Source organism: Pleurodeles waltl, chromosome 1_1 (assembly GCF_031143425.1).
Source record: "Pleurodeles waltl isolate 20211129_DDA chromosome 1_1, aPleWal1.hap1.20221129, whole genome shotgun sequence".
NCBI classification, from domain to species: domain Eukaryota; kingdom Metazoa; phylum Chordata; class Amphibia; order Caudata; family Salamandridae; genus Pleurodeles; species Pleurodeles waltl.
Window position 1 is genome coordinate 543,226,185 of NC_090436.1, and position 72,089 is coordinate 543,298,273.

Genomic DNA, 72,089 nt, shown 5'->3' on the forward strand with positions numbered 1-72,089 from the left:
GTCCTTTGAATAACATGGGCTGGCATCTGACCACTACTCAGATGTCTAGCTCTGCAATGGCCCAGCATAATTCCATTGTATTTGGTATCAAACATTGTGCTTATACCACTGAACCATGTTTAGGATTAAAAAGCAGATGCCTAGGTGGCACCCTTAGAGGGTGCCCACCAAGTTACCAAGTCCTGTACTGTTTCGCCGGTCTCTCCTGAGCCGCTCCTGCTACAGACAAGTGTCTGACCTCCTGCTGGTGGTGCTAGAAGCTTGGCAGGACATAAGACAATGGGCCTGGGCAGAAAGGAGGTCTCACCTCCTCCCTCCCAGGCTGGCTAGTGAGATTAGCATCAGGGCGGTAAGTCACAAAGGCTTCCCCCGCCTTTGATGTGCCGGGAACTGTACCCCCAGTGGAGGACAAAGACCTTCCTATCTTGCCAAGCCGGGCAGGTGGAAAATTAGCTATGCAGGAGGTGTGCACCTCCCTCAAACTAGTCACACCTTTGAGATGGGCTAGAAGGTATGCACAGCCAAGGAAGGGTTCTGCCATCTTGGCAGACCCTAAAGATAATGGGTTCTGGGTAGAAAGTGACGTACTCCCCACAGGAAGTTGTCACTGCAGGGGCGGACAAGCTGCAGGGACATAACCCATTGACCACTGTTCCTCACACCCTTAAAAGCCCCCTAAACCAGGATTAATGGGGATCCCCTGACACCAGAACATAGATCTTACCTAGACAAGAAGAAAAAGCACAAATAGATGTCTGCATCAACAATAGGACATTGACTCCAGCCCCAGCGCAAAGAAGAATACACAGAGTGACCTAAGAAGAACAGTACTGGAACTGAGTGCCTGATGTGTGCTAGAGGTGAAAATGTATTGGTCCTGGCCAGAGGAACCCCTGTGGACACCAAAACCCTGAGGAAGGCTCCCCTGACTGGTGGCACCAGTCCCCTGCAAATTGCAGGAGTAAAGAAAGGCTGAAGTCAATGAACTGTCATGCGACGGGCTCTGAGTTCAAAGAAACTCGGTCTCCAACATCAAAAGAATTGGAGTGAGGCCCTTGCCAAGTTTCAAGCCTCTAATCTCCACCAAAGGACCTCCAGCTGCCAGAAAACCATGGACCACCCTTGCAGCTACCAAGGCTCGGCTGTCGCCTGCATGGAAACTGATGCCATATGACGTTCACTGACTCCAGGGCTCCCCGGCATAGAAACTGACGTTGCCAGTGGCCCTCCCCTGTGGGACTGCAACCTGAAGGACGTGACTTCAACTGTAGTAGCAAAACAGCTATGGCACGACCAGCCAAGTGATTGACAGCTATGAGCTACGTCTGCCCCCAGAGCCACTGGATGAGGTGGTGAAGATCCAAGCGTCGGTTGCTGGTCCTGTCCTCCTCTACATTTGAAGGGTAGAGTGTGAGCCCAACCCCAAGTCTTGTTTTGCAACAGAGTGCAAAAAAGCACCAGCCACTGCGGACTGTTCAGTACCAAGGACAACCAAGTCACCTCTGCAACCGGACGCCCTGGACAAGGTAACAAAAGTCTGACTGTTGAATCTTGTTCTAGGTCCTTGCAGAACCTTAAGTTCCCGTGGGTTCACCGGAACTCACCCTACAAGTGCTGAGTTCACACTGCTATTTTCCCCATTGACTTTGATGGAAGCCCTTTAAATCTACAAAGTACTGCATTTTCTAAAGACTTAAAAATGTGCATGTCCAGTTGTACAAAAGCTACACAATTAATTTTGCTGTCTAAATTAATATTCAAATCAAATCTATTTTTCAAAATTGGTGTCTTATTTCTGTTGTTGTGTCATTTACTTATCGTCCATGTTGGTAATGTGAAATGCTTTACACATGTTCCTCTAAGTACAATGTAACTTCATTTACTTTCTAAGTGTGCTCCATTCTTAGTCTAAGCTATTATATGTTCCTCTAAGTAGCCTGACTGCTCTTTGCCACACTACTAGGACTGAGCAAGGGTTTGCTGAGAGTGAATCTGAGGTCCACTAGTGGATATTGTGTTGGTATTCCATGGTAAGACTACCTAGTTATACCTTATTATACCTTCACCTTGTTACAATGAGTTTCCCGGAGCATGAGAACTGCCGTCTGGAATCGCCGAAACTATAGAAGGAAAGCAGACCTCTGAATGTGATCCAGCAGGCCATTGACATTCCAAGACAGTATCCTGACTGCCACCATCAAGACAGTAGAGCAGTTAGGCAAGGCGCGAAGGTGGGGACATCAGAGGGCCTCCTGGGGGCAAAACGTGAGGGAGGGCAGCAGTGTTACTGACAGAAGCATTAAATGGCTTAGTTTGCCTAAGGCTGACTAAGACGTGTGTGGTCACTCTCTTACAAACAACCAGAACACCCAAACACCCCAACTCCCCCACCCCATACTTTTACCCCAGAAGAATCTGTTGCCCTAACCCCACCCATAAAATTAACAAGAGGACTGAAGACTAACCATCCCTACAGCTCTATAAGGCCTCCATCGCAAGAGGATCCTATTGCCTCACAGCAATCAAAAATATAGTCCCACAAAAGGCCTGCAACCAAAAGCATCAAGATAAACAGTACAAACTAATGTAGGAATGGACCAAAAGAATGGTGTTCAGAAAACCCCTCACATATCCACCCTTCAATCTCCCACAGCATCAGCAGGAGTCTAAATTGAGCCGGAGCCCCTACACAGCCACACTGAGTCATCAGGGCAGAGCCCACTGGTTCCACACTCGCTCGGTCTGAACCAGATGAGCCCTAATGCCCTTAGGGATGCAAGTGAGTCCTCTGAGATCAAGTATGATTCCTATGGGCTGGCCTAGAGGCGAGATGCAGAGCACCTCCCCCCGCCACAGAGCTAGATCCTCCAAGTCTGCCAGATCACCCAAGCTCCTTTTTCTCTGCCATCTTCTCCCATGCCTGTCCTGGAGTATCGAACAAGGTAGATGTTTAACTTGAAGATCACCTTTAGCCGTGCAGGGAAGAGGAGCATGTATTGCAGGTTGGGGGCTCAGACTTTTTTTTTTACCTCCTCACAGGAGCTCCAGTACTGCTGGACCACCCCAACATTGTCAGGAAAGATCATAATCCTCTGTTTTTCAAAGTGAAGATCAAGGTGCACCTGCGCCTCTCAAAGGGCACCATCTTTGTCACAATGGTTAAGAAGACATGCCATGAGTGGGCAGGCCAGTGCCCTAGGAGGTGGCCAGCAGGCCAAGGACCTATGTGCCCTCTCCACCAGAGCCCAGAGTGATAGCTTATTGGATGGGACCCAAGAATGTAACCACTCCACTATAACCTGCTCCACATCTGAGGTCTCGGTGCCCTCTGGAAATGCAACAAACCAGAGATTGTCCCTCCTTGAGTGATTATGGCGTCCTCGGCCTGGTCCACGAGCAATGCCGTTGTTGAGAGAAGTTTGGATACCTGGAGTTTACAGGTGGCCATCTCGTCCTCCAGCACGGACACCCTGGTCTCCACCTCTGTTACATGCCCAGCAACATTTCAGAAGTCTTGGCCCAATTAATAAATATTGACTTACATCTCACAAACTTAGTCTCAACCACCTCTCTGGCATCCTGTATCATCTGAAGGATGGTGGCGAGGTTGAAGCACACAGGGGTAGGGTGGCATCTTAGAACTCCACCAATAGCTTCAGGTGCTGGCTTAGTAAACTGGTTAATCTACATTTGGATAGGAGCTGGGGGGGCCAGATCCATTTCCACTAAGATACCCCAACTGACTGCACACCACCATCCATGGCCCGTTTACCCCGAGTGGTAGCATGAGCAGCCAGGGTGACAGCAACCATCTAAGGCAGTCGATAACCAGCCGTGTGGGGCCTAGGGGAGCAGTGAAGTTTTTCACCAGCCCATAATCACAATGCCTCAGTAGCGTCACATCCACAAGCCCCCACTACCTGATCAGGTCCCAAGCAATGATGATGTCAAGTGCAAAACCAAGACAGGCTCCACACCCATGTCCAGCCTGCAGCGACCCACACCTATGGCTCAGTGGTTGAGGCAGTAAGTACTTGATCCTCGCCCAAGAGTTCAGGGCATCTCTACTCACCATGCCAGAGTCAATGCAGTCAGCAGCAGCAGGGGTCCAAGGCATACTCAGGTCTTATGCTCCCCTCGGGCACAGAGGGCCCCAGGAAATCAGTGAAGATGAGGAGGGAACGTGGGGTGAGAAGACCCCAAGTCACAGGTACAAAGGTCTTCCTATGAGTCCAGTGTCCCAAAGCAATGGGGGCTGGTGCTGGAAGTCTTCCCAGCCCCTTACACTCGGGGTGGGGGAATGAACTTTTCATCATAAGTCATTACTTCATGAGGGTATGGGTGAGCTTTGGCCGTCAGGGATGGGAGTGAGTATATGTGTAATAAGGGTTTTTATGGCATAGTAATGGATTGAGTAAAAGGGTACTAATGGATTTTTCTGATAATTTATTTTTAGTGTTCAGGGTGGGTAATTTTGTATCGTGGGGTGGGGACATTTATTTTATGTAGTTTTTAGATGGTGCTTGTTTTGAGAGAAATGATTTATGTATTGTGGTTATTTTCTTTTTAGGGTCAAGGTTTGTTAGGTGTTGTGGGTATCTACTTTATATCACTTTTGGTTTATTTGTTAAGTTAAGTTGTTTAGAAATGCACAGTTAATACAGTCAATGGTATGTGATCTAGTGGTATTTTACAGAGCACATTATAAGAGTACATTATAACCCGATATAAAGGCATCAAACCACTTTGTAATGTACTGCATGGCAAAGTACCATGTAGTAACAACTGACATTTACATAGAGAGAGGCAGACACTTCGAAGTTTAAGTTCTATTTATCTGTGAAACCAATTTTAGAAACATTACGCCTAGCATTCCTACAGTCAGTGAAGGACTTGCTGGTGATGATAGCCTTTTTAAAACAGCATAAAAGGAGGATGATAATTGTTTGTACTCTGAGCTTGGCAATGGAAAAGACTTGCAGTGAACACATGTATGTTAGAGGAATAACTAAATATCTGTGAAGGGCCTCAAGGCAACATAATTTAACGAAACAATTCATCCTCCCCTGTTTCTCAGCCCCAGGCTATGATGAATATCAATGCATCAGGTGATTTGTAATTGTTAAGGTCTATATAAGTACTCCTTCGAGCCAACTAACACTAGTTTATCAAAATTACATTTAACAAACCATAAGAAAAGAATCACACAAAATTTCAAACTGGGCTTTTAACATTGTGTTAAAATAATCATATTTACAGAACTAATGAAACAACATCTGCAGTAATCCCTTTTGCATAAATAACATCATTAGAAAGAAGAAATATTTCAAATGACCTTTTAACTAAAATAAAAATGTCATACAACTTAAGCCAGCATGACCTTAATCACATAAACATACATAATCTAGTACATACTCCAGTTGCCAGTCACATGTATTTTGTTGCTGAGAACGTGAGCGTTTAAGCGTGTGCAACACTACAGAAACTGATTGCATATGGCATACATTATATAAACTCAAAATGTGTTCAAATCACCTTTGAGTTTTTTTATACTGCAGAAAAAACTAGAGTGTTAAAGAAGTGCTAAGAAATGATAACTATAATCACAAAGGCCTGTATAAGATGACTATGCACTTCCAAAGTCTTTGAAGAAACAGCTGTATTTATAAAATAACTGTTTATTAATTCATTTGAAGGCTGCTGTCTTACCAGTCTCTAACACACACATATCTCAGGAGACTACGGGACAGATTACGAGTCTGGTGGTCTTAAAACTGCCAGACTTGCGGTCGGACCGCTGCAGCTGTGGTGGTTCGATGGCCACATTACAAGTCTGGTGGTTGGACCACCAAAAGACTGCAGTTTCCACCAAGATCTCTGATCCCGATGGGCTAACAACTACTGGTCTTGGTTGTGATCAGCAGGGCAGTGCCGACTACAGTTCCACCCTGCTGAATACAACGATGTTCTCTGCCAGCCTTTTCATGGCGGTTCAACCATCATGAAAAGGCTGGCAGAGAGCAAGTGCTGGGGGCCACAGGGAGGCCCCTGAACTGCCCACAACATTGCTGTGGGCAGTGCAAGGGGGCCCCTCCCTAGCACCGACAAAATGCACACTGTCTGCACAGCAGACAGTGCGCATGCCGAGCCTGCTCGGGAGGCCCCCATGCAATGGCATTGGACTCGGCTCCATGTGGTTCCGAGTCCAGTGCCGCCACATGTTTTCTACCGGTCTGATCGGCAGAAATCTTGGTTTGGTTGAGGCATAGCAAAGCTCCAAAAGAAAGTTCTGTGTATATAACCTTAAACATTTGTTAAAGTGAAGAAAATGATCAGTGACTGCTTTTACTTATCAGCTCATCCATTTCATTTTAGAATAAAATCCAATACCAAGTATTGAGTCCTCTACATGTACTGTTACGTGATTCAATATAAATATGATCCTGTTTCAGTGAATTCTGTGAAAGTGTGTGTAGAAAATGTGATTGTTTCTTGAAAGACAGCCACAAGTTTTTCTTTTAAATTATAGGATATCATTAAAGCATGGCAGGGGGATTGGCGTGTCTCAGTGGGTATAAAACAGAAGAAAGATCTCAAGAATCGAGTAGCGAAATTGAAAGTCAAACCTCAGCAAACAAGAGAATACGAGTGTATGTGTATTCTGATGTACACCCAAGGGGCCAAAATCAAAATTTAACATAAACGACAGTTACTTGGTCAGTCACTTAGGAGGATTTCTCAGACCAACGCCATTAAACAATTTGAAAATGGCAAGAGAAGTGGGCAACTCTTGGCCTGTCTGCTCGACAAAAGACTAATATTAGAATTAAGGACAGATCATTGAATTTTACAAAGGTCTCTAGTTGGGAGAAAAATCTAGGAGATTCAGACTATTTGCAATTAATGTACTGTTACTGCCTATCTGGTCTCTGGAGGTACTTTGCTTTCTAATTTTTGAGAGTGATGCTTAACTGGATTTGTTTGATACTTATGAGAAAATTCAGTAGATCCTTACAGAACCATCCATTACTAAAGCAGCCAATCATAATTGCACTCCAGTTAAAATTTACAAGTGGCTACTTTTTGAGTTTCTCCTAAAGAGGTTTTCTTTTGAAACGGAGTAAGTAAGTGTTTGTGACCTCAAAAAATACATACCCTCTGGTGATTTGTTAGACAAAGGCCATTGTTTGTTCCCAGTGTACCTTCCCATTTTGATGGTCAACTGTGATGCTAAACTGTATGCCAAAAAACTGGCATTATGGCTAGGCAGTGTGGTGAATGACACAAATGTCAATCTGAAGATATAATGTGACATGAGTACTGTGTCAAATATATTGTTGCTTCCACAACATTGCAGAACATAATATCTAAAGTAAGAATTTCACTGTTGGCATATTACATTGTTTTAAATAAAATGACAATATTTAATATTGTTTACTGTAATACTGTTGTAATAAATATTGCTTTTTCGTGAATTGAATATATTTTATATGATAGTATTGGTAGTATAATTGTTATTAACATTTTTAAATATAGTTTCTAATTTTATATGTAATTGAATTTTTTTATTTAATTAGTTATTTATAATGTAGTAATGAGTTAGTGGGTAGGAAGTTGATTAAATTATAATTATTTTAATTTCAATAATAATTTGTACTGTACATTATATTTTAATTAAATAATAATTATGTGAAATCTTTGATTGTTTAATTGTTATTTTATTTTTAGACTTCATTTGGAAATTTTAATGTGTATTTTACTTTTTACTTATCTCAGTAATTTATATTTTATTAGCTGTTGTTGGTTTTGTAGGGCAATAGGCTGGGAAGTTATAGACATTGAACCAATTTGTTTTATGAATTAAATGTAGCAATTGTTTAATTGATAATTATGTACTTTTTATTATTCATTTATAATGTACATTATTTGGTTTAATTAGTGTTTTATTAATATGTGAATAAGTGTAAAATGTTTATTTAATTATTATTTCTGCCTTTTAAAATTATTTTTAATTTGCTATTTGTTTTCTTTATTGTTATTTTATTTTTGGTGATTGCTTTTTTTGGCTTTTAGTGTGAAAAATGACTTTTTTAATTCATTTAAAGTTTTTTAAAGTATGTAGTTTTATTATAACATATGATTTAATAATTTTCTTTTGCTAGGTAGTTAAATGTTTTCTAAAAAACAATTATGAGTTGGAATGGTACATGTAAACACTCTAATGTCCAACACGTTTCCACTGTTGCATGGATTGGAATGTGAATGGCATATCTAACACCTCTGAAGTCTAACACTTTCCCTATTGTTGCATAGACTGGAGTCAAACTAGAAAATCTAACCTGTCCAAATTCAAACCCTTTCACCACCATTGTTTAGACCTGAGTGGGAATAGTACATTTAACTACTCCAAAGTTCAATGCGTTCCCTACTGTTACTTAGATCAGAGTGGGAATAGTAAATCTAACCCCTCTGAAGTCCTACACTTTTCCTACTGTTGCTTCGATTGGCTTAGGAAAAGTACATGTAACCCCTCCAACATTAAATACTTTTAATACTGTTGTTTAGACTGCAATTAGAAATAGTAAATGTTACCTCGCCGAAGAACAACACTTTCATACTGTTGCTTAGATTGGAGTGAGAATAGTAAATATAATCCATTTTAAATTCAACTCCTTCTCTACTCTGGCTTAAAATTATATTAGTGGTGGGTTGTAAACTCTGCTTCGCCAGTGAAGTTCGTGGAGTTTTGCCACTCCACGCTCCACTTAGAGCATGGGATTCGGCAACAACTCTGACATCCGCCACGTAGCAGAGTTTACCACCCATCCCTTTCTTTCAATCACTGTGCGCTGTCAGAGTATGCTTCTGGGTTGTTACAGAAACCACATCTACAAGAGAACAGGACGCTGTTTTTGCAAGTGGTAATTTGCTAAACTACTTAAAGCCACATGACCATGATGAGATCAGAGAACGAGGAGATCCAAACCTTTGATTTGGACTTGTTCATAATGCACACCAGGAGGGATCTACCACTGTCGGAGCCCACAGCAGGTGCAGCTTTGGTACTACTGACTTTCCTTTGATCCCCGCCTCCAGCACAGTTATTGCCCTGGTGAAGAGGACAAGTAACAGAGTAGATCAAGCGCGACTGAGCAAATAGCAGTAATGGACCGTAATGTCTGGGGATACCCGCAGGCTAACAGCTGCCTCACCACACTCACGTCTCTGAGTCTGCCTCCAGCCTGGGCTGGAGGACACAAGGTCCCGACAAAAACAACAATGAGCTCTGCCCCACTGGAGCCCAAAAGAGGTGATAGCAGGATAAAGGCTCAGAGACCACCCCCTACAACACTGTTATTTGAAATTAATGTTGTGTGTTTGTATTCCTTTCAGTAGCCTCAGGCTCTCTGGGACATTTGAAAGCTGCTTTGCAGAGCTGGCTGTGGCCCTCTCTGTTTGACCTTTAGCTACCATACACTCGCTGTTTGGAGAGATCAGCTAGATGTGAATGTGTGCACGTTTGTTAAGACTGATTGTTCACTCCATAATTGTGAAGCCTTCCACCCATGTGTGCCCTGCTGTCACACTAGTATCAACTTGTTCTACCAGGTGGAGTGTTTTCACCCACAACAGCTGAGTATGATTAAATATTGCTTTCACTAAGCATTAGAGCTGCAAGCGCTGGGTGTAACCCAGATGCAAATTGCACACAGTGGTGATTTTTATCCACATGATTTTGGTAAGGTAAAACCTGGCACAAAAAGTGCAAGCATATAACCTGTGTTTGAACTGGGGCTTCAAAAAGCCACATGTTGTTATCACACTATCCCCAGTTCCATTTCAAAAGGGATGGAAAATGCACACTCACTAAATACGATACTGGCATAATGTACCAGGTGCCCAATTTGGGCCCCAGATACTGTGGAATTAGTGTACTACTAAGAATGAGGCCCTGTGAACATTACAGGGGCCAAAATGGATTGAAAGCAATCTTGGCTGGAGAAGATGGGGAATGTCTGAGGGGTTACACACTCTTTCTTTTTGAGTCACACCAGTAAATGAAAGCAGAGTAGAGTTGTGTTGTGTGACACCATGAGCAGTATGAGCATATTATTCATAGAAACAACTGTTCCTTCGTTTAGTAAATGTTGTTCTACCCCACACCTGCTGACCACAAAACCCTAGAGATATGACGGTGATAGTTTATAATTGCTTAAGATGGAAAAGGCAAGTTTGTAGGAAGGCTCTAGGGGTAAAGGGGTTAACTGGTGTCTTTGCTGGGAAGGATTCGGACCAGTCTACCCCAGGAGGTGAATGCATTTGTTATGAATATGCTTGCACTCAGTCGAGAGGGTGAAAATCCCTCCCCTGCGTCAGTGCTGTGCAAACAAATGACAATTTGACAGCACCACACATGCCTATTTAGGCAACTGCAGTGCTGCTAAGTATGGGAACTTCTGATTGCAGCACAGGCACTCACCTCCCTGAGTTCACCGCGAAATCGGCATGCACATTAAAAGTAAGCTACATTGCTCAGGGGTCTCACTGCAACTGATGGAAGCATAAAGTCCACGACAAGGCATCCCTCTGCCCAACAGATATCCTTTTATTGTGCTATTTATGGCTAGGCGGATTTCCAGACAATCTTGCAGAGTTTTATGTAACTCTGCGATATGCTGCAGAGTAAAACTCTGCAAGTTCTGCCCACCCCTAGATTTTATACTGTTGTTCAGTTTTATTTGTTTTTATTTATTAACCCCTTAACTTCTGGGCCATTGCCCCCAGTGCTGAGCTCTTTTTGGGCTGTTTGGGGAAGTGTGCTCTTAGGGCTCCATATCTTTTTTTTCACATAAGGAATCCATGCCAAATTTGTGTCTTTTTTTCCAACATTGTAAGGAGGCTAAAGGGACCCACGGTTTGTGGATTCCTCTGAAGGGCACCAAGAAAATAGGCAAAATATAGCTAAATTATGAGTTTTATGGAGAAAATAGGAAAAAAGAGCTCTAGATAAACATGTCTGTTTTTTTCTTTAAAATTTCCTCAGCAAATGGTTTGCAGTGCTAAAGTCACCATCTTCCTAGCTTTCAGGAACATGCAGAGCTGAATAAAAAAATTTTTTTTTCTTTCCACAGTTTTGGCACTTTTCAAAGAGGTAGCTCATTATTCCCATGTTTGGGCTTTCAACCTACTTCCAGTTTGTGGTGGAAATCAGTGTGAAACCCATGGGTGGTCAAGGAAAGCTATTGATCTCTGAAAAGTAGGCGAAATTCCAAATGAAGCACGGGTTCACATGTGTAGATCTGTTAAAGTTTAAAAATATTGAAAATGAGTAAGTGCCAGTTTGTGACAGAGGGGCTCATTATGAGTTTGGCTATCAACCGAGCCGACCGCCAAACTCGTGGGGAGGAGACTGCTGCAGAGCTTGCAGTCTCCCCCCTGGCCCATTGCCAGATTTCTACTGGGCTGACTGGCAGAAACTTCTGAAATCAGAGGTTTTCTCCAGTCAGCCCAGCGGAAAGAATCCAGTGGCATTGGCCTTGGCTCCACATGGAGCCGAGGCCAATGCCTTCACACAGAGGGGGCCTTCGGCACCCTCAGAAAGTACACTGTCTGCTGTGCAGACAGTGCACATCATGAGGTTGCTGGGCAGAGGGTCCCCTGCACTGGGTGTCCTCCAGCCTTTCCATGGCGAGGTCCCCACCATTGAAGGGCTGGCAGAAACTTGACTTGTGATCAGCACAGCAGCGATGAACTCAGCACCACCATGGATGACCACGACTTCAACCTCTACCCTGCCACTGGGAACCATGTTCCTGGAGGTGGCAGAAGTCCCATGGAGGTCTGACCACCAGGGTCATAATGTGGTGGTTGGTCCTCCTGGAATGCAGGGGTCTGACCGACACTGCAAGGCTGGTGGTCTCAAGAGTCTTCACCTGTAACTTTTTATCAAAATGACCGATTTACAAAACCAATATACCATTACATCCTCAAGGCCCTTCTGGCTGTGGGGTTATATATGGTTTGGTGGTTCTCCAAGAACCCAAGGTACCCAGAGCCAACAGCTGAGCTGCATCATAGAATGGTTTTACATTGTGTACTGAGTATAGACCAATTTACATGGTAAAATGTGTACAACGAAAAATTGGTGTTTCTGGAATGGGCACTAGATATGGTGTTTAGAAGCAGTGATTATTTTTACATCTCTAAATTTGTAAGTGCCCATACTAGCATATGAATTAAAGGGCATTTTTCAAAATGTCTTCTTTCTTGCACACTGGATTGCATTTGGAAGGCACAAATGTAGCAACATTTAATTGGTATTAGCAAATCTTCAACTATTCTATGCTCCCACATATCTTCTGAAACAAATGGTACCTCATTTCTGTGGCCATATCACATTTTTCCATTGAAAACTGACCCTTTTTTCCAATGTGGATTGCTGAGGATTTTGGTCCCAAGCACATGTGACACTAAAGGAAGCCTAGCAAATCTTTACATATCTGAAAACTATACACCTAGGGGAATCCAGGGTGGGTTGCCTGTGACAAGAAATGACCCAAAACGCAACATGGATACATCACATTTTTCCATTCAAAGCTGACTTTTTTTTGTAAAGTGGGTAGCTGTGGATTCTGAGCCCTAGCTCAGGCAACACCTAGGGAAACCTAGCAAACCTGTATATTTTTTAAACCTAGACACCCAAGTGTACCCAGGGTGGGGTGCCTTGCATGGCCCTCACCAGATTTCCTTACAAACCTCAAACTTTGACTAAGAAACATATTTTCCTCACATTTCTGTAATGGAAAGTTCTAGAATCTGCATTAAGCCACACATTTCCTTTGACCTATCATTCCCCTTATTTTTCCGATAAAAACGAAATGTCACTTATGTGGGTAAGCCTCATGCCGCCAACAGGAAAAGGCCCTAAATTCAACACATATAAATCACATTTTCCCACTTAAAACTAAAGTTGTTTTGCAAAGTGGTTAGCTGTGGATTTGTGGCCCTAGCTCATACAGCACCTAGTGAAATCTAGCAAACCTGGGAATAAGCTAGACACCTAGGGAGTTCAGGTTTGGATGCCTTGCATGGATCCCTTTAAGTTTTCTTACCCACAATGCCTGGCAAATCTGAAGAATTGCCTGAAACCACACATTTTCTTTACATTTCTGTGACAGAAATTTCTGGAATCCACAGGGATCCACAAAATTCTTACCACCCAGTGTTACCTCAGTTGTGCTGTTAAAAGCACTGTTCCACTTGAATGGGTGGGCCTAGTGCCCTTGAGAGGAACGGATGAAACCAAGGTCTATGGGAGCCCTCACAAGGGAGGTCCCATTGACCTCAGTTTGATCAATTCCTCTCGATTTTCCCTTTTCCAGTTATACTGTTCCCACGAGAGTGAGTCCTCAGAGGCCTGAGATATGCCCCAAGCACTGATTCAGTAATAGTCAAATGAGCCCATCAGTGTGTTTTACTTTCACTTTTACTGCACTTATGTCAGCCCGCCTTGCACGCTGATTGTCACTGAAGTAAACTAAAAAAATCCATGAGGCTGGTTGGAAATCTCTTCTCAAACAGTCTGAGGAACAAAAAATTAAAGGACTGTCTCTGGTGAGCACACCATACCCCTCTCCCAGTATTAGCCAATGGGTGACACCTGCACTAGGAATGGACTGAGTCTGTCAGCTATTGACCAACGGCTTCACTAAAAGGGTTAATAGTTTTTTCCTGAAATATTTATATATGTATATTATTTTCAAAAAATATTTTTGAATGTATTTCTATATATTTATTAAAGTACTTTATTTTTTATAAATATATACGTTTTTAATTTAATTTAATTTAATTTTTTGTTACTCTTAATATTTTTGTAGTTTAATTGCTAAAAGATCGTTATTGTCATGTATACATCTATTATTTATGTGTATTTAATTTAAAGTGTTAAATAAAAATCATTTTATTTTTTCTATGTTCATTTTAAGATTTAAATTATGTTAGGTATTTTTGTTGGCTAGATATATGTTTGCTTATTCTAATATTCATTTGATATTAATATTTTAAATTAACTATGTTTAGAAAATGTTTAATTTAACTACTGTTGTTATATTTTTAAAGAATATATAAATGTATACACACATATTCATATAGATGTATTCAGTAACCGATTAGACTATTTGTTCACATTTGTTTACATTATATTATTTTTAACTGATTTAACATTTTATTGAAATCAGTTTCAAGCAGATATGTATTAACAAATACAGTACTCTGACCATTTTTGGGTGACACTCTCTTGGTCAATACTTTTGATATGGTCTATAGCAAGCATGGTCTCCACCACAGCTCTGAACGTCAAATCTCCTGGTCTGAACACAATCAAGTTTGTCACCTTGGTTAACAACGCAGTACTTGAAGTGGTCCTCATCAATGCTTATGTCCAACCAAAAAGCATGTTGACGGCCTTCAGGCAATTGGCACAGGAACTCTTGAGGATTTCAGTAGAGGACAGCACTTCATACTATGTCATCTCAGGGGATTTTAATCTGAGTCTATTGGGCTCCTCCTTGAGCGACATCATAATGGCCCAATCCTCAAATTGGGAGGCCCTCCGCAAGGTAGGAACAAATCTGGGTCTCAAATTTAAATTGGAAACCGACAGCTGGATGACCTTGACCACCTCAGAGTCAGGGTATTGAATGGCAGGTTCACAGGAGACAATCCGCTGGTTACGCTACTAGTCGGACTGTTGCTATGTTACAAGTGTAAGCAGCGCCTGCAAATGTGTGAATGAGGGCGAGGGAGCTACATCAGAGCCGTCGCTGCTGAAGTCAAGTTAAGCAACACAAGGCCTTGGGGCTACAAGGCTACGGGGCAACCTGTGTGGCCTGAACAGAGAGGTGAAGGAAGGACACTAGGGCTGGAAGCATCATTGTGGTGCAGGAGAGAGACCTGTTCTCTCCCGCTCTCGCTTGTCTCTGCCTGCTGTTTCCGACTGTGCGCCACCCAGATCCCTCCGCAGAGCCAGCATTCCAGTGTAAAGCTTGTCGCTCCCATCTGCATCCACACTTAACTGCCTCACCTAAGTTTCATTTAGGAGTCGAAGGGAAAGGGGGAATGGTTGCAGTGAGGTCAGTTCCCACTGCAGGCTGGTAGCCCCACGTGCCATTAAGCATCCTGGAAGGCTAAAAGCAGAAGACACATCCTCTGCTTTTTGCAAATTCAGACGTGCTCATGCCCCCTCTCCATCACAGAAGGGCAGCCAGACAGACAGTGGTGAGGTGCCACCTTTATCGACTATACATCGACAACCCTCATGAGGTTGGGTAAAGTCAGCGGGATAGTCCCCACAGCACCTTCAAGGAGGAAACGAGCCAGAGACAACAGCCCTTCTGGCCAGGAGAAGGAACAAGTGAGACCAAAGACAAAGGGCCGCATTTAATAGGAAACGGCGCAGGGGATGCCACAAGCAATATTACTGCGCTGAGCTGTGTCATTTCCAAAGCGCAGGGATGCACCGTATTTACAAAAATAAGGCGCATCCCTGTGTTTTCCACTGAGTGCCGCTAAATCATCCTTTCACCAACGCTGCTACCCTTGTACCATGGAGCAAGGATGACTGCATTGTGGGGGTGAAGGGACACCTTATAAACACCCAAATAAACAATCATTAATGGCAATTTCTTCCTTGTATGTGTACTCCAGAATCACTCATAGAAGGAACAAAAAACGAGGAGAATAAAAAATATTTCTCCTCATTGCTCCTCTCCAACGCCACCCCTGCTGCCCCATGTTTACGATTACTTGTAAATCTGAATCAGCGTCAAAAAGCAATGGGTGTTGTGTGGGTGTGCACACAGCAATACCCATTACACATCCCTTTGCCGCAGAAAACTTCAGTGGGGCAGCCCATACTTACAAGGCCGCATTAAGCCACTTAAAGTGGCTTAACGCACCTTGTTGATATGGAGCAGGGCACAGCAACACTTGAGTGTCTCTAAAAGTAACGCTCCAGTTGTGCAAGAGCATTGTAAATAAGGCCATAGGTCTAAACTGCAACCCACAGAGGAGCCCTTAATAAACCTTATGGGCTTGGGTTTAGAGGAGAAGTCAGAGAAGCCAGGGAGTTGCTCAACCTCCTCCAACAAGCCCACAATAGGTCCTATTTCTAACACGACCGCCATTTGTATAAAACAGTCCAAAATCTACTCAAGGTTCAGCTTTCTGAAGGACGTGGACTCAAGTAACGAAGGGCTTAGAGGGCTGTAAACTCCCTTATTACCCTTATTACCAGTGGGGCCAATAAGTATTACCAACACAATTTCAGGAAAGCCATCCATGCCTTTAACCCTTCATTACAGCTTAAGTCCACTTCCAAGTCTCCAATAAATTGTCCAGGTGGGAGTCTGGGCCGTCTGTGTGTGTGCCCCATCTACGTGTGTCAGGACTTCCATCTGATAGTACCAGCGACCTCAGTATCAAGAATCACGCAAGCACTCAACACATTCAACTGCACAGTGGGGAGTATGAATCCCTTCGACCTACTGAGCCTCAGATCTTGTCCAAGGAGGCTCCCAAGATGGCAGTTGGCCATACTCTGGAAATTAGCAAAATTCTTCCTGCCCCCTTGGAAGGCCTGAGACCCAGGCCTGTGTGGCCCATGAAGATGCAGAAGAATAAAATTGCAAGATGCTTTTGTATTTAAGAATGCCAGAATGGGAAGAAATGCTGGCAATTTACTCACAGGATCTCCAACAATCCCCTTGAGCCCCCCGGCATCCCACCCTTCAAGGAATAGAGGCAAAGTCAAGTGGATGTTCAGTCCCACCACCGAGTCAGCACCAAAGTGATAAACTTCATTCCAGAATATGTATCTAGAGAAAACCATGAAATTCTTTCTGAGGCAATATTCTCCCGCTTTTATCGTCAGTACCAAAATTAGCCAACTTGAGATCAATTGATCTTGTGGCAATCAAATTTGTGTGGCCAGTGAAGTTCCTGGAGAGGAAGAGACTAAGGTCACTTGGTCCTCGATTCAAATCACCCAGAGAGTGCTCTTGGAATGGTCTACCTTTGAAAGGTATGGCATATAGATCTTTCCACGCTACAATCCAGGTTACCCCCTGCCCCTCCTCTCCACTGGCCAACCAAGAGGGTGTGGCCGGGTGCACAAGTCAATCTTTTCTGTGCTCATCAGAGCCCTCATGAAGGGAATCAGTAACCTTCACTGACCAACAGAGACTGGTAAGAGACAAAACTGAGGTATTGAATGGGGTGTGTGGTGGGCTTCAAGAACAATAACTTGCTCAGCTATGAGAAGGTGACAGAGGCCACCAGACAGAGACACTGCTTGGTGTGCCTGTACTTGTGCTCCTGAAATATTATGGCCTTGTGGCAAAAGTAAATGATCCAGATTTTTGAGACACAGGGCCTGATTACCAGTCTGGAGGTCAAAAGACTGCGAAACTCACGGTGACGCCTGTCCGCCACCAGTTTGGCGGTCCAACCACCAAATTAAGAGTTTGGCGGTCAGACTGACAAACCACCGCTGTCTACACCAGGAATAATGTTCCCGACGGGCTGACGGGGTCCAGGTTGGAATCAGGCAGGGCAGCGCTGAACTCAGTGCTGACCTGCTGATTACAACCTGGTTCTCCCGCAAGCCTTTTCATGGCAGTGAAGCCGCCATGAAAAGGCTGGCGGGAAATAGGTGCACGGGGCCACAGGTGGGCCCCTGCACTTAGCATGGGCAGTGCAGGGGTCCCCCTGCCCAACACCATTGCAATGCTCACTGTCTGCTGTGAGTATTGTAAGGGTGCTGGAGCACACCACAGGTGATGTTCGCCAATCCTGTGAGTACTTTTTCATACTTAATGATATACAATACTCCCTCTTCGAGTTTTACATCAGAGGCTCAATTTTCCATTAATACAGCAGTGACTAACATGCTACCTTCTGTTTATAACCTATGGGGCTTGGTCCTGACTGTTGCAGGTTAGGAACCTTCTTGTTTTTGTATTCTTATTTGTGTCATATGTACGCACTGTTCTCGGAATCACGCTCCCTTGGGTCATGCATAATTGTTGATCACCACCAAGGACATGGATTTTGCTTTGTGGAATATATTTAGTTATGCATGTCACTTTGGTATGCATGACAAAAATCTCAAAAAGTTTCTGTAAGACGGTCATTTTGACCCCTGCTCCTTTGCCATCCTCATGTTACTCCCTCAGGGATTTACATTCAACTAGTGTGCTGGAGTTGCCAACGTATATATGTGGTAACATTTTGTTCACCTCTCATGTGCAGACATATGTGATACGTGTGATGAATGTATTTTGCGAATAAACTATGCACCTGTGGAGCACTGCTGGATTTAGAAACCTTGGACTCTTCAGGTTATGCCATTTACATTATCCCTTTTTAGAAAGGACGTTTGGAATTAGGTTCTATCACAGGAACGAATAGCATGTTAACTGGATGTGACATGCTTTGTGTGGACTATCTATTAACTTCATGCTTTCTCCGTCTTTTTTCCTTTTAGGCTGGACATTCACTCATGTCAGAAATTTTCATATGCATAACGGTACTATAATAATTATTTATAGATTGCACAACCCAAGAGGTCATCTGTTACATTCACAGCAATAGTTATTACAACACCAACCAGCTGACATCTTGGCTTTCCAATTAGTGAACTTTGAGTAATTTGTGTCCTGAAGAAGGGCTGGGGATTTGATTTTTCTGGACCAGTGGGTGCGAAATATGTCGACCTATTTTCACTTTAGATTTTTTATGACTACAAGGGTTCATTATATTCCCAGAGTAATCTCTAATGTTTCTATTTTAATCCCACGAGTACTGCATAGTTAAAAGGTTTTGGTAGACTCCTAGATGGTTTTAACCATTCACTAGTCTCCTCACTGACATTTAACATTGCACATTTGGCCTCACATTCTTAGGATACCCTCACTCTTATAGGCTTCACAATATGGCATCAACAAAAGCTCTCTGCTAAAGTGGCCCTTTGCGGGGCCCATATGAGGTTATATGTTGAAACCACCCATGGCTCAACAACGAGTTCGGAACAACGATCAGCGTGCATGGTTCCAGCATGCATCCCCTCTAGCCCCATCCCTAAAAATAACCACAACCCCCCCACCCCCACAACCACCCCAACCCCCACCCCCAAAATTACCACAACCCCAATCCCCCTCCCCTAAAACCTAAAGCACCCCAACCCCCCAACCCACCCCTAAAACCTAAACCCTGACCCCCCGCCCCTAAACCCTAATCACTCCTAGCCCCCCACCCCACCCCCAAAAACTAAAAATACCCCGAGTCCCCACCCCGCCCCTAAAACCTAAAGGACCCCAATCCCCTAACCCACCCCTAAAACCTAAACCCTGACCCCTCCTCCCTCCCCCAAACCCTAATCACCCCAAGCCCCCCACCCACCTCCAAAAAACAGCCCCAGTCCCGGCACAACTTACCTCCTCCTTCACTGCGTCGACTCCCTTCTTCTGTGCCTTAACCATGCATGTACATGGTTCACACATGCGTGGTTAAGGCCCTAAAACCAGGAAGTCTTAGAAAACGAAACCGTTGTTTTGCTTTCGTTTTCCACGACTTCGTGGTTTAGGAGTCGTTGTTCCAGGTGTTTCCCCCCATATGACATTGCAGTGCTGGTCCTTCGAGGAGCAGCCCTATGATGAAGCATAACACCTCAGGTTGGGGTGTGTGAGGGTAAAAAGAATTAAGGGAGTAATTCCATTAGTGTTTATAACACCTTCTTGGTTAGGAACAGTATCCAATCTTTTTTGCTTATTGACAACCACGGAGGCAGGATAATGGACCTTTTTGGCTCCCAGTCCCCCCTTCTCTTTTTTGAATTTGAAGCTGGAACATACCTCAATCCCTGCTGGACATGCTGATCCTGCTCCATAAGGATACATATGTGCAGATCAAGTTGGGCACTGGAACGTACCTCCTTAGGAAAATCTCAACAACTCACGGTTTGAAGCAGGGGTGCATCCTAATGCCGAACCTTTTCAATCTCTTCTTGGTGGGACTGACACAGCAGTTGCCATCTTGCAATAATCACTATCCAAAATTAGGGGGCACTGCAATCTCCATCTTTATCTCTGCTGATGACGTGGTCTTGGTCAGCCACACGCAGGTGGGGTTGCAGCTGCATCTCAATGTTACAAGGACTTAATCTACGACCAACGGTCAGGCTATCAACCAAGATACCGGTTGGGGTTGCTCCCTTCAAAATGTCATCTTCCCCCTGGCGGCGGGATGGCCTGCCTGATACTTGTCGATTAGGTAACTTTGGGAGGGGAGACTTGCTCCATCTGGTCGGCTCTTGCGAAGTGCTTCTGGGTGAAAGGAGACATCTGTTAAAAATCCCATTTAATCAAAGAGGCATATGCACATGGATGCAGGCGGTACTGGCCTGCTTCGATCCAGAGGACCCTCGGCTGAACTGTCATTCTGTTAAATTCTTGCTGAAGGTGGGAAATAGGATGCCTCACAATATACCCAATTATCTTGCTATGCGGGTGCCGGCTATGACTTAAGCTAGAGCAGAATGACATCTCTCACAGAGGCCATGTCGGGGCCACCGGCAAACTAATTATTTGCACAGGTTTGCTGCGACTGAGAGGAAGGTTTGCTTTGCTTTGGTCACTGTGAGAGGGTGATCCTCAGAGACCTGCCTTCCCTTTTCACGCCCTGTTAGCACCCCGGGAGCATCTATTGTGTCTTTGTGCTGTAACTTAGGGGTCGTTTTTGTCTTTTCTGTCTCACCACTCTATACAGGCGACAGAGAATTCCAGCTGTACCCGTGGGCTTAGCTTGAATTTGTCTAGCTCCCCTATGATAGGCTGCTCAAGGCTGGTCACCCACGTTTAACTTGTTGCTGTGGAGCATACCTGTACAGTTGAGCTTTTAAGGTCTTTTTATCTGCCTCATTTTATCTAACCTTCTTTTATTACTGGTTTATGTATGGGGTTTGCTCACTTATGCATGGTGCTATTAACTAAGACATATTACTTTGAGGAAGTTACTTGTCTTTAAAAAAATGGTATTTCGTGTTTTAAAGTGTTGCATTTTATTGCAAAGAGTTTAAGTAACTATGCAATTAAATAAATCTGAATCTAAATCTGATGTTCATGATTATATGTTCAAGTATCAGTGTCTGATCAAGTTACAATCAGATAGGTGTTGAAAAACAGCTAACATCCACATTTTGTGGCATGCTTCATCATCGGGGTTGTTGTATTTTCCCAATATACATCCTGTTAGGATGGGAGCCCTTAAAATATTGTGAAGGGGATCTGAGGTAAGTATGACTCGGTATAAACTTATCTTGAAATACCCATTAATAATGTATTGCCTTTGGGTTTCTCGGGCATCAATAAAAGTAAAGGGATGGGAAATGGAAATTGTGTCCTACCTTCCTAGTCGAGACATCTCGGCGTTCATTATGTCTACTAAAGGTCAACAGCTTTCATCACTACTACAATTATCACTATAGGATCACTTTTCAATGGTCTTAGTGTGTAGTTGTAAAGATGCTACGTAGAGACTTGGTATATTTCATCTGTATTTATTCCATTAGTAAAAGGAGACGCGCAGTGCAAGATAGAGTGACAGTATGAAAATTGTATGTGGCTGCAACAGGTCCCTCTGTTTTGGGTTGGTTTGACCAAGGTAAATTAGGCATTGTTTTAAATCCTAACAATCCGGAACCAGTTTTAACTGTGCAAACGGAAGTGGATATTAGCAAGTTAGTTTTGAAAAAAATTCTGAGAGTATTTTCTGGGCGAATTGGTAAGATGAAGGGGTTCATGCACTTCATTCATTTGAAGGACAAGGTTGAGCCACAAGTGCACAAAGTGAGAAACATCCCTATTCCTCTGAAAGAGGGTGTTAAGTTGCAATTGGATAAACTACAGGAAGAGAAAATCATAGAACCCATAGAATCGTCGGAGTGGGTTGCTCCATTGGTGGTAGTAAGAAAGGCTAATGGAAATTTACGACTATGCATAGATTTGAGGGATCTCAATAAGAATATACTAGTAGATCAATTTCCTTTGCCTCATATTAATGAGATGCTGTCTCGCACAAGGGGCATGAAATGGTTTTCTTCCATTGATTTGAAAGCGGCCTATCATCAGGTACGATTGCATCCAAACAGCAGGAATTTGACTGCTTTTGTTACACCCTTCGGTTGTTATAGGTTCAGACAGGTGCCATTTGATTTGGCGTCAGCGACTGCAATGTTCCAAAGACTAATGAACTCAATTTTGGAAGGAATTGACAATGTCATGGTGTTTCAAGATGATATTCTCATAATGGGAAAATCGAAGGAAAATCATGATCAAACGTTATTACAGGTTTTAAATGTTTTAGATGAGAAAGGTTTGACAGCGGAATTCAGAAAGTGCAAATTTGCACGTGACCATGTCAATTATTTGGGGCATGTAGTATCTGCTGACGGCATTAAACCCAAGGAGGCGTTAGTATCAGCAATAAGTAAGGCGCCCAATCCCCAAAACAAGGAGGAGGTGCGTGCTTTTCTAGGGTTAGTAGAATTCTACTCAAAATTTGTTTAATTTTTTTTCGACTAAAACGTATTGTTTGAGACAATTGCTCAAAATAAGGAACAAATTTGAGTGGACGGAAATGTGTCAGAATGCTTTTGAGGTGTTAAAAAATGACATTTGCAATGCACCTCCTTTACAAGGTTTTGATGTGAATTCTAAGTGTATTATCACTACAGATGCTAGCTGTAAAGACATAGGAGCAGTTCTGACACAGGTAAACATGGAAGGTAATGAGGATACTATTGCTTTCGCGTCACGCTCATTGACTCCGACTGAAGAGAAGTATTCAATTATTGAGCGTAAGGCACTGGCATGTGTGTGGGCGTTGGAATATTTTTTAGACAGTATGTGTGGGGTACTGCGGTCACGTTAAGGTGTGACCACAAACCGTTAGTGAAGGTTCTAACCAGGAAGAGGTTGTACAAAGCTTCGCCTAGGTTGGCAAGATTATCAGTTCGTTTGTTTGAATATAATTACATTGTACAATATTTGCCTGGTGTTAAAAACATTGTTGCAGATTTTCTAAGTCGCATACCTTTGTCAACCAAAAATAAGGAAGATGACATGAACGAAGATGTGTGGGTGGCTATTGTGGAAGAAGGTGTGTGTCGAGGCATTACATGCAATGATTGGAAATTAGCACAAGAGGGTGATGAGGTGCTAAATGATTTGAGTGTTGCAATTACAATGGAATGACCATTAAAAAAAATGATTAAGGCAATCTTGCTACCTTTCTGGGAAGTAAAGGATGAGTTGTCCATGGAAGATGGGTTGATTCTCAGAAATGGGAAAGTTATACCTCCTGTTGCATTAAGCGAGAAAATTCTTGAAATTTGTCATGAAGGACAGCTTGGCATTGGAAAAACTAAGAACAGGGTAAAGTTTTGTTACTGGTGGCCAGGTATAGATAAGGATGCAGAGCAAATTGTTAGAAACTGTCTTGCTTGTGAGAATGCTGATAAGACGCACGTAGTTTTGAGACCATCTTTACATCCCATTCCTTGTCCCAATATGGCTTGGGAAAGAGTAGGTATTGATATCATGGGACTTATTGGTGAGAATGAAAGGTTTCTGCTGGTTATTGTGGATCATTTTTCAAAATGGCCGGAGGTGAGTATTGTACAAAAAGCTGATGCAGTTAGTATCATTAGATTTATGGATGAAATATTTGTGAGAGAAGGCTTACCGAAATGTATTGTGTCGGACAATGGTTTGCAATTTGTATCTTCTGATTTCCAAGATTATATTAGAAGGAATGGTATTCAGCATAGAACTACCTCGTTATATCATCCCGCGGGTAATGGGTCTGTGGAGAGATTCAACCGAGTACTTAAAGGTATGATTCAATTGTCTAGTTGTAACCAATTAGTGTGGGAAACAGAATTATGGAAAACCTTATGGGATTTTAGGGTTACCACATGTGTGAGTACTAATGCTAGTCCGTTTGAGATCATGAGAGGAAGGACACCTATGTCGAAGGACAATGTGGGATGGCTAAAAGTTGCTAAAAGAGTGGAATGGAGTCCGGAAGAGGTGAAGAAGAATATTGAAAGGGCTCAGGATAAATAAAAAAGATATTTTGATGACGTCCACAAGAGTAAATAAATCAAATTGTGTGTGGGAGATGTAGTGAGGGTTAAAACCAGTAAGCACACAGGTAAATGTCAAAGTAGATTTTCATCTCCCCTCAGAGTAGAGACTTGGTATATTTCATCTGTATTTATTCCATTAGTAAAAGGAGACGAGCAGTGCTAGCCAACGAGCTAATCGCCGCTCCCTTAATCACCTCGCCGATCTCCACATTCTGGAATGCCACCCCATCATTCTCACATCCGCGAGAAGACATAGCGTGAGGCATTCAGGAATGAGGAAACTGTCATTACAGTAGTCAATACAAACACAGACAAAAAAACAGACAAATATATGCAAAGATACTCTCGCGTTTCTGATACCCGGGTTTTTTCTATGAAAGAAACAATAACATACACATCTTTAATATATATAATATTAACACATGGTTGTAGTGGTTTTCGCACTGCAAAATATGACGTGAAGCTGAGAGCGTCACACTGCGAAACTGCGCTAGCACAGTACTCGGGTCCAAACGTGGGTTCAATAAAATATTCTTGCGTCTGATCGTTAAACTCACTCTGGCATTAGGAGCTATTGACTTTAAAAGAGAGGGGACAGCAGATCTCCCTATAGTCACACGGTTGGGCGTGGAGATATACAGTGGCGTAGTGAACCCCTCGATGAAGCAACTTAAGCAGGGGCTGGAACTATGCGCCCGAGGCTGCAAAACTGGTTCCTACTAGAACCCTAATTAGTTGTTTATGGGCCTCCTCTGTATGCAGGTCTGCAGACAGCGTGCTCGTAAACAATACAATTGTGGAATACGAGAACAGAGAGGTGTGGGAGGTGGACTAACATGTAAAACCAAGGGAACTGGGAAAGAGAAATGAGAAAACTATGAAAATAGGGGAATTTACAGAGAAAGAGACAAATATAAAAAGTGAGCAAATGATAATGGAAAGAAAAAGTCAATTTGAGAGACAAAAGATGGGTAGAGGAAAGAACAGGAGGAGAAAGGAAGGGTGGATGGAAGTAAACGTTTAAGGAATACTGAAGAAAAGTTTAAAACTAGCAAGGAAGGTTGAGAGAATGAATGGATGGAAGAGTGAAAGGATCGATAGGTAAAGGAGTGAATAGATGGAAGAGTGAACGGATGGATAATGAAAGGTTGGATACATGGATATACTGATAGGTAATTGCATGAAAAGATGTATGTGCATATGAAAGGGTAAAGGGATGGATTCAGAATGGATGAGTGACAAGGAGAAAAAAATTGACAACTTAATGATTGACTAAGTAGAAAGGAGAATGATTGATGGAAAAAGGGTGAACAGGAGAGAGCAACAGGTTTACTCGGTTTTCAAGCTTGGTCCGATTAGTGTTATGGTTCAAGTGGGAGGGGTCGTTTAATTTCCTGGCTACTGCAATATCTTGTCAAAGTGAGGCCTATATTTTTGTATGTGGAAGGAACCTAACATACTTCCCCATGGGATCCATATCTTAGCCATCAGTGTCTTCCCATCTCCTTACTAATCATCTGAGTAGAAGGGAAACACGTTTCTGAAGGCAGAATGAAGCAGCCGTGTTCTTTCTGTATTGTGTGTCTCGTGTCATAATGCCACCCGCATGGAAGTGTGACACAGAACATTGTGCTGTCCTGCTGTCTACTGACATAGTAGTCGGGGAGATGTGGTGTATCTCTCTAACTAGGTTATTAAAGGACCCTAGGATTAAAATCCAATGGGGTCTGAGATCATAACCACGTTTAATGTAGACGTTTGTAGTCATTCAAAGCTGGCGTTGAGGCGAACCTAATTATTGTATATGAACACATATCTATGGCTAAAAGGGATATTATGATCAGCTCCAAGGCAGATGGCTAACTCTAAGAGTAAATGCAAAAAGGCTAATCTCCTAATGGTCGTCTTTGGTGGCCCATGCTGAACAATTGCAGGTCTGAAATTAATAGCTATCGTAGGTCTTCAAATTTCCAAAACTCAAAGGCCTGGAAAAAGGAGAACCTACCGTAAAGCCAAATTTAATGGAATTAAATTGATTCCACAGGTTTTCATTACTTAGATCTTGAGTGTAGGTCTTGAGGTAAAAAATCCAACTTCAATCCCTATCAGGGTGTTTTTCTGGAATCCAGGGCTTGTAAAAGATTATCCAATGTAAGTAGTCTTCAGTGGGCCCATTTTCTGAAAGTGACAAGCGAGGTCTGCCATCCTTTTTAGGGTTGAGCACAAAACACTCTGTACCTAAAGTAATCTGTCTATGAGCTTATACCCACTCCCATGTCACGCCGATCAGTTTGGTTGGTTTGTGGGCTTGCCTTTTAAAATTCGCCTAATTTCATTAGTGAATGGCATGCATACGTCATGCCTTTTCTGGTGTTTAGCCTTCCTCGAGCACACCGGCCAACTACTGAAAACATACAAAGCTCCATGTTTTCCGTATGGCTTCTGGACTACTTTTTCTCTTTATTTCGTAGGCAGCGCAATCTCGCTGGGCACTACTCGAGCGCTTTGCATGACATCGACCCTGTTACATGGATATTTGCATTTTTGCCTGTTACATGGATAATTACACTTTTGCCGGTTTCACTGCAAGTGAACTGTTTCCTTTTGTGTGACTATTTTGTGCTCATGGCGGCTGTCGGCTTGCTTATGTGAAACTATTTTTACTTTTAATTTTCACTTTATATTGCAAGACAAGTCTGGTTAGTTATGTGAAACTGTTTTACTTTTCATTTTCAGTTTAAGTGGCAAGAAAAGTCCGGTTAGGAGTTTACAACACTAATAGCTTTAACTTGAGCAAACATGAGACCAATTGTATTCCAAATGCTTGTTTACCTTATGTTGCTTCGTTGTTCGTTTATACCTACTTTGACTTGCCTTGTCATCATCCTGACATATTTGAGACCACAGGGGCAAGGGAATAAATAAATGTCATGCTGAATTACATGTGATATGTTTGTTCACTAACAAGGGAGTGGGTAGTTGTAGATCGACATCCTAAGTAGATTGTGTCAGATGGTTAAAGCTACAATACCCTCAGTGAAACTGCCACTGGACTGTTGGGAGGCCCGAGAGTGTAGTGTTGTTGTAGTAGCCAACATCTTGGGCCTAGTGTGTAATAGATGATCCCATAAGTTGGTGCCTTTGCTTTAAGAAAGCATAGGTTTCTTAGTGCTCATGTTATTGGATGTACAAAATGTACCAATATTTGTTAATGATTTTCTATATTTGGTGTGAGGATGTATTATAGGTTGTGTCACAAATCAGTCTTTCTTGATTTTCTTCTAATATGGAGTCTTAAAATGGCATGATCTTTGTTATTATAATTCCTTTTCCTTGTATTATATATGATGTACTCAGAGTAACAGTAAACGTGTAGTTTGGTTGATTACATGACTGTGTGTTTGTTGAAATCAGAGATAGAAGAAAAGTTTTTGGCTGAGTTGCAGAAATTTATCGAAATGTATGTGTAGAAAAGTTCACCTCTTGGCATGGTTACCCCTCCACTTTTTGCCTGATATTGATGTTGACTTGACTAAGACTGTGCTGGGATGCCGCTAACCAGGCCCCAGCACCAGTGTTCTTTCCCAAAAACTGTACCATTGTTCCCACAATTGTCACACCCCTGACTCACAGTTAAGTCCCTTATAAAAGGTTCCCATGATACCAAGGGCCCTGTGGCCAGGGAAGGTTTTCAAGGGCTGCAGCATGCATTATGCCATCCTGGGGACCCCTCACCAAGCACATGCACACTGCCCTTGCAGCTTGTATATGCTGGTGATCAGAAAGAGACAAAGTTGACATGGCACCCCTCTCAGGGCACCATGCCTACACACCAAAGCCTATGGCATAGGCAAATCACCCGTCTGGCAGGCCTTACAGCCTAAGGTAGGCCACACTATACCACAGATGAGGGCACAGCTGCATGAGCAATATGCCCCTACAGTGCCTAAGTCAATTCTTAGACATTTTAAGGGCAGTGTGGCTATGTAAAGTATATGGGCTGGTAGTTTGTCATTGCAAGCAGAGGGCATCTTTGAGGTACCCCCTATATTTTAGCCAAACTTCTAGTGTAGGACTGACCAGTCTGTGCCAGCCTGCTACTTCTAGATGAGTTTCTGACCACATGGGGTGAGAGCCTTTGTGCTCTCTGTGTCCAGAAACAAAGCCTGCACTTGGTGGAGGTGTTTCACACCTCTCCCCAGCAGGAACTGTAACACCTGGTGGTGAGCCTCAAACACTCAGGCCTCCTGTTACAGTGCTCCAGGGCACTCCAGCTAATGGAGATGCCTGCCCCTCTGGACAAAGCCCCACTTTTGGCAGAAAGTCTGGTGGGAAAATTAGGGAAAAATAAGGAGGAGTGACCACTTCAGCTGGGACCACCTCTAAGGTGTCCAAAGCTGAAGTGACCCCCTCCTTGCAAAATCCTCCATCTTGGTTTGGATGACAGGGACCAGTAGGGTTAGGTTTGTATCCCCCTCCACAGAGGGAGTGGACACCAGAACGGTATAGTCACCCTCAGGGAGAGTAGCCATTGGCTACTGCCCTGTGATCTCTGTAACACCCCTTTAAGGACTCCCCTGAACCTAGCTCGTCTGATTCCTTGTGAGCTCAAGAAGAAGAAAGGAGAAAGGAAGAAGAAATGCTAAGCTGATCCCCAGCAAAGAAGACTGAAGACACCAACTGACTTAGCCCTAGCCCTACAAGCTTGTCACTAGCTTCTAAAGCCCTGCAACCAAAAGGCAACACATTCTGCAGGTGACATCTTAAAAGCCCAAGAGGACTTCCTGCACCCCAGAGGACCAAGATCTCCCTTTGATCTCCCTTGGACAGCGGCCTTGTACTGAAGAAAATACCAGCAAAGGACTCCAGAACCCCCCCAGATCCGTGAGTCCTGCCCACTCTGCACCCGACGCCCATGGCCCGTGTCCAGGTGGCCCAACTGGCTAGAGCTGGTCCTCAGGCGATTCTGCCCTAGTGTCCACCCTGGGTTGACCCCTCCTGTCCAACACAATTCCGCATGTAGCCTAAATCCTGAGGACCCCCCTGACCGCGACAGAACCGAATAAGGATTCCAGGTGCCAAAAGGTACCTCTGCACCTGCAGCCCCCTGGTCTTCGGGGAATCCGACCTTCAGTGCAGCACCATCCAGCAGGCGGCCCACCTCCTTGTCCAGCCTTTGGTTTTCTAGAACGGACCCATGGACTTTGCCTGCAGCATCTTTGTGAACCCCAGGTCCTCCCTATAGGAAAGCATTGTGAGCCTGACGCTGTATTTGCACTCTGCACCCGGCTGAGGGTGTGTGTTTGGTGTTGCCCTGTAGCCCCACCGGTGCTCCTCTAAACCCTCCAGATCTGCCCTCCGAAGACACAGGTTCCTACCAGCAAGCAGGCCTGAATCCGAGTGCCCCCAGTCTCCCTAGGTGCCTATGTTAAATCGACCTCAACTTTGACCTCTACATTCGGCTGGCTCTGTGCTGCTGGTGGTGGGTGTTTGGAGTTAACTTGAACCCCTACCTGTGGGTGGCGGAAAACTATCAAATGGGAGTAGATTATTTCTATCTGTCCTTTTTGGTGTTAGTTTTAGGGGCCTTTTTAGTGTTAGCTTTAAGGTGACTTTCTGTTGGAAAAATTCAGAGGTCTAAAAATGCCAGCTCTTTACTTGAAATTATATAGGTGAACTTTAGGAACACATTCTGATTGTTAATCCATTGCAAGAATGCCTCGGCCCTCTGCCAGAGATTTATGTATCTTTGAAGGAATCATTATCAAAAACATTAAGGGTCTGATGTAGATCTTGGAGGATCTGGTCCTTCTGTTGGTTTCTCCATCTGCCTACTAGGCAGTCCGTCCGCTCTATTTCGATGATGGCAGGTTGATGAATGAAAATCAGTAAGAGTGCCACCGTCTCCATCAGAATTTTCCTCGAACATTAATGGCGCCATAGGCAAAAGCAGCTGTTGGTGGGACTACAGCCAGTTTTCTTGCACTGCCAATCACGATGTGACTGTGGCAGGTAAACCTCCACGCTTGAGTTAGCGCATTAAAAGGGATTTAAGGTCAACACCTACCATCATAAACCTGATCGTCCAAGTCCTTTCTTTGTTGCTGCTACTTGACCAGGAAGCAAATCAACCCCCTCGTCCCCGGAATCAAAGTGTCTTTTTTATTTCATCTTTTGAATTGCCTGTTTACACTAGCCCTGTACTCATGCAGTTATACTTCACACTTTCAAGCAATATTTTACTAATGTGCAACACATGTGTGTAATGTGGTCATTTAAGAAATTTAAAGAAAAACACCTGTTGACTTGATTACATGTACAAATTTGATGCAAGCAGCCTTTATTCTAATCAACACCTACACAAAAGTGACATTCCCAAATTCAAAAAGTGTCCATACAGGTGTGTTTAATCATTTTTGTATCACATATTTTTGGAATAAAATAAATGTAATCAAATCTAGAAATCAAATTCAGAAATTGTACTAGACAAGACATACAGTTTGTTTACCATAAATGTGAAATCAATGTTAGTTCAAAACTTAAAACGTCTTGTATATTTATTATTATCATTCATACCTTGTCTAGTGTATTTTCTGTACATCATTACATTTGAATTAATCCTAACTTTTTTACATGTGTAATGCGTGTATGTTTATTTTTATCACTTACCAATTTAAAATAAACATATCTGTATTAACACAGAAAATAATTAAACATGTTTAATTTTGGTGTGTGTCCATTATCCTTATTATCCTGATGGATGCTTGCACTAAAATTTCTATGTCCATTACACATTTTACCACTAATGATTGCACTGTACGAGTAAGTTATATAAAAAAAGGTTTTTGGCTTTACTGTTGTAAATATAAGTACATTTAGGTATCCCACATATTCATCATTAATATTGTTACTAATCAATGACTTCTAAATGAACAGTAATGTCAGGACAAACTTTGTAAAGATGAAATAATTTTACTAACAAATGAGATACTTCTCTCAATTTTTTTCCAAACAAAAATCTAAATAGATGAAAACCATGATGCACAGCGCCAGTCTGTGGGTTTTTCGCCCACAACTTGCTTCCTAAATATACTGCCAAGGGGTAACCTCCTCAGAAAGGGGCATCTAGTGGGCACAGAGCAGACACCCTAAGGATCCTTCTTGGAAAGGGTGGGTTTCACAGGAGTTAGGGACAGGTAAGACATTAATTCAGGTGGAGGAGTGCAGGCAGGAGGGGTGGGAGAGGATTGAGTTCTGGTGGGGGAGTAGAACGTGATGCAGTGGTTGAGGTAGGTGGGTCCTAGGCCATGGAAGGCCTTGTATGCATGGACGAGGAGCTTGAAGTTAATTCTCTTCTTGTTAGAGAGCCAGTGGAGGTATCTTAGGTGAATGGAGATATGTTTGTGCAGGGACTATCCAGAATGAGTATCGGGGAGGCTTTTTGAATATGTTGTGATTTCTTGAGGTTCTTCTTAGTGGCACCAGCGTGGAGTGTGTTGCCATAATCGTGTCTTCTGGTAACCATGGCATGTGTTACAGTTTTGCGGCAGCCCTTTGGGATCTTCTGGAGAAGTCTGAGTATGTGAAAGCAGGAGGATGTGACTGAGATGACTTGGTGGGTCATGGTGAGCGATGAGTCCAGGATGGCGCCAAGGTTGCATGCATGGTTTGTTGGGGGGCGGAGGACGCTGATAGTCAATGCCCAAAAGGGTTCATCCCAAGCTGATGTGGATGGTCCCAATGTGAGGATCTCAGTCTTGTTTGAGTTGAGCTTGAGGCAGCTGTCCTTCATCTAGGTGGCAATGGCTTCCATACCTTTGTGGAAATTCTTCTTGGCAGTAATGGGGTTTTCGGTCAGTGAGATGATCAGCTGGGTATTGTCAGCGTAGGAGATGATGTTCAATCTGTGGTCCCTGATGGATGTGAGAGTGGCCATGTAGATGTTGAAGAGTGTGGATCTCAGGGAGGAGCCCTGTGGAACTCCGCATCTGATCTCCATAGGTTCTCACAGGCAAGGCAGGAGTCTGACTCTCTACATTCGACCCAACAGGAAGTAAGGGATCCATTGTAGAGTGTTTCTACAGATGCTGGCTGCGTGAAGCCTGGGGCATAGGGTAAGGTATGAGACAGTGTCGAAGGTGGGCGATAGGTCTAGTAGGATGAGGGCTGCTGCATAGCTGCGGTCGAGGAGGGAGTGGATGTCATATGTGGCTGTGAGAAGGGCGATCTCCATGCTGTGATTGCTCCTGAAGCCTGATTGAGTAGTGCCCAGTATGTTGTTGCACTGGATGTGCTTATGGAGCTGAGCGTTGATGGCCTTTTCAATAATCTTGGCTGGGCAAGGCCGTAGAGAGATGGAGTGGTAATTCTTGAGGTCCAGGGGTCAGCTGTGGGTTTCTTCAAGAGCGGTCGGATCTTGGCATGCTCCCAGTCCTCTGGGAAGGTGGCTGTCTGTAGGAACAGTTATGGGTGTGTCGGAGCTTGGGTGCAATGAATGTGCTGGCCTTGTTAAAAATGTGGTGAGGACAGGGGTCTGTAGGGGGTCCAGAGTAGGTGCTGCTCATGATGGTGTGGGTCTCGTCTGTGGTGAGGGTGTTTCAGTGGGGTATGATCTGTGGTGGTTCGATGGTATGGATCTGGAGGGTTGTTGGAGGGCTCAGGGGGTCTTGGGATCCAAAATTATTATATATGTCTTTGATTTTCAATTGGAATAAATTGGTTAGGCTGTTGCAGAGGTCTTGAGATGGAGGAATGCTTGTTGTTTCTGATTGGGGGTTGACAAACTCTTTGACCACAGCAAAGAGCTCTTTGGTGTTGTGAGCGGTGGCACTGATGCGGCCCTTTAAGGTGGCTTTTCTGGTGACTCTGATGAGGTGGTGGTGGGATTTGGTGGCCACTTTGAAAGCCTCAAAGTCTTCCAGGGACTTGCTCTTCCTCCATCTTTTCTCTAGCTTTCTGCAGGTTTGTCTGTATTCCAGGTTAGTGGTGGCGAACCAGCTGGCCTTCTTGCGGTGGTGTTTAGCTGAAGATGCTGAAAAGACGTACACAATAGTTTACTGTACCTGTATAAAAAGAAATGATCATGAGGTTTTTTCTAAAAACAATTTCAAAATGTTCATATTTCACCTGCTTCAAGGCTTTCAAACTTAAGTTTACTTTTCCATTATCCTATTCATGTAGGGAGCAGCTTCAGAAACCATTTGGTCACAGTTTTGTAATTTCCTGTTGGAAATGGCCCTTTTTGCAGGGTCATCCCCAGTCTTTTTGCCTCCTTCTTCCTATTTTTTCTGACCTGTTTTTGTTGGCTTTAGGACTCTGGACACCTTACGACTGCTAATCAGTGCTAAAGTACATATGCTCTCTGTGTAAAGTGTACTGTTGATTGGTTTATCCATGATTGGCATATTTGATTTACTGGTAAGTCCCTAGTAAAGTGCACTAGAGGTGCCCAGGGCCTATAAATCAAATGCTACTAATGGGCCTGCAGCACTAATTGTGCCACCCACATCAGTAGCCCTGTAAACACGGTTCAGACCTGCCACTGCAGTGTCTGTGTGTGCAGTTTTAAACTGTCAATTCGACTCAACCTTCTATTTTACTACATGTAAGGCACCCCTAAGTTAGGCCCTAGGTAGCCCCATGGGCAGGGTGCAGTGTATGTTTAAGGTAGGACATATACTACTGTGTTTTATATATCCTAACAGTGAAATACTGCCAAATTCAGTTTTCACTGTGCAAGGGCTATCTCTCTCATAGGTTAACATGGGGGCTGTCTTTAAATATCCTTAAAGCGCAGATTCTCTTTGAGAGCAGATGCAAATGTGGAGTTTATGGTCTCTGAGCTCACAATTTTAAAATACATCTTTTAGTGAAGTTGGTTTTTAGAATGTTAGTTTGAAAATGCCACTTTTAGAGAGTACTCATTTTCTTGCTTGATCCATTCTGTGACTCTGCCTGTTTGTGGATTCCCTATCTGGGTCAGTTTGACAGTTGGGCTGTTAATATCTCTCCTCTAGATAGTGACACAAAGGGGGCTGGGGTGTAGCCTGCATATCTTGATTATCCATCTGTGCTGGAGGGGAGGAGAGGAGTGGTCACTCACACCTGAAAGGACTGTGACTGCCCTCACACAATGCCGTCTCTGACCCCCTGGTGAGTGTCTGGGGCCTGGCCTGGACAAGGAAGGATCTTGAACACTTCAGACTTTGCTTTGAAGTTTGCTAACTTCACAGGCAGAACTGGGTATAAGAAGAAGACCCAACACACCAGACTTTTAGAATCTTTCTGGAATCAAGAGAAACCCCTGTAAAGAGAAGAGCTGTAGAGCTGAAGGAGGAGCACTGTCGCTTTGTTGTGCTGCTTTGCTGGACTGGCCTGCAGTTGCTGCTTCTGCACCGCGATCCCTGGTCTCCCTGATGGCGTCATCGGACGACTTCACCTAGCCGCTGCTCGCACCGCGACCTGTGGGCTCCTCACTTCGGCATCGCCTGCTCACACCGCAGCCTGGGCATCACTGATGATGCGCTCCTGCTGACACCGGCGCTGCTGCCTGCACCGTGTCCTGTCAACACCGCTTGTGAGGTACACGAAGCACCGTCCCGCACCACTGCCCCGGTCTACCAACGCCAGCATCATCGACTCCTGTGTCGTCACCAGGCATCCTGCCTACACCGTAGCCTGTGGATACTGCTTGTGAGGGTCACGAAGCACCATCTCGTCCCACACCGTTGACCTGGGCCTACCAACGACAGCGCTTCAGCAACAGCGATGCCGCTGCCTGCACCATGACCTGTGGACACCACATGTCGCACCGTCCGCTTCACATCGCAGCCCTGGTCTCACCGACGGCGCTGGACGCCGTCACCGAGCCACTGCCTGCACCGTGACCTGTGGTCACCGCACGTCGCATCATCCCGCTTCGCACCGCTGCCCTGACGCCATCCACGCCGGCGCACCTGAGCCTGGAGTTCGATCTGCAACACGTGTGACCTCAAGGGCCCGATGACTCCTGCACCGGCTCCGGAATCGACACCGTGATGATAGAGATGCCACTCTCTGGAGCTCATCGTGAGGATCAAGACACCCTGCAAATCCAAGGTACTGTTTGTGGGTCTTCCCGACACCGAAGCTGGCTTTCAACGCTGCGGCCGGCCTGAACTGTTGGTTTTGCTGATCACGACACAGTGATAGCCCCAAGTGAAGCTATCAACTTCAAGGAACTACATTTTTTAGTAAATCTTGCAGAAATCATATTTTTATTACTGTCTGTTGGATTTTTATCATATTTGGTCTTGTTTTATATAGAGAAATATTGGCTATTTTTCTAAAACTGGTGTGGTGTCCGTTTGTAGTGTTTTCACTTATTACTGTGTGTTATGTGCAAATGCTTTACACATTGCTTCTGAGATAAGCCGGACTGCTCGTGCCAAGCTACCAAGGGGTGAGCAGGGGTTATCTGAGCGGGTATGTCTCTTATCCTGACTAGAGTGAGGGTCCCTACTTTGACAGGGTGCAAACCGACTTCCAACTAGTGACCCCATTTCTAACATTTCCCATTCTTGTTCCCATATTATTTATGATCATTTTCAATAACCATTTTCAGTTTTCTTCAGGAACTGTTTAACACCTCTGAGAGGTTCTGATTGGCTGTTTGTAATACTGAACTTATATAACAAAAAATCAATATCAAGCCAAAAAACCTTTGTACTTAGTACATTGTCCATCTGCAAAAGTCCCCTTAACTAATCTCATTTTCTTCCATACTGATTTATAATCATGACATAACAAAGGACATGCAAGTTGTTTTTGGGTATATGTTACTCTGTCCCTAATGTGTACACATGGCTTTTCAAAAAGTTTTGCCTATGAAATTCATTTTTCAAAAAACAGACTGGCTTACATACACATTTGTGAAGGAGTAAGACATCATGCTAATCTGTCACTCACAACATAAATTGCATAGTGTTTGTTAGCAAAAACATTCTTGTAATGTTTTTACAAAAAATATTGCCATTTTCGCTCATGTTTCTAGTCTTTTTGGCTCACATGTTCACTATTGTTTGTCCATAATACTAACTCACCAACGTGATGTTTGATACATCCACTGAATCATAAGTGCATTTTATACTGTGCCACCTGTAATAGGGCCAACATAACCTCCTTCACAATTGTGACGGAGCATCACACTTGACACAATCCTAAATTGTGGCCTGTTTGGTACAACTGTCCCTTATAACATCTAACAAATGCATGTACCTTTTTTCTTAGGCAGACATGTGTCTACTCAAAACAGTCCTTCCATTGTGATCAGAAATATAATGGTATTATGTGTAACATAAAAGTATTCAAAACACATCATTATACACCTTATGCAAAACTTACTTTTTCAAGAACTCTTCTTGTGCGTTGGACATTGGTCAACCTTTAAGTTGATGCCATAATTTGTTCCTGTAACAAAACAAATATATTTAACACAAAGTATTCAAAAAGGAACTTACCCCCTTGATGCTGATGTTGGGCTCTCAACTGCCCATCAAGCTGTGGCTAGGCCTCCACAGGTATGCGGGCCATTAAGGGTGTCAAAGTGAGGCACACATGTTTCCCATGTTGAGAGGACTTGCTGAGCTAGACATCTGCTGACTGTTTAGTTCAGCATCATACGTCCTCCCACCTCTTGTGACAATGGAAGTGCACCACTTGTAGACTTTTAGGGTCCGCACTTTCTTTGCGATGGCCTTCTAGATGGTTTTCATCTGTTGGACGTTATCCTGTATGGATATGAAAAATGAAAGAAGAAAATAAATGTAGTGTTTTTATTTGTTTGTATTGATGTAACGCAATTTTGAGAAAACAATCACAACCATTTTGAAAAAGTTGCAGCAGCATATTTACATTTTTTAAGATAAAATGTACATTTTCTACTGACCTGTTGAGTACCCCAATCCCTTCTTAATTCCCTATTTTAATGAAACAGGCCATTTACATCATCTAGGCTAGGGTGCTCCAACATTTTCTGTAGTGAGAGCTACTTCTGATCAATGAAAACTCATCATGAGATACTGAAGGCTAAACAACTTGCACGTTGTTACCAGACACCCCCACATCCAACTTCATTGACTTGAATCCTAATATCCATAGAGCAAGATATTATGGTCTGTACCTAATACTATGACTAAGGTCCTATGAAAAGACTGCCTTGTATATTATTGGGAGTGCCGTCTTTGGGGATGTATGAACAGGTGTGCATATGAATGGGCTATATTTTTATGGGTGACTGAGAGCATGTGTTGTATGTACTTGCAGCAGAGGACATACATTCACCAATATGTGGCACTGTTACATGTATACCACACACATAATGTTTATTTTAAATGGGAGACAGTTAAAGTTCAGAAAGATATTTACAAAAAAGTTCATAATAATGAACATTTTTCAGCACTTAAAGTTTCATGCATTTAAAAAATTGCTCTATTTTTCCCTTACACTCATGGTACAAATCATTTTTATTTGGTATGGAAAATACATACATATACATTTGTTACTTTTATAGCAAATATAATATATTTAAAAATTAACATATTGATAATTTAGTAGATTTCAAATTACAATTATATATATATATATATATATCTCAAAACGATGGCAGTCTGTTGTTTGAGTGGCACACTCATCTCCCGCTGCTTGTGATGATGGGGACCATCCACGTAAATATATAGATAACAAAGAATTTTCACAGCACTCCACAAGTCCAATTATTTCTCCTTTATTTCATTTGCATAGCTGTGTCTATGTCTATGTGAAATGAAGGAGAAATAATTGGACTTGTGGAGTGCTGTGAAAATTCTTTGTTATCTATCTATATGTATATATATATATATATATATATATATATACATATATATATATATATATAAAATACTACACACCAAGAAATAGGGCGTCAAACACACAACAAATACTAATGTTGTGATGTTGTCTGATTAGAATGTGTTCCAAAATAGACATCAGGATTTTTCAACTTTAATTTACAAAGAAGTGAAACTTCACTTCAATCAGGAACTGAAAGGGACATCCTGTGTTTCAATAAAAAAAAACTAGTTAGTGATAATTACATTACATTTTCAACTTAAAAAATGTACCTGTTCCACTGGTAAGCCAAAAAGCTTGCTGTACAGGGACAGGACCTCCTTTGCCAACAAATCAAGCTCCTCTGATGAGAAGTTAGAGGCCCGTCACCTGCTTTCCCAGGCATCCTGGCTCCCAGGGGCCAGAAACAGCAGCAAAAGTGGAGGAGGTATTGTTGGTTGCAGTGTTAGGAGGCAAGTAAGCTTTATTTGATGTACTGCATACCTTTACATGGCATGCACAATCATCGACAGAGATGGGCAGATTTATTGGCTTTCATACATTGCTGTCACATACGCTAGCCTACAGCTCTGTCTGTCATGGAGTTTGCACCCACTACACGGTCAACTTCCACTGAAGCAAATGTCCTGATGGCGAGGTCAGGAGCCTGCCACTTTAGAATGTGAATAGTGTATTTCTGAATGTTAAGTGCATCACCACCACTCAAATGGTGGCTAGTTTTTTTATATATACCAAATGCTAACATTACTCTTTGCCACGGCGACGGCAGCCAATATACCACCGGTGTGGCTACCAGCTGGCAACGCATATTATGACCGCCAGCGGTATTCCACCAGAAATCAGGTGAAACACCGCCGCCGGTCATGGCGGCGGACGGCGGTGCTGCTGACAACAGCACCGCCACGCCAGCAAAACACCGCCGACCATATCATGAGCAATGATACGGCCTGGCAGTGTTTTGCTGTCAGACGCTGCTGCTGACAGCAGCGCCGCACACCGTCTCCAGCCAGAGGACCCCCTGCAAGCAGGTAAGTCGGGTTCTCGGACAGGAGAGGGGGGTGTTGTGTGTATGTGGGGGGTTTGTGTATGTTTTGGGATGCGTGCATGCGGGTGTGAGTCGCGTTGGATGCATGCGTGAATGAGTGATTGTGAGTGTTGTGTGTTGTGGATGCATGTGTGTGACAAGGTATGTTGGTGTGTGTTGTGGTGTGTGGGTATGTATGTGTGCATGCGTGGGTGGAGGTGGGTATGCGTGTGTGCATGTGTGTATATGGGTGTGCGTGTGGGTGTGTATATGTTCGGGGGCAGGAGAGGGTGGGGAAGGATGGGGGAGGACTCTGGGGAGGGAGTGGGGGGTGGAGGGAACCCCCATCAGTGCCAGGGAAGGGATTCCCTGGCACTGATAGTGCCTACCGCCATGGTTTTTGTGGCGGTACGCAAACCACGAAAACCATGGCGGTTGGCCGGTCGTAATGCTGAGGGTGGTAATGTGACTTCGGTCTCCAGCCCAGCGGCTGTTACCACCATGGTGGTCGGTGTGTTAAAGTGGCGGTGTTGGATGCCGGTAACCGTCAGGGTCCAAATTAAAAAAAAATTACCGCCGGCCTGTTGGCGGTATTACTGCCGCTTTAACACCGACCGCCAGGGTTGTAAGGAGGGCTATAGTGCCTCATTACAGTTTTGTCGGTTTTGGGGCAAGACCGCCATGCAAAATGGTGCCACCATGGCGCCTGCCATAATACGAGTCACAAAGAACTCCCGAATTCAGCAACAAAAACAACACCGTCAGGCCAACCTACTGAGAAACAGTGACTGACCAACCGCCCGACCAGCCACGTTGACAAAATTCCGACCATCCAATTATGAAACAATTCCCAGGACAGTGGCACTTGCACAGTGGTAAACCATTGGCAGTTAGCACCGCCACAGTACAATAAGGCACCGCCAATAGTAGCCCACACCACATTAGACAGTTTGAATCCCCCACACCTGAAACACATACACACACCACACACACCTGATCACGGAACTATAAAACACCCCCCACATCCACAATCCCTTGCGACTCCCATGACCAGCCACTGAGACACAAGCCACAAAGCATATTCCATACACTACGAACACCTTCACATTGCACACTTAATACACACTACCACCACCACCCACCTGCACCCACTTACACACACACCCACACTACTAATCCCCCCACACTGCACCTACCAGCACAGCACCCTCCTCAACAACATGTCATGCCAGAAGCCCTCAAGGTTCATAGACAAAGAGCTGCGGGTGATGGTGGAAGAGATCATCAGAGTAAAGCCATAAATGATGGGAGCCCAAGTCCAGCAAACACCCTTGGCCAGTAAAACAGAGATATGGCAGAGGATCATCGACAGGGTCAACTCAGTCGGCACCTATCCACGCACAAGGGATGATATCAGGAAGATGTGGGAAGGTCTGTTCCATGGCGGGCAGGCACAAGATCTCCCTGAACAAGACTGGTGGTGGGTCCCCACCTCCTCCCCTTGAGTTGACATCCTGGGAGCAGAAGGTCCTGGACATCATACATCTGGAGGGCCTGACTGGTATAATCGGAGGTCTTGACTCTGGTAAGTCATTAAATTCACCCCAAGGCCCCAAACAATCCTATCAAGCATGCCTCCCCACAACTCCCCAAACCACTCATCACATACCACTGCACCCCTCCAAATCACCCCACGTCTCTTACATGCATGCCAAACCACCCCTCTCCCACCATCCCCACACACTACCCCCCCATGCACAGATGATAATCACAAAGTGTAGAACCACAACTGCCACAATGTATCAATCCTTACACAGCAAAAAAAATCACAGTCGTATATAAAAGTGTCATAGCTGCATGGGCAACCATACCACAGACTACTCCTACTGGTTGCTGCAACAGCATCCCAACATATGGCAATGACAGCAGTGCCAAACACCACCCACAACCCACCATGGCACAGGTAACCATGGCACAATACCCATATCCAAATCAATATCTGTAGTGCTGCTGCTGTCAATGCCATCACTGGGAAGGAAGTCTGGCCACTGCATGCACCACACCATGGAAATGACTACTACACATTCACATACAAACTCTCCACCTTTCCATCCACAGGTGACCCTGCCACTGCCACCCTGCAGAGGTCGGCCAGGGTCAGACAGCCCTCACCAGGTTGAAGGCCCAAGCAGACGTCTAGATGGGGTTGACTTGCATGGGCCATCTAGGGGGACTGGTCAGTCCACTCCCAGCAGCCCAACCATGGACATATTGGACAGCCCCTCCCATGTGCCTACAATACCTCAGTCATCCCCTCCTCCACAAACCTGTGACCCAGGGACCTCTCAATCAGAAGTGTGCACCACAGTAGAGGGGCCAGTGTCTAGGGCACATTCCTCAGACAATGAAGGGCCTGGGGCCACTGGGAGAGGGCACACTGTGCCAGGGACACAGGGGCCTAGGGGTAGTGGGAGGGGTACAGTGGTACAAGGGCAGGCTAGCCACAACACCAGACTGTCCAGGATGCCCTCACCCAAGTCCTTGGTGCATACCACCAAACCCAGGATACCATGGCCCAGATCCTCGCCACTCTGCAGGAGACACAGAGACAGCAGACTGCACACCACCAGGAGGCCATGCATATGCATCAGTGGCAGACCCACAATGCCACCATTGCTACCATAAAAGGGGTGCTGAAGGAACTCACCATCATCCAGTGCCAGTCCACCTCCCACAAGCAGGTCCCTTCCAATAGCCACAACCCATCTGAGCTTTCCACATTAGTGGAGATAGTGGCATGGAGGCCCTGCCCCAGGACCTGCAGAACACCAGCACCCCTCCACCTGCAGCTGAGGAGCCACCACGCAAGCGAGGACGTCCAACCAGACATCCAGCCGGAACGGATAAAAGACCACCACCAGGAAGGGACCCTCTCCTGAACATTCTCCCCTGTGTGTCACCGAGATAACTCTGTTATCCCAAGGCCACCATACTGGACTGCGACTACCCACTGCTGGCCTATATACTTTGAGGAACCCACCCACCATGATCCCACTCTTCACCCCTTGCTCTAGTACCTCCTAAATAAACATCATTGAGCACAGTTACTGCCTACGTCTGTATTTGCCATGAGTACAAAATATACTGTCATCACATGTTCAACAGGCAAACCATTGTGATGCCAGCATATGTGAGAGTGACAGAAGGGGGAAAAGCATGCAGCAATGAATGCATGGGAGCGGCCAGTGGCTGGAGACATATGTCAAGGGAGGCAACAGGTGAGGCAGGGACCAGCGTGCACCCAACAATGGAAGAAGACAAGGAAGCCAATCACTGAAGAAGTCACATTTGCCTAGTCAGCACACATGCACTGTAAGTACAGGACGCCAAGGCTGAGATGGCAACACAAGTACCCAAGCATATGCTCATCACAAATCCACATACCCAAAACATACCTCCCCAATGGTCCCTCCCCCACACCAAACAGATGCAGACATGAGGCTGTTCCCACTGGCACGGACAGTGAAGTTCCACAGCCCCCCAATGTTGAACCCAGGGAGAGGATGTCATACAGAGTATTCCACCTAGTCAGCAAACATGGTGCACTGGATCTGCAAGTTCAGGCAACAATGGTCATGCACATAGCTTTGTCACCGGTGCAGCAACATAGCAGCAGGTACAGAATGGCACTGACCTGTGCACAGTGAGATTCCAACTCATGGGCACATGTAACCCACCCCCCAAGCCACTCAGCGGAAGAGCTGTACCTAATCCATACAGTGATTACAGACACAGGTGGCAGCATGGCACAAGACAGACAGTTGCACAGGTCACATCCAAGACAATTGACACATCCCTGTATCTCACTGGAAGCATTGTCATATCAGCTCTACACTGGGGTCTGCTGAATCCTCTTCATCATCCTCCTCATCACTCCCCATGTGCCTTTCATTAGCCACTGGTACAGGTGCCACAACCTCTGCATCCAGCAATGTGATGTGACCTCTTAGGGCCAGATTGTTTAGCATGCAGCAGGCAACAATGATCTGGCACACCTTCTGTGGTCTGTAGAGTAGGGTACCTCCAGAGGTATGGAGGCACCGAAATATGGCCTTCAGCAGGCTGAAGGTCCTCTCAATGACCAGTCTTGTCCTACTGTGGACCTCATTGAAACTGTTTCCAGCAGGTGTAGTCGGATGCCTCATGGGTGCCAGTAGCCAGGGAAGGTTGGGCTAACCAGAGTCACCTGTGTGCAAAGAGGTGTGAGTCATGTCAATTCTGGGAGAGTGATAGGGCAGGTCGTGAAGGGTGTTGAGAGCAGAGGGGCACACATCTGAAAGGATACATACCGATGAGGCAGGTCCACTCCCTCTGATATGGTGCCATCATGTGTGAGATGGTGCTGTTCTGCAAAATGTATGAGTCATGGACAGAACCAGGGAACTTTGCAGTCACTTCTGTGATGTATTGGTCAGCGAGACACACCACCTGTACATTGGTAGAATGGAGGTTTTTACAGTTCCTATACACTTGTTCACTCCTCCTGGGTGGCACCAGTGCAATGTGGGTGCCATCAATGGCCCCTATCACATGAGGTACATGTACCAATTCGTAAAATGCAGCTTTGATAGTGGCCAATTCAGCACTTTGTTTTAGCAGGGCACATAGTACGTCCCTCAGGACGTTGCTGAACATGGGCTGTGACTTCCCTGCTGCCAAGGCCACTGTAATCTGGAATGACCCTGAGGCAAGAAAGTGGAGGACTGACAACACCTGTACTGTGGGAGGGATGGCATTGGGATGATGATTTGCAGCCAACAGATCCGGCTCCAACTGGGTCACCAGCTCCATGATGGTGTGACGGTTCAGACGATAGGTCTGAATGACGTGTCGCTCCTCCAGTGTGGCAAGGTCGGCCAGGGGCCTGTACACCAGAGCATTCCTCATCTTCACCTTTCCACCATGCCTGGGAATAGGAGGGAGTAGAAATCATGGTGTGCACCATTGACTGTGTGGACGTAGCTGTGCTGTGCACAGCTCACAATATTAAACCAATTAAACACCTAGAATGCACTCTCAATGCACGTTGCACATGTAAAAAGGCAGCCGCCTGTCCTGCATGCACAGAACAGACAGAAGTGAGCCCATCCCACAGGTGTAACACATCATGGTGGTAGGCGGTCGCAACCACCGTGCAACTCCTCATTGGTTAACAGTGTTGCCTATGGGAGACAGGAGCCAATGCTGATCACCGCCGGCGGTGACGGTGATGTCCACTGCAGACGTGACCGCCATTTCATGTGCTCAGGCACTTGACTCCTGACATTCATGCACAGAAGACCTCCACCCAGTGTGCTGCCTCTGGCTGCCAAGATGCTATGCCTTGCAGGAGATAGGGTCCCAGCCTTCACCCAGGAGGAATTGGAGAAGCTCGTGGATGGGGTCCTATCCCTATATGGACAGTTGTATGTGGCACCAGAGCTGCAGGTGAGTGCAATGTCACTATCCTGTCTGTGAGTGGTGTGTATTGGGACGGGGCCTTGGGACGAGGCAGTGTGACTGGAGCATGGACATGAGTGAGGAGTCAGAGGATACGTGGATTGATGTAACTTGCCTGTAGGAAGTGAGATGTCTGCCGTCCACTGCTGTCCCTGTGTAGTGACGCTACATGATTTTGTCCTTCTGTCTGTGTTACCCATGGAGGTCAGTGCTCATCAAAAGAAGGGTATATGGTGCGCCATCACCAAGCAATGTGGACTCTGGGGATCCATGCCCGGTGAAGCACCCACTGCAGAAAGCGGTGGGAGGACCTGAGACTCTGGGCCTGGAAGACCGCAGAGGCTCAACTATGGATGTCCTCCCAATGAGGGAGGAGTACCCGTTGGACCCTGACCCCACTTATCTCCCACATTTTGGCAGTGGCATACCCTGAGGTGGATGGGCTCTTGAGAGCAGCACAGCAGCCACAAGGGGGGTGAGTACACACTCTCACTTGCATTATGTGTTCCCTTAGTGGCTCAGGATGTGCACTATTTGAAGGCTGTAGCGTGGGTGCTAGGTAGATTCATGTCCAGCATAGGTATTAGACTGCTGGGAATGATATTTATCATAGATGTGTGGCCATGCCATGCAATCAGTTAGTCGAGGGTCACTTATCCCCAATGTGGTATCTGTGTTGTCACCCACCACCAAGATGAGCTTGGCAGCTCATGGCAACAGGGTCATTGCATCTGGGCTGTCAGACCATTGTGATATGTTCTTGGCAACCACTGTGCCAGGGGTGAATGCAGAGTCTTCAATGTGGATGCAGGTAGTGTTTGTGTAGTGACGTAAAGTTGCTCATGATGTAGTAGTGCAATTTTTGTATGGCCTAGTTGGCACGCCAACTACCTATGCAGGATTCAGTTGGTTCGGTAGACCAGGAATTGTGTTTCTCAGAGGGTATGGGAAGTGGCCAGGTACTGAGCAGCTGTGGCGGGTGTGCCTCACATCATGTACACAATTGCATCTGTGTCACCATCAGCGGTACACATGTGCATTGCTGTGGTTGGGCCCTTGGTGTTCCATTGTTGTAGTCATAAGTGCATTTTATACTGTGCCACCTGTAATAGGGCCAACATAACCTCCTTCACAATTGTGACGGAGCATCACACTTGACACAATCCTAAATTGTGGCCTGTTTGGTACAACTGTCCCTTATAACATCTAACAAATGCATGTACCTTTTTTCTTAGGCAGACATGTGTCTACTCAAAACAGTCCTTCCATTGTGATCAGAAATATAATGGTATTATGTGTAACATAAAAGTATTCAAAACACATCATTATACACCTTATGCAAAACTTACTTTTTCAAGAACTCTTCTTGTGCGTTGGACATTGGTCAACCTTTAAGTTGATGCCATAATTTGTTCCTGTAACAAAACAAATATATTTAACACAAAGTATTCAAAAAGGAACTTACCCCCTTGATGCTGATGTTGGGCTCTCAACTGCCCATCAAGCTGTGGCTAGGCCTCCACAGGTATGCGGGCCATTAAGGGTGTCAAAGTGAGGCACACATGTTTCCCATGTTGGGAGGACTTGCTGAGCTAGACATCTGCTGACTGTTTAGTTCAGCATCATAGGTCCTCCCACCTCTTGTGACAATGGAAGTGCACCACTTGTAGACTTTTAGGGTCCGCACTTTCTTTGCGATGGCCTTCTAGATGGTTTTCATCTGTTGGACGTTATCCTGTATGGATATGAAAAATGAAAGAAGAAAATAAATGTAGTGTTTTTATTTGTTTGTATTGATGTAACGCAATTTTGAGAAAACAATCACAACCATTTTGAAAAAGTTGCAGCAGCATATTTACATTTTTTAAGATAAAATGTACATTTTCTACTGACCTGTTGAGTACCCCAATCCCTTCTTAATTCCCTATTTTAATGAAACAGGCCATTTACATCATCTAGGCTAGGGTGCTCCAACATTTTCTGTAGTGAGAGCTACTTCTGATCAATGAAAACTCATCATGAGATACTGAAGGCTAAACAACTTGCACGTTGTTACCAGACACCCCCACATCCAACTTCATTGACTTGAATCCTAATATCCATAGAGCAAGATATTATGGTCTGTACCTAATACTATGACTAAGGTCCTATGAAAAGACTGCCTTGTATATTATTGGGAGTGCCGTCTTTGGGGATGTATGAACAGGTGTGCATACGAGTGGGCTATATTTTTATGGGTGACTGAGAGCATGTGTTGTATGTACTTGCAGCAGAGGACATACATTCACCAATATGTGGCACTGTTACATGTATACCACACACATAATGTTTATTTTAAATGGGAGACAGTTAAAGTTCAGAAAGATATTTACAAAAAAGTTCATAATAATGAACATTTTTCTGCACTTAAAGTTTCATGCATTTAAAAAATTGCTCTATTTTTCCCTTACACTCATGGTACAAATCATTTTTATTTGGTTATTTCTCCTTTATTTCATTTGCATAGCTGTGTCTATGTCTATGTGAAATGAAGGAGAAATAATTGGACTTGTGGAGTGCTGTGAAAATTCTTTGTTATCTATCTATATGTATATATATATATATATATATATATATATATATATATATATATATATACATATATATATATATATATAAAATACTACACACCAAGAAATAGGGCGTCAAACACACAACAAATACTAATGTTGTGATGTTCTCTGATTAGAATGTGTTCCAAAATAGACATCAGGATTTTTCAACTTTAATTTACAAAGAAGTGAAACTTCACTTCAATCAGGAACTGAAAGGGACATCCTGTGTTTCAATAAAAAAAAACTAGTTAGTGATAATTACATTACATTTTCAACTAAAAAAATGTACCTGTTCCACTGGTAAGCCAAAAAGCTTGCTGTACAGGGACAGGACCTCCTTTGCCAACAAATCAAGCTCCTCTGATGAGAAGTTAGAGGCCCGTCACCTACTTTCCCAGGCATCCTGGCTCCCAGGGGCCAGAAACAGCAGCAAAAGTGGAGGAGGTATTGTTGGTTGCAGTGTTAGGAGGCAAGTAAGCTTTATTTGATGTACTGCATACCTTTACATGGCAAGCACAATCATCGACAGAGATGGGCAGATTTATTGGCTTTCATACATTGCTGTCACATACGCTAGCCTACAGCTCTGTCTGTCATGGAGTTTGCACCCACTACACGGTCAACTTCCACTGAAGCAAATGTCCTGATGGCGAGGTCAGGAGCCTGCCACTTTAGAATGTGAATAGTGTATTTCTGAATGTTAAGTGCATCACCACCACTCAAATGGTGGCTAGTTTTTTTATATATACCAAATGCTAACATTACTGTTTGCCACGGCGACGGCAGCCAATATACCACCGGTGTGGCTACCAGCTGGCAACGCATATTATGACCGCCAGCGGTATTCCACCAGAAATCAGGTGAAACACCGCCGCCGGTCATGGCGGCGGACGGCGGTGCTGCTGACAACAGCACCGCCACGCCAGCAAAACACCGCCGACCGTATCATGAGCAATGATACGGCCTGGCAGTGTTTTGCTGTCAGACGCTGCTGCTGACAGCAGCGCCGCACACCGTCTCCAGCCAGAGGACCCCCTGCAAGCAGGTAAGTCGGGTTCTCGGACAGGAGAGGGGGGTGTTGTGTGTATGTGGGGGGTTTGTGTATGTTTTGGGATGCGTGTATGCGGGTGTGAGTCGCGTTGGATGCATGCGTGAATGAGTGATTGTGAGTGTTGTGTGTTGTGGATGCATGTGTGTGACAAGGTATGTTGGTGTGTGTTGTGGTGTGTGGGTATGTATGTGTGCATGCGTGGGTGGAGGTGGGTATGCGTGTGTGCATGTGTGTATATGGGTGTGCGTGTGGGTGTGTATATGTTCGTGGGCAGGAGAGGGTGGGGAAGGATGTGGGAGGACTCTGGGGAGGGAGTGGGGGGTGGAGGGAACCCCCATCAGTGCCAGGGAAGGGATTCCCTGGCACTGATAGTGCCTACCGCCATGGTTTTTGTGGCGGTACGCAAACCACGAAAACCATGGCGGTAGGCCGGTCGTAATGCTGAGGGTGGTAATGTGACTTCGGTCTCCAGCCCAGCGGCTGTTACCACCATGGTGGTCGGTGTGTTAAAGTGGCGGTGTTGGATGCCGGTAACCGTCAGGGTCCAAATAAAAAAAAAATTACCGCCGGCCTGTTGGCGGTATTACTGCCGCTTTAACACCGACCGCCAGGGTTGTAAGGAGGGCTATAGTGCCTCATTACAGTTTTGTCGGTTTTGGGGCAAGACCGCCATGCAAAATGGTGCCACCATGGCGCCTGCCATAATACGAGTCACAAAGAACTCCCGAATTCAGCAACAAAAACAACACCGTCAGGCCAACCTACTGAGAAACAGTGACTGACCAACCGCCCGACCAGCCACGTTGACAACATTCCGACCATTAAATTATGAAACAATTCCCAGCACAGTGGCACTTGCACAGTGGTAAACCATTGGCAGTTAGCACCGCCACAGTACAATAAGGCACCGCCAATAGTAGTCCACACCACATTAGACAGTTTGAATCCCCCACACCTGAAACACATACACACACCACACACACCTGATCACGGAACTATAAAACACCCCCCACATCCACAATCCCTTGCGACTCCCATGACCAGCCACTGAGACACAAGCCACAAAGCATATTCCATACACTACGAACACCTTCACATTGCACACTTAATACACACTACCACCACCACCCACCTGCACCCACTTACACACACACCCACACTACTAATCCCCCCACACTGCACCTACCAGCACAGCACCCTCCTCAACAACATGTCATGCCAGAAGCCCTCAAGGTTCATAGACAAAGAGCTGCGGGTGATGGTGGAAGAGATCATCAGAGTAAAGCCATAAATGATGGGAGCCCAAGTCCAGCAAACACCCTTGGCCAGTAAAACAGAGATATGGCAGAGGATCATCGACAGGGTCAACTCAGTCGGCACCTATCCACGCACAAGGGATGATATCAGGAAGATGTGGGAAGGTCTGTTCCATGGCGGGCAGGCACAAGATCTCCCTGAACAAGACTGGTGGTGGGTCCCCACCTCCTCCCCTTGAGTTGACATCCTGGGAGCAGAAGGTCCTGGACATCATACATCTGGAGGGCCTGACTGGTATAATCGGAGGTCTTGACTCTGGTAAGTCATTAAATTCACCCCAAGGCCCCAAACAATCCTATGAAGCATGCCTCCCCACAACTCCCCAAACCACTCATCACATACCACTGCACCCCTCCAAATCACCCCACGTCTCTTACATGCATGCCAAACCACCCCTCTCCCACCATCCCCACACACTACCCCCCCATGCACAGATGATAATCACAAAGTGTAGAACCACAACTGCCACAATGTATCAATCCTTACACAGCAAAAAAAATCACAGTCGTATATAAAAGTGTCATAGCTGCATGGGCAACCATACCACAGACTACTCCTACTGGTTGCTGCAACAGCATCCCAACATATGGCAATGACAGCAGTGCCAAACACCACCCACAACCCACCATGGCACAGGTAACCATGGCACAATACCCATATCCAAATCAATATCTGTAGTGCTGCTGCTGTCAATGCCATCACTGGGAAGGAAGTCTGGCCACTGCATGCACCACACCATGGAAATGACTACTACACATTCACATACAAACTCTCCACCTTTCCATCCACAGGTGACCCTGCCACTGCCACCCTGCAGAGGTCGGCCAGGGTCAGACAGCCCTCACCAGGTTGAAGGCCCAAGCAGACGTCTAGATGGGGTTGACTTGCATGGGCCATCTAGGGGGACTGGTCAGTCCACTCCCAGCAGCCCAACCATGGACATATTGGACAGCCCCTCCCATGTGCCTACAATACCTCAGTCATCCCCTCCTCCACAAACCTGTGACCCAGGGACCTCTCAATCAGAAGTGTGCACCACAGTAGAGGGGCCAGTGTCTAGGGCACATTCCTCAGACAATGAAGGGCCTGGGGCCACTGGGAGAGGGCACACTGTGCCAGGGACACAGGGGCCTAGGGGTAGTGGGAGGGGTACAGTGGTACAAGGGCAGGCTAGCCACAACACCAGACTGTCCAGGATGCCCTCACCCAAGTCCTTGGTGCATACCACCAAACCCAGGATACCATGGCCCAGATCCTCGCCACTCTGCAGGAGACACAGAGACAGCAGACTGCACACCACCAGGAGGCCATGCATATGCATCAGTGGCAGACCCACAATGCCACCATTGCTACCATAAAAGGGGTGCTGAAGGAACTCACCATCATCCAGTGCCAGTCCACCTCCCACAAGCAGGTCCCTTCCAATAGCCACAACCCATCTGAGCTTTCCACATTAGTGGAGATAGTGGCATGGAGGCCCTGCCCCAGGACCTGCAGAACACCAGCACCCCTCCACCTGCAGCTGAGGAGCCACCACGCAAGCGAGGACGTCCAACCAGACATCCAGCCGGAACGGATAAAAGACCACCACCAGGAAGGGACCCTCTCCTGAACATTCTCCCCTGTGTGTCACCGAGATAACTCTGTTATCCCAAGGCCACCATACTGGACTGCGACTACCCACTGCTGGCCTATATACTTTGAGGAACCCACCCACCATGATCCCACTCTTCACCCCTTGCTCTAGTACCTCCTAAATAAACATCATTGAGCACAGTTACTGCCTACGTCTGTATTTGCCATGAGTACAAAATATACTGTCATCACATGTTCAACAGGCAAACCATTGTGATGCCAGCATATGTGAGAGTGACAGAAGGGGGAAAAGCATGCAGCAATGAATGCATGGGAGCGGCCAGTGGCTGGAGACATATGTCAAGGGAGGCAACAGGTGAGGCAGGGACCAGCGTGCACCCAACAATGGAAGAAGACAAGGAAGCCAATCACTGAAGAAGTCACATTTGCCTAGTCAGCACACATGCACTGTAAGTACAGGACGCCAAGGCTGAGATGGCAACACAAGTACCCAAGCATATGCTCATCACAAATCCACATACCCAAAACATACCTCCCCAATGGTCCCTCCCCCACACCAAACAGATGCAGACATGAGGCTGTTCCCACTGGCACGGACAGTGAAGTTCCACAGCCCCCCAATGTTGAACCCAGGGAGAGGATGTCATACAGAGTATTCCACCTAGTCAGCAAACATGGTGCACTGGATCTGCAAGTTCAGGCAACAATGGTCATGCACATAGCTTTGTCACCGGTGCAGCAACATAGCAGCAGGTACAGAATGGCACTGACCTGTGCACAGTGAGATTCCAACTCATGGGCACATGTAACCCACCCCCCCGCTAAGCCACTCAGCGGAAGAGCTGTACCTAATCCATACAGTGATTACAGACACCAGGTGGCAGCATGGCACAAGACAGACAGTTGCACAGGTCACATCCAAGACAATTGACACATCCCTGTATCTCACTGGAAGCATTGTCATATCAGCTTTACACTGGGGTCTGCTGAATCCTCTTCATCATCCTCCTCATCACTCCCCATGTGCCTTTCATTAGCCTCTGGTACAGGTGCCACAACCTCTGCATCCAGCAATGTGATGTGACCTCTTAGGGCCAGATTGTTTAGCATGCAGCAGGCAACAATGATCTGGCACACCTTCTGTGGTCTGTAGAGTAGGGTACCTCCAGAGGTATGGAGGCACCGAAATAAACTAAAGGAAGCCTAGCAAATCTTTACATATCTGAAAACTATACACCTAGGGGAATCCAGGGTGGGTTGCCTGTGACAAGAAATGACCCAAAACGCAACATGGATACATCACATTTTTCCATTCAAAGCTGACTTTTTTTTGTAAAGTGGGTAGCTGTGGATTCTGGGCCCTAGCTCAGGCAACACCTAGGGAAACATAGCAAACCTGTATATTTTTTAAACCTAGACACCCAAGTGTACCCAGGGTGGGGTGCCTTGCATGGCCCTCACCAGATTTCCTTACAAACCTCAAACTTTGACTAAGAAACATATTTTCCTCACATTTCTGTAATGGAAAGTTCTAGAATCTGCATTAAGCCACACATTTCCTTTGACCTATCATTCCCCTTATTTTTCCGATAAAAACGAAATGTCACTTATGTGGGTAAGCCTCATGCCGCCAACAGGAAAAGGCCCTAAATTCAACACATATAAATCACATTTTCCCACTTAAAACTAAAGTTGTTTTGCAAAGTGGTTAGCTGTGGATTTGTGGCCCTAGCTCATACAGCACCTAGTGAAATCTAGCAAACCTGGGAATAAGCTAGACACCTAGGGAGTTCAGGTTTGGATGCCTTGCATGGATCCCTTTAAGTTTTCTTACCCACAATGCCTGGCAAATCTGAAGAATTGCCTGAAACCACACATTTTCTTTACATTTCTGTGACAGAAATTTCTGGAATCCACAGGGATCCACAAAATTCTTACCACCCAGTGTTACCTCAGTTGTGCTGTTAAAAGCACTGTTCCACTTGAATGGGTGGGCCTAGTGCCCTTGAGAGGAACGGATGAAACCAAGGTCTATGGGAGCCCTCACAAGGGAGGTCCCATTGACCTCAGTTTGATCAATTCCTCTCGATTTTCCCTTTTCCAGTTATACTGTTCCCACGAGAGTGAGTCCTCAGAGGCCTGAGATATGCCCCAAGCACTGATTCAGTAATAGTCAAATGAGCCCATCAGTGTGTTTTACTTTCACTTTTACTGCACTTATGTCAGCCCGCCTTGCACGCTGATTGTCACTGAAGTAAACTAAAAAAATCCATGAGGCTGGTTGGAAATCTCTTCTCAAACAGTCTGAGGAACAAAAAATTAAAGGACTGTCTCTGGTGAGCACACCATACCCCTCTCCCAGTATTAGCCAATGGGTGACACCTGCACTAGGAATGGACTGAGTCTGTCAGCTATTGACCAACGGCTTCACTAAAAGGGTTAATAGTTTTTTCCTGAAATATTTATATATGTATATTATTTTCAAAAAATATTTTTGAATGTATTTCTATATATTTATTAAAGTACTTTATTTTTTATAAATATATACGTTTTTAATTTAATTTAATTTAATTTTTTGTTACTCTTAATATTTTTGTAGTTTAATTGCTAAAAGATCGTTATTGTCATGTATACATCTATTATTTATGTGTATTTAATTTAAAGTGTTAAATAAAAATCATTTTATTTTTTCTATGTTCATTTTAAGATTTAAATTATGTTAGGTATTTTTGTTGGCTAGATATATGTTTGCTTATTCTAATATTCATTTGATATTAATATTTTAAATTATGTTTAGAAAATGTTTAATTTAACTACTGTTGTTATATTTTTAAAGAATATATAAATGTATACACACATATTCATATAGATGTATTCAGTAACCGATTAGACTATTTGTTCACATTTGTTTACATTATATTATTTTTAACTGATTTAACATTTTATTGAAATCAGTTTCAAGCAGATATGTATTAACAAATACAGTACTCTGACCATTTTTGGGTGACACTCTCTTGGTCAATACTTTTGATATGGTCTATAGCAAGCATGGTCTCCACCACAGCTCTGAACGTCAAATCTCCTGGTCTGAACACAATCAAGTTTGTCACCTTGGTTAACAACGCAGTACTTGAAGTGGTCCTCATCAATGCTTATGTCCAACCAAAAAGCATGTTGACGGCCTTCAGGCAATTGGCACAGGAACTCTTGAGGATTTCAGTAGAGGACAGCACTTCATACTATGTCATCTCAGGGGATTTTAATCTGAGTCTATTGGGCTCCTCCTTGAGCGACATCATAATGGCCCAATCCTCAAATTGGGAGGCCCTCCGCAAGGTAGGAACAAATCTGGGTCTCAAATTTAAATTGGAAACCGACAGCTGGATGACCTTGACCACCTCAGAGTCAGGGTATTGAATGGCAGGTTCACAGGAGACAATCCGCTGGTTACGCTACTAGTCGGACTGTTGCTATGTTACAAGTGTAAGCAGCGCCTGCAAATGTGTGAATGAGGGCGAGGGAGCTACATCAGAGCCGTCGCTGCTGAAGTCAAGTTAAGCAACACAAGGCCTTGGGGCTACAAGGCTACGGGGCAACCTGTGTGGCCTGAACAGAGAGGTGAAGGAAGGACACTAGGGCTGGAAGCATCAGTGTGGTGCAGGAGAGAGACCTGTTCTCTCCCGCTCTCGCTTGTCTCTGCCTGCTGTTTCCGACTGTGCGCCACCCAGATCCCTCCGCAGAGCCAGCATTCCAGTGTAAAGCTTGTCGCTCCCATCTGCATCCACACTTAACTGCCTCACCTAAGTTTCATTTAGGAGTCGAAGGGAAAGGGGGAATGGTTGCAGTGAGGTCAGTTCCCACTGCAGGCTGGTAGCCCCACGTGCCATTAAGCATCCTGGAAGGCTAAAAGCAGAAGACACATCCTCTGCTTTTTGCAAATTCAGACGTGCTCATGCCCCCTCTCCATCACAGAAGGGCAGCCAGACAGACAGTGGTGAGGTGCCACCTTTATCGACTATACATCGACAACCCTCATGAGGTTGGGTAAAGTCAGCGGGATAGTCCCCACAGCACCTTCAAGGAGGAAACGAGCCAGAGACAACAGCCCTTCTGGCCAGGAGAAGGAACAAGTGAGACCAAAGACAAAGGGCCGCATTTAATAGGAAACGGCGCAGGGGATGCCACAAGCAATATTACTGCGCTGAGCTGTGTCATTTCCAAAGCGCAGGGATGCACCGTATTTACAAAAATAAGGCGCATCCCTGTGTTTTCCACTGAGTGCCGCTAAATCATCCTTTCACCAACGCTGCTACCCTTGTACCATGGAGCAAGGATGACTGCATTGTGGGGGTGAAGGGACACCTTATAAACACCCAAATAAACAATCATTAATGGCAATTTCTTCCTTGTATGTGTACTCCAGAATCACTCATAGAAGGAACAAAAAACGAGGAGAATAAAAAATATTTCTCCTCATTGCTCCTCTCCAACGCCACCCCTGCTGCCCCATGTTTACGATTACTTGTAAATCTGAATCAGCGTCAAAAAGCAATGGGTGTTGTGTGGGTGTGCACACAGCAATACCCATTACACATCCCTTTGCCGCAGAAAACTTCAGTGGGGCAGCCCATACTTACAAGGCCGCATTAAGCCACTTAAAGTGGCTTAACGCACCTTGTTGATATGGAGCAGGGCACAGCAACACTTGAGTGTCTCTAAAAGTAACGCTCCAGTTGTGCAAGAGCATTGTAAATAAGGCCATAGGTCTAAACTGCAACCCACAGAGGAGCCCTTAATAAACCTTATGGGCTTGGGTTTAGAGGAGAAGTCAGAGAAGCCAGGGAGTTGCTCAACCTCCTCCAACAAGCCCACAATAGGTCCTATTTCTAACACGACCGCCATTTGTATAAAACAGTCCAAAATCTACTCAAGGTTCAGCTTTCTGAAGGACGTGGACTCAAGTAACGAAGGGCTTAGAGGGCTGTAAACTCCCTTATTACCCTTATTACCAGTGGGGCCAATAAGTATTACCAACACAATTTCAGGAAAGCCATCCATGCCTTTAACCCCTTCATTACAGCTTAAGTCCACTTCCAAGTCTCCAATAAATTGTCCAGGTGGGAGTCTGGGCCGTCTGTGTGTGTGCCCCATCTACGTGTGTCAGGACTTCCATCTGATAGTACCAGCGACCTCAGTATCAAGAATCACGCAAGCACTCAACACATTCAACTGCACAGTGGGGAGTATGAATCCCTTCGACCTACTGAGCCTCAGATCTTGTCCAAGGAGGCTCCCAAGATGGCAGTTGGCCATACTCTGGAAATTAGCAAAATTCTTCCTGCCCCCTTGGAAGGCCTGAGACCCAGGCCTGTGTGGCCCATGAAGACGCAGAAGAATAAAATTGCAAGATGCTTTTGTATTTAAGAATGCCAGAATGGGAAGAAATGCTGGCAATTTACTCACAGGATCTCCAACAATCCCCTTGAGCCCCCCGGCATCCCACCCTTCAAGGAATAGAGGCAAAGTCAAGTGGATGTTCAGTCCCACCACCGGGTCAGCACCAAAGTGATAAACTTCATTCCAGAATATGTATCTAGAGAAAACCATGAAATTCTTTCTGAGGCAATATTCTCCCGCTTTTATCGTCAGTACCAAAATTAGCCAACTTGAGATCAATTGATCTTGTGGCAATCAAATTTGTGTGGCCAGTGAAGTTCCTGGAGAGGAAGAGACTAAGGTCACTTGGTCCTCGATTCAAATCACCCAGAGAGTGCTCTTGGAATGGTCTACCTTTGAAAGGTATGGCATATAGATCTTTCCACGCTACAATCCAGGTTACCCCCTGCCCCTCCTCTCCACTGGCCAACCAAGAGGGTGTGGCCGGGTGCACAAGTCAATCTTTTCTGTGCTCATCAGAGCCCTCATGAAGGGAATCAGTAACCTTCACTGACCAACAGAGACTGGTAAGAGACAAAACTGAGGTATTGAATGGGGTGTGTGGTGGGCTTCAAGAACAATAACTTGCTCAGCTATGAGAAGGTGACAGAGGCCACCAGACAGAGACACTGCTTTGTGTGCCTGTACTTGTGCTCCTGAAATATTATGGCCTTGTGGCAAAAGTAAATGATCCAGATTTTTGAGACACAGGGCCTGATTACCAGTCTGGAGGTCAAAAGACTGCGAAACTCACGGTGACGCCTGTCCGCCACCAGTTTGGCGGTCCAACCACCAAATTAAGAGTTTGGCGGTCAGACTGACAAACCACCGCTGTCTACACCAGGAATAATGTTCCCGACGGGCTGACGGGGTCCAGGTTGGAATCAGGCAGGGCAGCGCTGAACTCAGTGCTGACCTGCTGATTACAACCTGGTTCTCCCGCAAGCCTTTTCATGGCAGTGAAGCCGCCATGAAAAGGCTGGCGGGAAATAGGTGCACGGGGCCACAGGTGGGCCCCTGCACTTAGCATGGGCAGTGCAGGGGTCCCCCTGCCCAACACCATTGCAATGCTCACTGTCTGCTGTGAGTATTGTAAGGGTGCTGGAGCACACCACAGGTGATGTTCGCCAATCCTGTGAGTACTTTTTCATACTTAATGATATACAATACTCCCTCTTCGAGTTTTACATCAGAGGCTCAATTTTCCATTAATACAGCAGTGACTAACATGCTACCTTCTGTTTATAACCTATGGGGCTTGGTCCTGACTGTTGCAGGTTAGGAACCTTCTTGTTTTTGTATTCTTATTTGTGTCATATGTACGCACTGTTCTCGGAATCACGCTCCCTTGGGTCATGCATAATTGTTGATCACCACCAAGGACATGGATTTTGCTTTGTGGAATATATTTAGTTATGCATGTCACTTTGGTATGCATGACAAAAATCTCAAAAAGTTTCTGTAAGACGGTCATTTTGACCCCTGCTCCTTTGCCATCCTCATGTTACTCCCTCAGGGATTTACATTCAACTAGTGTGCTGGAGTTGCCAACGTATATATGTGGTAACATTTTGTTCACCTCTCATGTGCAGACATATGTGATACGTGTGATGAATGTATTTTGCGAATAAACTATGCACCTGTGGAGCACTGCTGGATTTAGAAACCTTGGACTCTTCAGGTTATGCCATTTACATTATCCCTTTTTAGAAAGGACGTTTGGAATTAGGTTCTATCACAGGAACGAATAGCATGTTAACTGGATGTGACATGCTTTGTGTGGACTATCTATTAACTTCATGCTTTCTCCGTCTTTTTTCCTTTTAGGCTGGACATTCACTCATGTCAGAAATTTTCATATGCATAACGGTACTATAATAATTATTTATAGATTGCACAACCCAAGAGGTCATCTGTTACATTCACAGCAATAGTTATTACAACACCACCCAGCTGACATCTTGGCTTTCCAATTAGTGAACTTTGAGTAATTTGTGTCCTGAAGAAGGGCTGGGGATTTGATTTTTCTGGACCAGTGGGTGCGAAATATGTCGACCTATTTTCACTTTAGATTTTTTATGACTACAAGGGTTCATTATATTCCCAGAGTAATCTCTAATGTTTCTATTTTAATCCCACGAGTACTGCATAGTTAAAAGGTTTTGGTAGACTCCTAGATGGTTTTAACCATTCACTAGTCTCCTCACTGACATTTAACATTGCACATTTGGCCTCACATTCTTAGGATACCCTCACTCTTATAGGCTTCACAATATGGCATCAACAAAAGCTCTCTGCTAAAGTGGCCCTTTGCGGGGACCATATGAGGTTATATGTTGAAACCACCCATGGCTCAACAACGAGTTCGGAACAACGATCAGCGTGCATGGTTCCAGCATGCATCCCCTCTAGCCCCATCCCTAAAAATAACCACAACCCCCCCACCCCCACAACCACCCCAACCCCCACCCCCAAAATTACCACAACCCCAATCCCCCTCCCCTAAAACCTAAAGCACCCCAACCCCCCAACCCACCCCTAAAACCTAAACCCTGACCCCCCGCCCCTAAACCCTAATCACTCCTAGCCCCCCACCCCACCCCCAAAAACTAAAAATACCCCGAGTCCCCACCCCGCCCCTAAAACCTAAAGGACCCCAATCCCCTAACCCACCCCTAAAACCTAAACCCTGACCCCTCCTCCCTCCCCCAAACCCTAATCACCCCAAGCCCCCCACCCACCTCCAAAAAACAGCCCCAGTCCCGGCACAACTTACCTCCTCCTTCACTGCGTCGACTCCCTTCTTCTGTGCCTTAACCATGCATGTACATGGTTCACACATGCGTGGTTAAGGCCCTAAAACCAGGAAGTCTTAGAAAACGAAACCGTTGTTTTGCTTTCGTTTTCCACGACTTCGTGGTTTAGGAGTCGTTGTTCCAGGTGTTTCCCCCCATATGACATTGCAGTGCTGGTCCTTCGAGGAGCAGCCCTATGATGAAGCATAACACCTCAGGTTGGGGTGTGTGAGGGTAAAAAGAATTAAGGGAGTAATTCCATTAGTGTTTATAACACCTTCTTGGTTAGGAACAGTATCCAATCTTTTTTGCTTATTGACAACCACGGAGGCAGGATAATGGACCTTTTTGGCTCCCAGTCCCCCCTTCTCTTTTTTGAATTTGAAGCTGGAACATACCTCAATCCCTGCTGGACATGCTGATCCTGCTCCATAAGGATACATATGTGCAGATCAAGTTGGGCACTGGAACGTACCTCCTTAGGAAAATCTCAACAACTCACGGTTTGAAGCAGGGGTGCATCCTAATGCCGAACCTTTTCAATCTCTTCTTGGTGGGACTGACACAGCAGTTGCCATCTTGCAATAATCACTATCCAAAATTAGGGGGCACTGCAATCTCCATCTTTATCTCTGCTGATGACGTGGTCTTGGTCAGCCACACGCAGGTGGGGTTGCAGCTGCATCTCAATGTTACAAGGACTTAATCTACGACCAACGGTCAGGCTATCAACCAAGATACCGGTTGGGGTTGCTCCCTTCAAAATGTCATCTTCCCCCTGGCGGCGGGATGGCCTGCCTGATACTTGTCGATTAGGTAACTTTGGGAGGGGAGACTTGCTCCATCTGGTCGGCTCTTGCGAAGTGCTTCTGGGTGAAAGGAGACATCTGTTAAAAATCCCATTTAATCAAAGAGGCATATGCACATGGATGCAGGCGGTACTGGCCTGCTTCGATCCAGAGGACCCTCGGCTGAACTGTCATTCTGTTAAATTCTTGCTGAAGGTGGGAAATAGGATGCCTCACAATATACCCAATTATCTTGCTATGCGGGTGCCGGCTATGACTTAAGCTAGAGCAGAATGACATCTCTCACAGAGGCCATGTCGGGGCCACCGGCAAACTAATTATTTGCACAGGTTTGCTGCGACTGAGAGGAAGGTTTGCTTTGCTTTGGTCACTGTGAGAGGGTGATCCTCAGAGACCTGCCTTCCCTTTTCACGCCCTGTTAGCACCCCGGGAGCATCTATTGTGTCTTTGTGCTGTAACTTAGGGGTCGTTTTTGTCTTTTCTGTCTCACCACTCTATACAGGCGACAGAGAATTCCAGCTGTACCCGTGGGCTTAGCTTGAATTTGTCTAGCTCCCCTATGATAGGCTGCTCAAGGCTGGTCACCCACGTTTAACTTGTTGCTGTGGAGCATACCTGTACAGTTGAGCTTTTAAGGTCTTTTTATCTGCCTCATTTTATCTAACCTTCTTTTATTACTGGTTTATGTATGGGGTTTGCTCACTTATGCATGGTGCTATTAACTAAGACATATTACTTTGAGGAAGTTACTTGTCTTTAAAAAAATGGTATTTCGTGTTTTAAAGTGTTGCATTTTATTGCAAAGAGTTTAAGTAACTATGCAATTAAATAAATCTGAATCTAAATCTGATGTTCATGATTATATGTTCAAGTATCAGTGTCTGATCAAGTTACAATCAGATAGGTGTTGAAAAACAGCTAACATCCACATTTTGTGGCATGCTTCATCATCGGGGTTGTTGTATTTTCCCAATATACATCCTGTTAGGATGGGAGCCCTTAAAATATTGTGAAGGGGATCTGAGGTAAGTATGACTCGGTATAAACTTATCTTGAAATACCCATTAATAATGTATTGCCTTTGGGTTTCTCGGGCATCAATAAAAGTAAAGGGATGGGAAATGGAAATTGTGTCCTACCTTCCTAGTCGAGACATCTCGGCGTTCATTATGTCTACTAAAGGTCAACAGCTTTCATCACTACTACAATTATCACTATAGGATCACTTTTCAATGGTCTTAGTGTGTAGTTGTAAAGATGCTACGTAGAGACTTGGTATATTTCATCTGTATTTATTCCATTAGTAAAAGGAGACGCGCAGTGCAAGATAGAGTGACAGTATGAAAATTGTATGTGGCTGCAACAGGTCCCTCTGTTTTGGGTTGGTTTGACCAAGGTAAATTAGGCATTGTTTTAAATCCTAACAATCCGGAACCAGTTTTAACTGTGCAAACGGAAATGGATATTAGCAAGTTAGTTTTGAAAAAAATTCTGAGAGTATTTTCTGGGCGAATTGGTAAGATGAAGGGGTTCATGCACTTCATTCATTTGAAGGACAAGGTTGAGCCACAAGTGCACAAAGTGAGAAACATCCCTATTCCTCTGAAAGAGGGTGTTAAGGTGCAATTGGATAAACTACAGGAAGAGAAAATCATAGAACCCATAGAATCGTCGGAGTGGGTTGCTCCATTGGTGGTAGTAAGAAAGGCTAATGGAAATTTACGACTATGCATAGATTTGAGGGATCTCAATAAGAATATACTAGTAGATCAATTTCCTTTGCCTCATATTAATGAGATGCTGTCTCGCACAAGGGGCATGAAATGGTTTTCTTCCATTGATTTGAAAGCGGCCTATCATCAGGTACGATTGCATCCAAACAGCAGGAATTTGACTGCTTTTGTTACACCCTTCGGGTGTTATAGGTTCAGACAGGTGCCATTTGATTTGGCGTCAGCGACTGCAATGTTCCAAAGACTAATGAACTCAATTTTGGAAGGAATTGACAATGTCATGGTGTTTCAAGATGATATTCTCATAATGGGAAAATCGAAGGAAAATCATGATCAAACGTTATTACAGGTTTTAAATGTTTTAGATGAGAAAGGTTTGACAGCGGAATTCAGAAAGTGCAAATTTGCACGTGACCATGTCAATTATTTGGGGCATGTAGTATCTGCTGACGGCATTAAACCCAAGGAGGCGTTAGTATCAGCAATAAGTAAGGCGCCCAATCCCCAAAACAAGGAGGAGGTGCGTGCTTTTCTAGGGTTAGTAGAATTCTACTCAAAATTTGTTAATTTTTTTTCGACTAAAACGTATTGTTTGAGACAATTGCTCAAAATAAGGAACAAATTTGAGTGGACGGAAATGTGTCAGAATGCTTTTGAGGTGTTAAAAAATGACATTTGCAATGCACCTCCTTTACAAGGTTTTGATGTGAATTCTAAGTGTATTATCACTACAGATGCTAGCTGTAAAGACATAGGAGCAGTTCTGACACAGGTAAACATGGAAGGTAATGAGGATACTATTGCTTTCGCGTCACGCTCATTGACTCCGACTGAAGAGAAGTATTCAATTATTGAGCGTAAGGCACTGGCATGTGTGTGGGCGTTGGAATATTTTTTAGACAGTATGTGTGGGGTACTGCGGTCACGTTAAGGTGTGACCACAAACCGTTAGTGAAGGTTCTAACCAGGAAGAGGTTGTACAAAGCTTCGCCTAGGTTGGCAAGATTATCAGTTCGTTTGTTTGAATATAATTACATTGTACAATATTTGCCTGGTGTTAAAAACATTGTTGCAGATTTTCTAAGTCGCATACCTTTGTCAACCAAAAATAAGGAAGATGACATGAACGAAGATGTGTGTGTGGCTATTGTGGAAGAAGGTGTGTGTCGAGGCATTACATGCAATGATTGGAAATTAGCACAAGAGGGTGATGAGGTGCTAAATGATTTGAGTGTTGCAATTACAATGGAATGACCATTAAAAAAAATGATTAAGGCAATCTTGCTACCTTTCTGGGAAGTAAAGGATGAGTTGTCCATGGAAGATGGGTTGATTCTCAGAAATGGGAAAGTTATACCTCCTGTTGCATTAAGCGAGAAAATTCTTGAAATTTGTCATGAAGGACAGCTTGGCATTGGAAAAACTAAGAACAGGGTAAAGTTTTGTTACTGGTGGCCAGGTATAGATAAGGATGCAGAGCAAATTGTTAGAAACTGTCTTGCTTGTGAGAATGCTGATAAGACGCACGTAGTTTTGAGACCATCTTTACATCCCATTCCTTGTCCCAATATGGCTTGGGAAAGAGTAGGTATTGATATCATGGGACTTATTGGTGAGAATGAAAGGTTTCTGCTGGTTATTGTGGATCATTTTTCAAAATGGCCGGAGGTGAGTATTGTACAAAAAGCTGATGCAGTTAGTATCATTAGATTTATGGATGAAATATTTGTGAGAGAAGGCTTACCGAAATGTATTGTGTCGGACAATGGTTTGCAATTTGTATCTTCTGATTTCCAAGATTATATTAGAAGGAATGGTATTCAGCATAGAACTACCTCGTTATATCATCCCGCGGGTAATGGGTCTGTGGAGAGATTCAACCGAGTACTTAAAGGTATGATTCAATTGTCTAGTTGTAACCAATTAGTGTGGGAAACAGAATTATGGAAAACCTTATGGGATTTTAGGGTTACCACATGTGTGAGTACTAATGCTAGTCCGTTTGAGATCATGAGAGGAAGGACACCTATGTCGAAGGACAATGTGGGATGGCTAAAAGTTGCTAAAAGAGTGGAATGGAGTCCGGAAGAGGTGAAGAAGAATATTGAAAGGGCTCAGGATAAATAAAAAAGATATTTTGATGACGTCCACAAGAGTAAATAAATCAAATTGTGTGTGGGAGATGTAGTGAGGGTTAAAACCAGTAAGCACACAGGTAAATGTCAAAGTAGATTTTCATCTCCCCTCAGAGTAGAGACTTGGTATATTTCATCTGTATTTATTCCATTAGTAAAAGGAGACGAGCAGTGCTAGCCAACAAGCTAATCGCCGCTCCCTTAATCACCTCGCCGATCTCCACATTCTGGAATGCCACCCCATCATTCTCACATCCGCGAGAAGACATAGCGTGAGGCATTCAGGAATGAGGAAACTGTCATTACAGTAGTCAATACAAACACAGACAAAAAAACAGACAAATATATGCAAAGATACTCTCGCGTTTCTGATACCCGGGTTTTTTCTATGAAAGAAACAATAACATACACATCTTTAATATATATAATATTAACACATGGTTGTAGTGGTTTTCGCACTGCAAAATATGACGTGAAGCTGAGAGCGTCACACTGCGAAACTGCGCTAGCACAGTACTCGGGTCCAAACGTGGGTTCAATAAAATATTCTTGCGTCTGATCGTTAAACTCACTCTGGCATTAGGAGCTATTGACTTTAAAAGAGAGGGGACAGCAGATCTCCCTATAGTCACACGGTTGGGCGTGGAGATATACAGTGGCGTAGTGAACCCCTCGATGAAGCAACTTAAGCAGGGGCTGGAACTATGCGCCCGAGGCTGCAAAACTGGTTCCTACTAGAACCCTAATTAGTTGTTTATGGGCCTCCTCTGTATGCAGGTCTGCAGACAGCGTGCTCGTAAACAATACTATTGTGGAATACGAGAACAGAGAGGTGTGGGAGGTGGACTAACATGTAAAACCAAGGGAACTGGGAAAGAGAAATGAGAAAACTATGAAAATAGGGGAATTTACAGAGAAAGAGACAAATATAAAAAGTGAGCAAATGATAATGGAAAGAAAAAGTCAATTTGAGAGACAAAAGATGGGTAGAGGAAAGAACAGGAGGAGAAAGGAAGGGTGGATGGAAGTAAACGTTTAAGGAATACTGAAGAAAAGTTTAAAACTAGCAAGGAAGGTTGAGAGAATGAATGGATGGAAGAGTGAAAGGATCGATAGGTAAAGGAGTGAATAGATGGAAGAGTGAACGGATGGATAATGAAAGGTTGGATACATGGATATACTGATAGGTAATTGCATGAAAAGATGTATGTGCATATGAAAGGGTAAAGGGATGGATTCAGAATGGATGAGTGACAAGGAGAAAAAAATTGACAACTTAATGATTGACTAAGTAGAAAGGAGAATGATTGATGGAAAAAGGGTGAACAGGAGAGAGCAACAGGTTTACTCGGTTTTCAAGCTTGGTCCGATTAGTGTTATGGTTCAAGTGGGAGGGGTCGTTTAATTTCCTGGCTACTGCAATATCTTGTCAAAGTGAGGCCTATATTTTTGTATGTGGAAGGAACCTAACATACTTCCCCATGGGATCCATATCTTAGCCATCAGTGTCTTCCCATCTCCTTACTAATCATCTGAGTAGAAGGGAAACACGTTTCTGAAGGCAGAATGAAGCAGCCGTGTTCTTTCTGTATTGTGTGTCTCGTGTCATAATGCCACCCGCATGGAAGTGTGACACAGAACATTGTGCTGTCCTGCTGTCTACTGACATAGTAGTCGGGGAGATGTGGTGTATCTCTCTAACTAGGTTATTAAAGGACCCTAGGATTAAAATCCAATGGGGTCTGAGATCATAACCACGTTTAATGTAGACGTTTGTAGTCATTCAAAGCTGGCGTTGAGGCGAACCTAATTATTGTATATGAACACATATCTATGGCTAAAAGGGATATTATGATCAGCTCCAAGGCAGATGGCTAACTCTAAGAGTAAATGCAAAAAGGCTAATCTCCTAATGGTCGTCTTTGGTGGCCCATGCTGAACAATTGCAGGTCTGAAATTAATAGCTATCGTAGGTCTTCAAATTTCCAAAACTCAAAGGCCTGGAAAAAGGAGAACCTACCGTAAAGCCAAATTTAATGGAATTAAATTGATTCCACAGGTTTTCATTACTTAGATCTTGAGTGTAGGTCTTGAGGTAAAAAATCCAACTTCAATCCCTATCAGGGTGTTTTTCTGGAATCCAGGGCTTGTAAAAGATTATCCAATGTAAGTAGTCTTCAGTGGGCCCATTTTCTGAAAGTGACAAGCGAGGTCTGCCATCCTTTTTAGGGTTGAGCACAAAACACTCTGTACCTAAAGTAATCTGTCTATGAGCTTATACCCACTCCCATGTCACGCCGATCAGTTTGGTTGGTTTGTGGGCTTGCCTTTTAAAATTCGCCTAATTTCATTAGTGAATGGCATGCATACGTCATGCCTTTTCTGGTGTTTAGCCTTCCTCGAGCACACCGGCCAACTACTGAAAACATACAAAGCTCCATGTTTTCCGTATGGCTTCTGGACTACTTTTTCTCTTTATTTCGTAGGCAGCGCAATCTCGCTGGGCACTACTCGAGCGCTTTGCATGACATCGACCCTGTTACATGGATATTTGCATTTTTGCCTGTTACATGGATAATTACACTTTTGCCGGTTTCACTGCAAGTGAACTGTTTCCTTTTGTGTGACTATTTTGTGCTCATGGCGGCTGTCGGCTTGCTTATGTGAAACTATTTTTACTTTTAATTTTCACTTTATATTGCAAGACAAGTCTGGTTAGTTATGTGAAACTGTTTTACTTTTCATTTTCAGTTTAAGTGGCAAGAAAAGTCCGGTTAGGAGTTTACAACACTAATAGCTTTAACTTGAGCAAACATGAGACCAATTGTATTCCAAATGCTTGTTTACCTTATGTTGCTTCGTTGTTCGTTTATACCTACTTTGACTTGCCTTGTCATCATCCTGACATATTTGAGACCACAGGGGCAAGGGAATAAATAAATGTCATGCTGAATTACATGTGATATGTTTGTTCACTAACAAGGGAGTGGGTAGTTGTAGATCGACATCCTAAGTAGATTGTGTCAGATGGTTAAAGCTACAATACCCTCATTGAAACTGCCACTGGACTGTTGGGAGGCCCGAGAGTGTAGTGTTGTTGTAGTAGCCAACATCTTGGGCCTAGTGTGTAATAGATGATCCCATAAGTTGGTGCCTTTGCTTTAAGAAAGCATAGGTTTCTTAGTGCTCATGTTATTGGATGTACAAAATGTACCAATATTTGTTAATGATTTTCTATATTTGGTGTGAGGATGTATTATAGGTTGTGTCACAAATCAGTCTTTCTTGATTTTCTTCTAGTATGGAGTCTTAAAATGGCATGATCTTTGTTATTATAGTTCCTTTTCCTTGCATTATATATGATGTACTCAGAGTAACAGCAAACGTGTAGTTTGGTTGATTACATGACTGTGTGTTTGTTGAAATCAGAGATAGAAGAAAAGTTTTTGGCTGAGTTGCAGAAATTTATCGAAATGTATGTGTAGAAAAGTTCACCTCTTGGCATGGTTACCCCTCCACTTTTTGCCTGATATTGATGTTGACTTGACTAAGACTGTGCTGGGATGCCGCTAACCAGGCCCCAGCACCAGTGTTCTTTCCCAAAAACTGTACCATTGTTCCCACAATTGTCACACCCCTGACTCACAGTTAAGTCCCTTATAAAAGGTTCCCATGATACCAAGGGCCCTGTGGCCAGGGAAGGTTTTCAAGGGCTGCAGCATGCATTATGCCATCCTGGGGACCCCTCACCAAGCACATGCACACTGCCCTTGCAGCTTGTATATGCTGGTGATCAGAAAGAGACAAAGTTGACATGGCACCCCTCTCAGGGCACCATGCCTACACACCAAAGCCTATGGCATAGGCAAATCACCCGTCTGGCAGGCCTTACAGCCTAAGGTAGGCCACACTATACCACAGATGAGGGCACAGCTGCATGAGCAATATGCCCCTACAGTGCCTAAGTCAATTCTTAGACATTTTAAGGGCAGTGTGGCTATGTAAAGTATATGGGCTGGTAGTTTGTCATTGCAAGCAGAGGGCATCTTTGAGGTACCCCCTATATTTTAGCCAAACTTCTAGTGTAGGACTGACCAGTCCGTGCCAGCCTGCTACTTCTAGATGAGTTTCTGACCACATGGGGTGAGAGCCTTTGTGCTCTCTGTGTCCAGAAACAAAGCCTGCACTTGGTGGAGGTGTTTCACACCTCTCCCCAGCAGGAACTGTAACACCTGGTGGTGAGCCTCAAACACTCAGGCCTCCTGTTACAGTGCTCCAGGGCACTCCAGCTAATGGAGATGCCTGCCCCTCTGGACAAAGCCCCACTTTTGGCAGAAAGTCTGGTGGGAAAATTAGGGAAAAATAAGGAGGAGTGACCACTTCAGCTGGGACCACCTCTAAGGTGTCCAAAGCTGAAGTGACCCCCTCCTTGCAAAATCCTCCATCTTGGTTTGGATGACAGGGACCAGTAGGGTTAGGTTTGTATCCCCCTCCACAGAGGGAGTGGACACCAGAACGGTATAGTCACCCTCAGGGAGAGTAGCCATTGGCTACTGCCCTGTGATCTCTGTAACACCCCTTTAAGGACTCCCCTGAACCTAGCTCGTCTGATTCCTTGTGAGCTCAAGAAGAAGAAAGGAGAAAGGAAGAAGAAATGCTAAGCTGATCCCCAGCAAAGAAGACTGAAGACACCAACTGACTTAGCCCTAGCCCTACAAGCTTGTCACTAGCTTCTAAAGCCCTGCAACCAAAAGGCAACACATTCTGCAGGTGACATCTTAAAAGCCCAAGAGGACTTCCTGCACCCCAGAGGACCAAGATCTCCCTTTGATCTCCCTTGGACAGCGGCCTTGTACTGAAGAAAATACCAGCAAAGGACTCCAGAACCCCCCCAGATCCGTGAGTCCTGCCCACTCTGCACCCGACGCCCATGGCCCGTGTCCAGGTGGCCCAACTGGCTAGAGCTGGTCCTCAGGCGATTCTGCCCTAGTGTCCACCCTGGGTTGACCCCTCCTGTCCAACACAATTCCGCATGTAGCCTAAATCCTGAGGACCCCCCTGACCGCGACAGAACCGAATAAGGATTCCAGGTGCCAAAAGGTACCTCTGCACCTGCAGCCCCCTGGTCTTCGGGGAATCCGACCTTCAGTGCAGCACCATCCAGCAGGCGGCCCACCTCCTTGTCCAGCCTTTGGTTTTCTAGAACGGACCCATGGACTTTGCCTGCAGCATCTTTGTGAACCCCAGGTCCTCCCTATAGGAAAGCATTGTGAGCCTGACGCTGTATTTGCACTCTGCACCCGGCTGAGGGTGTGTGTTTGGTGTTGCCCTGTAGCCCCACCGGTGCTCCTCTAAACCCTCCAGATCTGCCCTCCGAAGACACAGGTTCCTACCAGCAAGCAGGCCTGAATCCGAGTGCCCCCAGTCTCCCTAGGTGCCTATGTTAAATCGACCTCAACTTTGACCTCTACATTCGGCTGGCTCTGTGCTGCTGGTGGTGGGTGTTTGGAGTTAACTTGAACCCCTACCTGTGGGTGGCGGAAAACTATCAAATGGGAGTAGATTATTTCTATCTGTCCTTTTTGGTGTTAGTTTTAGGGGCCTTTTTAGTGTTAGCTTTAAGGTGACTTTCTGTTGGAAAAATTCAGAGGTCTAAAAATGCCAGCTCTTTACTTGAAATTATATAGGTGAACTTTAGGAACACATTCTGATTGTTAATCCATTGCAAGAATGCCTCGGCCCTCTGCCAGAGATTTATGTATCTTTGAAGGAATCATTATCAAAGACATTAAGGGTCTGATGTAGATCTTGGAGGATCTGGTCCTTCTGTTGGTTTCTCCATCTGCCTACTAGGCAGTCCGTCCGCTCTATTTCGATGATGGCAGGTTGATGAATGAAAATCAGTAAGAGTGCCACCGTCTCCATCAGAATTTTCCTCGAACATTAATGGCGCCATAGGCAAAAGCAGCTGTTGGTGGGACTACAGCCAGTTTTCTTGCACTGCCAATCACGATGTGACTGTGGCAGGTAAACCTCCACGCTTGAGTTAGCGCATTAAAAGGGATTTAAGGTCAACACCTACCATCATAAACCTGATCGTCCAAGTCCTTTCTTTGTTGCTGCTACTTGACCAGGAAGCAAATCAACCCCCTCGTCCCCGGAATCAAAGTGTCTTTTTTATTTCATCTTTTGAATTGCCTGTTTACACTAGCCCTGTACTCATGCAGTTATACTTCACACTTTCAAGCAATATTTTACTAATGTGCAACACATGTGTGTAATGTGGTCATTTAAGAAATTTAAAGAAAAACACCTGTTGACTTGATTACATGTACAAATTTGATGCAAGCAGCCTTTATTCTAATCAACACCTACACAAAAGTGACATTCCCAAATTCAAAAAGTGTCCATACAGGTGTGTTTAATCATTTTTGTATCACATATTTTTGGAATAAAATAAATGTAATCAAATCTAGAAATCAAATTCAGAAATTGTACTAGACAAGACATACAGTTTGTTTACCATAAATGTGAAATCAATGTTAGTTCAAAACTTAAAACGTCTTGTATATTTATTATTGTCATTCATACCTTGTCTAGTGTATTTTCTGTACATCATTACATTTGAATTAATCCTAACTTTTTTACATGTGTAATGCGTGTATGTTTATTTTTATCACTTACCAATTTAAAATAAACATATCTGTATTAACACAGAAAATAATTAAACATGTTTAATTTTGGTGTGTGTCCATTATCCTTATTATCCTGATGGATGCTTGCACTAAAATTTCTATGTCCATTACACATTTTACCACTAATGATTGCACTGTACGAGTAAGTTATATAAAAAAAGGTTTTTGGCTTTACTGTTGTAAATATAAGTACATTTAGGTATCCCACATATTCATCATTAATATTGTTACTAATCAATGACTTCTAAATGAACAGTAATGTCAGGACAAACTTTGTAAAGATGAAATAATTTTACTAACAAATGAGATACTTCTCTCAATTTTTTTCCAAACAAAAATCTAAATAGATGAAAACCATGATGCACAGCGCCAGTCTGTGGGTTTTTCGCCCACAACTTGCTTCCTAAATATACTGCCAAGGGGTAACCTCCTCAGAAAGGGGCATCTAGTGGGCACAGAGCAGACACCCTAAGGATCCTTCTTGGAAAGGGTGGGTTTCACAGGAGTTAGGGACAGGTAAGACATTAATTCAGGTGGAGGAGTGCAGGCAGGAGGGGTGGGAGAGGATTGAGTTCTGGTGGGGGAGTAGAACGTGATGCAGTGGTTGAGGTAGGTGGGTCCTAGGCCATGGAAGGCCTTGTATGCATGGACGAGGAGCTTGAAGTTAATTCTCTTCTTGTTAGAGAGCCAGTGGAGGTATCTTAGGTGAATGGAGATATGTTTGTGCAGGGACTATCCAGAATGAGTATCGGGGAGGCTTTTTGAATATGTTGTGATTTCTTGAGGTTCTTCTTAGTGGCACCAGCGTGGAGTGTGTTGCCATAATCGTGTCTTCTGGTAACCATGGCATGTGTTACAGTTTTGCGGCAGCCCTTTGGGATCTTCTGGAGAAGTCTGAGTATGTGAAAGCAGGAGGATGTGACTGAGATGACTTGGTGGGTCATGGTGAGCGATGAGTCCAGGATGGCGCCAAGGTTGCATGCATGGTTTGTTGGGGGGCGGAGGACGCTGATAGTCAATGCCCAAAAGGGTTCATCCCAAGCTGATGTGGATGGTCCCAATGTGAGGATCTCAGTCTTGTTTGAGTTGAGCTTGAGGCAGCTGTCCTTCATCTAGGTGGCAATGGCTTCCATACCTTTGTGGAAATTCTTCTTGGCAGTAATGGGGTTTTCGGTCAGTGAGATGATCAGCTGGGTATTGTCAGCGTAGGAGATGATGTTCAATCTGTGGTCCCTGATGGATGTGAGAGTGGCCATGTAGATGTTGAAGAGTGTGGATCTCAGGGAGGAGCCCTGTGGAACTCCGCATCTGATCTCCATAGGTTCTCACAGGCA